Here is a 72,089-nt window from a genome sequence, read left to right as displayed (position 1 = left end):
TGTGAATATCCATCATGCCGGTTGACAACAAGGACAACGTAATGCCAAAAATCCAACAATCTCTCCCTTTAGCATTGATGTCAACTTCTCACAAGACACACTATATCGGTACATTTCTCTCCCTTTGACACAATGACAAAGGGTACTGTGCACTCCCCCTTTGATCCATACCAAGATCCCCATTTGACCACTATTAGCTCCCCCTGAACCATGTAAAGCCTTCCTAGATAGATGACACAACTCCCAACTTGTGTCAGACGCACTCAAAAGTGCTTACTAGTAATGGTTTGGTGAAAATATTTGCTACTTGTTCGCCAGTAGGAACATAATTCATCCTTACCTCCTATCCTTCAACCTTCTCTCTGAGAAAGTGATACTTGATAGCAATGTTCTTTGTTCTAGAATGCATGACTGGATTCTTTTCTATGTTGATTGCACTTGAATTGTCACACCTAATGAGAACAGGATCAGAGATGTCCACTTTTATGTCTTTGAGAGTCTTCTTCATCCAAAGCACCTGAGAGTATCATGTAGTAGCAACAATGTATTTAGCTTATGTAGTAGATAGAGAGACTGAGTCCTTCTTCTTGCTATGTCATGAGACTGACTAGTCACCTAGAAAGAATGCACCACCACTTGTGCTCTTTCGATCATTAATGCATCTTGCCCAATTAGCATCAATGTATGCTTCCAAGATAAAATCCCCTTGTTTAGGATACCACAAACAATAGATGAGCATCCCTTGTAGGTACCTACAAATTCTGCTAACAACATTCATATGTGACTACTTTGGTGCAGCTTGGAATCTGGCCACCATGCATACCGCCTGAACTATATTCGGTCTTGAAGTAGTTAGATACAGTAGATTGCCTATCATGGATCTATACAGAGTCTGATCCACCACCACTAATTCAACATTCTTGCTCAATTTGTTGCCGGTCACCATGGGGGTACTTACCAATTTACAATCTTCCAGTTGGAATTTTTTCAACATCTCCTTTGCATACTTGATTTGTGAGATAAAAGATTCCTTTATCTTGTTGTAGTATCTACAAAAAATGTAAGTAAGTCAACTCACCAAGCATTGACATCTCAAATTCTGACTGCATTTGATCAGCAAATTCCTTGTAGAGGGTGTCCTTGTTTCCTCCAAAGATAATGCCATCTACATACACAACCACAATGATCATGTGGTTCCCATCTTTCTTTATGTATAAATTGCTATCAATACTTCCCTTTTTGATTCCCTTCTCCTTTAGGTACTGATCTAATCCTAAATACCATGCTCTAGGAGCTTGCTTTAGGCCATACAAGGCCTTCTTCAACCAACACACAAATGTCACATCATCATGTAGCAGAAACCCTTCTGGTTGCTCCATGTACACTTCTTCTTCCAAATTTCCATTTAGAAAGGAAAATTTTACGTCCATTTGGTATACTTTATAGTCCTTGTAGGCAGAGTAGGCTTGAAACATTATAATTGCTTCTAATCTAGCTACCGGTGCAAATGTTTCTTCAAAGTCAATCCCCTCTACTCAAGAGTATCCTTTGCACACTAGTCTAGCTTTATTCCTAACAATCTTACCTTCTTCATTCATCTTGTTCTAGTAGACCCATTTAGTGGCAATGATGTTCTTATCTTCCAGTCTAGGCACTAATTCCCAAGTCTTGTTCTTCTCAATTTGTTGTAGTTCTTCTTCTAGGGCATCCATCCATTCTTGTCTTTTGTTGGCCTCATTGAATGTTTTAGGTTCCACTTTAGTCATGAGGTATAGGTTGACTTGTTCATCATTTCAAGCAAGTCTTCTTCTAGTCTACACACCATCACTCTTATTTCCCATAATTTTCTCTTTTGGGTGATTCAGCTGTACATGCCAGTTGGGGGCCTTCTTGGATGCTACCTTTGGTTCAGTATCTGATTGAACTTCATCATCTTCATCACCAGAGTTATCATATCAGTTAATCTATGGTTGACATCCTTTGTGCATATCTTCATCAACTTTTACATTCACACTCTCAACAACTCTTCTTAGTCTTTTATTGTAGCATTTGTAGGCCTTGTTGTTAGATGAGTAACCAAGGAAGATTCCTTCATAACTCCCGGAGTCAAAACTTCCTAGACCATCCATATCTTTCTTGATAAAGTACTTGCTTCCAAATACTTTGAAGTATTTGACTGATGGCTTCTGGTCATACCAAAACTCATAAGGTGTCATTTTGTTGTTTTTTCTTAATTGAACTCAGTTTAAGGTATATGTAGCTGTATGAACAACTTTTTTCCAATATGTGTCCGGCAGACTGGCCTCATTTAACATGGTTCTGGCCATCTCCTTGGCTGTCATGTTCTTCATTTCTACCACACCATTTTGCTGTGGTGTCCTAGGAGCAGAGTATTGCCTTCTAATTCCATGTTTTTCATAATAATCTTCAAATTCATTTGATGTAAACTCTCTACCCATGTCTAATCTTAGGCACTTTAACCTGTACCCACTTTCTTTTTCAACCATCTTTTGAAAGATCTTGAATCTTTCAAATGCTTGTGATTTATCTTGTAGAAAGGTGACCCGTGTCATTCTTGAGTAGTCATCAATGAAGAGCATACAATATATTTCACCTGCAAGTTCTCTTGTCTTAGCTAGACCACACAAATTTGTATGCACAATTTCAAGTGGTCTTGAGGTGTTGTGCTCTTTTGTCCTGAAGCTCACTTTACTTTGCTTACCTTTTACACATTCATCACAAAATATGTTTACCGATTTGATGATAGGTGGAATATTCCTCACACACCACCTTTTGCTTACTGCAACTAGGTTATCAAAATTTATGTGTCCCAATCTTCGGTGCCATAGCCAAATTTCATCTACTTGTCCTAATATACATTGGGACTCATAACATTCCTTCAGATTATAAACATTTCCATCTGTTCTCTTTCCTTTTGCTACAACTTTACCGGTACTGTCTCTCTTTATCTGGCAACTAGTTGAGTCAAAGATGAATTTGTAACCTTTGTCACACATCTAACTCACACTCAACAGGTTGTGCTTTAGGCCTTCCACATTATATACATTATGTGCCTTCAGTTTTCCATCAATGCTTAGAGTTCCTTTTCCCTTTATTTTGATGGAAGAATTGTCTCCAAACCTTACTGACCCACAATTCTAGTCTTCAAGTTTAATAAATTTCTTTTTGTCACTAGTCATGTTGTTTGAACAACCACTATCTACCACCCATAGATTTTTCCTTTCAGCATGTAAGGCAATCTATACTATGAGACTTGATTTTGCCTTTTCCTTTTCTTTCTCAACCCAAACTAGTTTTGTCTCCTTCTTCTTGTCAACTGCTATATTGAGCTTAGGTTTAGTTACCAGCTCTTGATCTAGATTTGTCTTCTTTTGATTGATCTTCCATTTTTTACAAAACTTTTGTATGTGTCCAAACCCTTGACAGTTATAGCATTTTATATTTTCATTTAAGGGAACATCCTTAAAATTATTGTAGGGTACTAGTTTATTCTTTTTACAATCAAAACTCTTATGACCATATTCATTGCACTGATAACAAATAACATTCATATCCCAGAGTGCATTAAATGGATTTCTGCTTTCATAACTCTTGGAGGGCAGATTGATTAGTCTAGAGTCAGCTATTCTATACCCAAATTTGTTACACATGTAATAGTAACCATGGAAGTTTTGAGCATACTAGTTAGGTTGTCTTGGTCCTCAATGGAGCTACCTCATTAGGGGTCTTCCCTTCATGTTTTTGAGTCTGGTGAATCCTTCATGGTCAATTCTTGCATTTCTCTTTGGATCTGCATGTTGGTACAAGAAGTGTGACCTCTAGTTCATTGTTGTATATCAATTTGAGTAGCGGTTTCCAACAACATCTGCATATGTCTTTTTGCCGGTTATCATTGCCTACAGTTAATGTCTTCTTTTCTTCACCTTTAATTGAAGAGGTGAACATTATTTCTTTGCCAGATTTATCTTTGTGGGTTGAACTTTGACCTTCTTCAAAGCCTAAGCCACCAGTGTCTTTGGATTGCTTATGTTTGCTCAACATCTTATCTAAGGCCTCAGTGCTGCCTTCATACTTACTCCTTATTTTTATTTCTTCCTTACTTTACTCAAGCTCCTTTCTGAGATTTACTATTTTTGCTTCCAACTCTTGATACTCCTTTTCCTTCTTTGTTAGATCAGAGGCTATAGCTTCACATATCCTTTTAGTTTCTTCCAGCTATAATTTCAAGTCAAATATAACTTGACTTGACTCATCTAGGGATTGCTTCAAGAGATCTTATTCATCTATTGCAACAAGCTTAACCCTTTTGAGTTCTCTTCTTGTTTTACTCAATTCTTCAAGAGCACTAATAATCTCCCCCTCCAAGTCCAATTCAACTTCAATATCCTCCTCCTCCTCATTTTCATCAACTAGTTCTCCAAGTGCTATGAAGAGATTGACTTTTCTATCATTCTCATGGTAATCATCTTTGGATGCATTTTCTTCATCTGTTGTCTCATCCTCAATAGTACATAGGTTGTTCTGATTCTGGTAGCCTCTCCTTCCTTGCCTCTAGGTGTTTCTTTCTCTATCTTTGCCAGCAGATTTGTTGAACTCTCTTGACTCCTCTCCACCAGTTTCTTTGTGGAGTCATTTTGCAAAAAAGTGTTTAACCTTACCATAGTTGAAACATTTAAGTGGTAGCTTTCCTTTATACTAGCCAGATCCTCTCTTGAGCTTCCTGACAAAGTTTTCTACTTTAGCATCAGAGTCTTCATTGGATTCTTTATGAGAAGCTGCTTCTTTGCCCTTTTTGGTGATGTTGTATGTTGCTTCTTTTCTTAAGGAAGTATCATCGGTTGTTCTCATCTCATGGGCTGTTAGTGAACCAAATAACTCATCCATTGTAAGTCTTCAGATCCTTAGCTTCTTCTATGGTAGACACCTTAGCATCATACTTGGGTGTGAGAGATCTAAGAACCTTCTTGACAAGAGTCTCATTTGCATTTTCTTCATCGAGTCCTCTGACGGTATTCACAGTTTCATCAAGTCTGTGAAGATAATCTGCAGCCTTTTCATCATCTTTCATCTTGATAAATTCAATTTGGCCCCCTTAGTGCTTGTAGCTTGGCCTCTTTGACTTTTTCATCTCCTTCAAACAACCTCTACAATTTATCCCAAGTCTCCTTGGCTGATACATAGTGCATGACTTTTACAAACTCATTATCAGACAACCTACTCAAGATAGCATGTTTGGCCTTGGCATTGTTCTCATACTCCTTTTTGGCATCTGGATCAGTGGGAGGAACACTAGGGATAGCATATCAATTCTTTATAGACATCCACACATCAAAACCCAGGGAGGAAATATAGGTCTCCATTCTTCTTCTCTAGAAGGCATAGTTCGATCCATCAAACATGGGGGCTTTCGAGGAAACAGACTCATTTCTTGCCATTATGTTCAAAGTCTATAATATACCCAAGGATTAAAGATAACCAGGAACCTATTCTTTGATACCAATTGTTGAACACATAGTACCACTGAGAGGGGGGTGAATCAGTGGTTCCTAAATCTTTTTGACTTTCAAATCAACTTCAGAATACTAGTTAATCACTTAATCTCTAAGCAACCAAACCAGTAAAGAAAAAAGGAAAACTAAAGAGATCAAACACACAAATTCAACTCACAACACCAGGTATATGAGGAAAACCCAATATGGGAAAAACCTCAGTGAGATTTGCTGCTAGAAACTATTGCTCCAATCCAGCTTCACAAGAAAAACACTAGGTTACAAAGATTTAGGGAACCAACCCAAGGAGAACCAACCCCTGCACCAAGCTTCAACTTGGTGATGTATATTGAAATTCTAATTGAATACAATTAAGGCTTCTTATTGGAAATGAATTCTTTAACTCTTTGATCAAATAACTCATTGTTGGTTGACAGTCTTTTCTCCTCCACCGAATCTCACACTACCGGTTGTGAGATTACTTTCTCTGATTCTCAGCCTTTGTTATCTTTCTCTCCCTTTCTCACAGAGTCTCTCAACACTTTGTGTCACACTTGGATGCTTCTTGCTCTGCCAGACCTTACCGATTGGGCTCAAATGTAAAAGTATAGTTATGCCGGTAGAATCCTCTCACCGGTATACTTTCTCACATACACTACAACTATTTCCGAGGCTAGAAAATTCTTCTCTTTTACTAACTCTCTCTCTTTTCTCTTTCTCTTCTCAGCAACATCAACATCCTCTAATTTGAGCTCTACTCTTTTTATCCATGATTTCTTGCTAGAAAGCAATTGAAACTTTGGAGTGGTTAGGGTTTCCTCTTCTCAACACAATCTTCATGAGATCCAATCCATCTTGTCTTGGATCGATCACTTATCCTTCAAAGATGCATCTATGTAAGAACCCAACTTGGCTCTCCTCTGCTGACTGTTTCTTTTGAATGCAATAGATTTGAATTTGTTTTGGTTTTTGAATGTTTATAGATTTTTTTGTGTTTTTTTTGGTAATAATGAGCAATGAAACAATATTGGAATAAACTCCTATGCTTAAAATAATACTGGAACAATAATATTACTGCTGGAATTAATTTACGAAACTATCAAGGGAATGTTTGTTCTGTTTTATGGCCAATATGCCTGGAAAACAAATTCATTATAATGTAAGATAAAATACCTGATTTTTGCCGTCCCAGTAGTTGAAAAAAATCTGCCAACTGCAAATTTTAATTTTTTTAAAAAAAATACTGTTCACGCGGTACTGTAGCAATTCGTACGGCGGCACTATTCACGCGGCACTGTAGCAGTCTGTACGGCGGTACTGTAGCGTTTACTGTAGCGCGGGTACTGTAGCAACAATTGTATTTTGAAATGATTGCTTCAATTCTGATTTTTAATGGCTGCCAAATGAAACTATAGGTCTGCAATTAATATATATTCAAAAATCTGCATACCCTAGATGTCTTCCCTTCTTTTTAAAGCCCAAATAGAACTCCAGAATGAAGCTCTCCTGAAATGCCAAATTTAGTGGATATTTCACCACCTCAAATGGTTGCAACACTGAAGAATTGTTGCTCTCCAATGGCTGACTGAATCAGAAACCCTTGGCTTCTTCTCCCAAGTTCATAACAAACAAATATCAATTCTCTGGATGGATGATATAAAATGAGCTCTTAAGTCCCTTCTTATTCTTTCTTATGAGAGCTCGAACACTTTCTTGGCCAATGTGGGATTAAAGACATATTCACACATTATAATATTAAAGTGACTTTATTATTATAAAGTTACTTTATAACTTTATAATAACATTAAAATATTTAAATAAATCACTTAAGTCACTTTTAATTAAATTAATTAAATATAAAGTCACCTTTTTTAATTTTATTTTATTTAATGACTTAATAAGAAATTAATTTAATCAATTTCTCCTTATTTCTCCACTTAGCCTTCGGAGAATGTAAAGGCTAAGAACTCCAATGAGATGCTAAAAAGGTGGGGACATTACAGTCCACCCTTCCTGAAATTGCTTGTCCTCAAGCAACTTCAACTCCGGATGCTGCAAAATCTCCTCATTCTCCCAAGTAGCATCCTCTACTGGCAAATCCTTCCACTTCACCAAATATTCCCGGATGTTACATCTCCTCAAGTTCCTTTCTATGAAATCAATGATAGCCTCCGGTATCAAAACAATTTTTCCCTCATCATCCAGGGGTGGTAGTACTGTAGAAGGCACAATATGATGTCCTAGCGCCTTCTTGAGGCGTGACACATGAAAAACGTTGTGCACCTTGCTCTCTGCCGGTAAATCTAACTCATAAGCCACCTCTCCCACTTTCCTGATAATCCTAAATGGACCATAGTATCGTGGCTTAAGTTTCTCGGCACCACTCTTCTTGAGAGTGGATTGACGGTAAGGCTGCAACATAAGATACACCATATCTCCAACCTCAAAAGTCCGCTCAGTCCTCTTTTGATCTGCATACTACTTCTGCTGATTCTGTGCCTTAGTTATATTATCCTTGAGAGTCTTAACAATGTCTTGACTCTCCTGTAACAAATCACCTGCACTAGGCACTCTACTGTCACTCAAAAGCAGATCCATAAAATTGGGTGCCTCATACCCATATAGGGCCATAAAGGGTGACATCTGAATAGACATGTGATAAGTGGTATTGTAGCAATACTCACAGAGATAAATCCACTTTACCCATGCCTTCTGTTGCCCTGCTATATAATTTCTGAGATATCCCTCCACCCATTTGTTCACTATCTCTATCTGACCATCTGTCTGAGGGTGGTAGCTAGTAGTCGGAGTGAGCTCTGTCGCACACAACCTGAATAGCTCCTGCCAAAAGTGACTCATAAACCTGTTGTCCCTGTCACTCACAATGCTCCAAGGTAAGCCATGTAATCTGAATATCTCCTTGAAGAACAACTCTGCCACCTGTGTAGCAGTGTATGTAGCAGTGATTGGAAAGAAGTGTGCAAACTTCGTAAGGCGATCCACAACCACATATATGCAGTCCCTGCCTTGGGCTCTAGGCAGTCCTGTGATGAAGTCCATAGACAAACACTCCCACTTCCTATCAGGAATCGGAAGTGGCTGAAGTAAACCGGCTGGATACGAGTGTTCTTGCTTATTCTGCTGGCAGGTGGGACACTCCCTAACATACTGAAGTACCTCTGCTTTGAGCCCTTTCCATGTGAAGTGCTCTCTTATCTGCCGGTATGTCTTGTAGAAACCAGGATGTCCTGCCATAGGTGAATCATGAAAAGATTTCAGAACCATCCTCCTCACTACTGATCTTGGAACCAAAAATATTCGCCCTTTGTAAATGATGAGCTCATTCACAAGGGTGTATCTGCTGTCCTGAATAGTCCCATCTATGAATCTAGCTGCGCAAGTATCCTTTGCATACTCTGCAAGGATCAAGTGTCTCCAATCCTCCGATATGTCTGTCAATAAGCTCAAATGGGGCCGACGTGATAAGGCATCAGCAACTACATTCTGTGTCCCCTTAAAATATGTAATGTCAAAGTCATAGGACTGTAACTTGCTCACCCACTTCTGCTGCCTATCATTGAGATCTCGTTGCCCCAAAAAGTATTTTAGGCTATTATGGTCGGTTTTGATACAAAATTTGCTACCTACCAAATATTGCCTGAATTTAGCCAAAGCATGCATAATGGCTAACATCTCCTTATCATAAATGCTGAAGCTCCGCTCTGGCCCTCTCAATTTCCTGCTCTCATAAGCAATAGGGTGCTTCTCCTGCATAAGCAGGGCTCCAATGCCCTCCCCGGAAGCATCAGAGTGTAGCTCAAAAGGTTTGCTGAAATCTGGTAATGCTAACACTGGACAAGAAGTCATCAACTCCTTAAATTTCTCAAAACACTCCTGTGCCTCAGGAGTCCACAAGAAAGCTCCCTTTCTCATCAAATCTGTCAAGGGTGCTGCATGCCTAGAATATCCATCCACAAACCTCCTGTAGAAACCACATAATCCCAGAAAGCCCCTCAACTATGTAAGGTTCACCAGTGAAGGCCACTCCACAATGGCACGAATCTTTTCAGGATCCATGCGTACGCCCTCTGCACTGATGATGTGACCCAAGTACAACAACTCTGTCATGCCCAAATCACACTTCGACTCCTTTGCATACAAGGACTCTCTGCTCAATATATCCAACACCTTGTCAAGGTGAACCAAGTGCTCCTCCCAAGATCTACTATATACCAAGATATCATCGAAGAAGACAAGTACAAATTTCCTCAATTGAGGATGGAAAACCCGATTCATTGTTGCCTGAAAAGTAGCAGGTGCATTAGTTAGCCCAAATGGCATAACTACAAACTCAAAATAGCCACAATGACATCTAAAGGCTGTCTTCTCAATGTCCTGCTCTCTAACTCTGATCTGGTGATAACCTGATCTCAAATCTATCTTCGAGAAGAAGCAAGCTCCATGAAGCTCATCTATCAACTCATCAATCCTAGGAATGGGGTATCTATTTTTAATTGTCTTCCTATTAAGCACCCTATAATCAATGCACATCCTCAATGTCCCATCCTTCTTCTTCACTAAGACCACTGAAGAAGCGAAAGGAGACTTACTTGGTCTAATGTGGCCCATAGCAAGTAACTCCTTTACGGTTTTCTCAATTTCATCCTTCAACCTCTTCGGATGCCTGTAAGGTGTAATCATGATGGGTTTAGCCCCCTCCTCTAACTCAATGATGTGCTCAATACCCCTGTCTAGTGGTCTACCTGGTGGAATGTCACTGAACACCTTAGAGTGTTTAACTCTAAGCTCCTGAATATCAGGAGGATATTCAATCTTCTGCTGTCCCTCCTGTGATGGCATCAACATGCACTCTGCTGCCCACTCTACCTGATCATGTCGAATCAATCTAGCCATCCTCCGGAAAGAAACCATCCTGAGATCACTGTCCCTGATTGCCTTAAGAATATGTGTCTTCCCATTCACTTTAAACCTCATCTCCATCTCCTTGAGGTTAAGAGTGAACTCCCCAATATCATGCAACCAACTCATCCCAAGGACTATATCTGTATCTCCCATAGGCACAACATAGAAATCTGCCTTAAAGTCATAATTATTAACTTTCAATGGGAGTCCAGTGATCTTACGATCACATTTGAGGACATAGCCATCAGCTACCCTCACTCTAATTCCCCCAGACTCCTCTGTTTGTATGCCACGCTTCTCCACCATCCTAGCATCAATGAAATTATGAGTGGCACCTGTATCAACCAAAGTTATGACTCGCTGTCCAGCAAGCACTCCTCTCATCCGGAATGACCCTTCTTGCCTAATACTTGTGAGATGAGCTTCCCTAAGTTGCCCATCTCCTTCCCCATCATTGGACTCCATTTTAGACAAGTTTTCAGCCTTGTCTTCCTCTTTTTCACCATCTATTTCCTCTATATTAGACTGCTGGTCTGAGTTATCTGATTCTGATTCCTCATAGTATGCCCACATAACTCTGTTAGCTTTGCCCTTTGGTCTAAGAGGACAATCATGGTTTGCATCATAGGGTCCTTTACAGTAGAAACATAATTTTTTCTTCCTCAAATCATTTAATGTTTCCCTGTCAAAAGGTGCTGGAGTTTTATCTTTAGAATCATTTTTAAAATCAGTCCTCTCTGGTTTTTTATAAAATGGTTTGTTATCCTTACTAGAAGATGCTCCTTTGGACTGAAATTTGTTTGTTGGGACTGCATGTTCCATACTTCTTGCCTTTTTCATAGCTTCCTGTAAAGAAATAGGATCAAATGCCTTTATCCAACCTCTCAGTGGTTCGGATAGGCCCTCAATGAAAAGAACTATCAATCTACGCTCTGAAATGTTTGGCACCATGACTGCCAACCGCTGAAATTCACCAATGAAATACTCCAAGTTGCCTGTTTGTTTTAGCTGTGCTAAGCCCCGGAAGTAAACCTCTGGATCTTTCTTGTCAAATCTTTCAACCAACCTATCCACGAAGTCCTGGTACTCTGTCACCTGATTATGCTGAAGTGTTACCATACCATGGTACCACCAGTCATGTGCTACTCCCTCCAAATGCAAAGTGGCGTATTTGATAGCTTCAATCTCTGTCATTGGCCTCAGTGCCAAAAATGTGTCAAGCTTATGAATCCAAGCTTGAGTTGTCATCTTACCACTCCCATCAAATGTAGGCATAGTAAGCTTGCCTGTAACCCTATTTAGCTCACTGTTTTGACCTCTAGGCCTCCTATCCTGTTTGAGTGACCTGTAATGCTCTCTCCTCTGATTAACAAACCTCTCGAATGTCATCCTCTCTCGCACCTGTGGAGTAAATAAATCCCATTCGTCATTCGCAGCCATGAGGATATCTGCGAACATCTCCTCTCCTGGTTCTCCTGTAGGTGCTACCTTAGGCTCATCTCTAATGAAGGTAGGACGTGTAGGCCTGTTTGCTGTCCTGGAATGAGACCTCTGAGCTCTAGGTGACCCCACTACACTCCTGTTATCCCCTTTCTCCTGATTCTGTCTGTCTTGTGGGTTCATGCGCTCAATCATGGTGGTGAGTGCCTGCAAGGCCTGAGCCATCTGCTGCTGTCCTGTAGCCATTACTTTGAAAAATTCCCTTGTTTCTTGCTCCTCATTCCTATTGTCTCTGGGTGGGCTACCCCCTTGCCTGTCACCCATGGTGCCCGGTTGCCTGTCAAATTCTTGTTCCCTGTCAAACAAAGCTCGCCTGCGAGTGTAATATCTGTGAGAGCCAACCTCAGGCGACTGCATGTGATTGCTAAACCCTCAGGATGGCAGGATTTAGCTCTGATACCAATGTAAGAACCCAACTTGGCTCTCCTCTGCTGACTGTTTCTTTTGAATGCAATAGATTTGAATTTGTTTTGGTTTTTGAATGTTTATAGATTTTTTTGTGTTTTTTTTTGGTAATAATGAGCAATGAAACAATACTGGAATAAACTCCTATGCTTAAAATAATACTGGAACAATAATATTACTACTGGAATTAATTTACGAAACTATCAAGGGAATGTTTGTTCTGTTTTATGGCCAATATGCCTAGAAAACAAATTCATTACAATGTAAGATAAAAAACCTGATTTTTGCTGTCCCAGTAGTTGAAAAAAATCTGCCAACTGCAAATTTTAATTTTTTTGAAAAAATTACTGTTCATGCGGTACTGTAGCAATCCGTACGGCGGCACTATTCATGCGGTACTGTTCACGCGGCACTGTAGCAGTCCGTACGGCGGTACTGTAGCGTTTACTGTAGCGCGGGTACTGTAGCAGCAATTGTATTTTGAAATGATTGCTTCAATTCTGATTTTTAATGGCTGCCAAATGAAACTGTAGGTCTGCAATTAATATATATTCGAAAATCTGCATACCCTAGATGTCTTCCCTTCTTTTTAAAGCCCAAATAGAACTCCATAATGAAGCTCTCCTGAAATGCCAAATTTAGTGGATATTTCACCACCTCAAATGGTTGCAACACTGAAGAATTGTCGCTCTCCAATGGCTGACTGAATTAGAAACCCTTGGCTTCTTCTCCCAAGTTCATAACAAACAAATATCAATTCTCTGGATGGATGATATAAAATGAGCTCTTAAGTCCCTTCTTATTCTTTCTTATGAGAGCTCGAACACTTTCTTGGCCAATGTGGGATTAAAGACATATTCACACATTATAATATTAAAGTGACTTTATTATTATAAAGTTACTTTATAACTTTATAATAACATTAAAATATTTAAATAAATCACTTAAGTCACTTTTAATTAAATTAATTAAATATAAAGTCACCTTTTTTAATTTTATTTTATTTAATGACTTAATAAGAAATTAATTTAATCAATTTCTCCTTATTTCTCCACTTAGCCTTCGGAGAATGTAAAGGCTAAGAACTCCAATGAGATGCTAAAAAGGTGGGGACATGGTTAGGGTTTCCTCTTCTCAACACAATCTTCATGAGATCCAATCCATCTTGTCTTGGATCGATCACTTATCCGTCAAAGATGCATCTATATGTGGTTTCCATTATCCAATCCATATTTTCTAAAAATAGCAATCTCAAATAAGATCTCCTGCCTTGAAATCCGTCGACAAGTAAAATGCTTCAACTGTTTCCTTTTTGTGGTCTTCCTGAATCAGATTTTCTTTGCATTGATCCAGGCACCAACTACTCCCTGATCTTCATGTCATTGTTTCTTCCTCAAGCTGCAACAGTCAGATACAATCCTGTGATTTGTGGTTGTTTTATTAATGGTGATTATCTGTTTAATGACCCTGTTGATGGGGCTTCACCGACCACAACATGTTTGCCACCTCTTCTCCATATGGCATCACAATGATCAAGACATGGCCCACCAACACACAGTCAGTCTAGCAAGCTCATACCAGTACATTCCTTTGCTGGTAGAACTTTCTTTTTTTGTTAACCAGTAGAGAACACTATACCGGTAACACATCTTAACCTCTAGTGGTTTGTGACATCTTTCACATTTTGTCTCTTCATCATAAACAAGCAACCAAAATTCAGACCAATTTGTACCTTACCGATAGGCCTTCATTCTTTTTGCTCACACTCATGTGAATATCCATCATGCCAGTTGACATCAATGAAAACTTAATGCCAAAAAGCCAACAACTTATACAATATATTCTTACGTAGATGATTACCCAAAAATCCAACTTGGTTTAAACCATTTCTTTTTAGTTAGATGGCATAAGAATAAATAAAATATAATGTCATATAGAACTTCCACTTTGGGATGAAATGGGTTATTTTCCTATGTAACTCATCACTAATTGCCTATGACCAATATATCAACTTGCCTTCCTTGTAGATGAGTTTGATAACCACCAACATCTAGGGCTTAAAAGTCCCTACCTTGGGAAGTTTGACAACCTTGTTGATTAAGGTGATGGAATCTTTGAGGTCATATTTGAAATATCCTTTAAACATTGGTTTGGGTAATTTAGACAAGGGAGTTTTCTTATCATCAATAAACCACCTCTCATGGATGTGTTTCCAACATCATTCTATATTATTCACATAGTATGTCTTTGAACCTACCATGTCTAGGGCATGCATAATAGAATGTAATGGGATATTCAAAGTATTGGTTATGCCTTTAGGGGTCAAGTATACATACACACTTCCTTCCCTTAGAATCTTCCTCTATTATACATCATAATAATAGATGCATTCCAAATTAAATTCTGGGTGGTTTGGGTTGCTTTTGGTGCATTAACTCTTGCGTAGAATTATACTTGGTGAAGATGTCTTAGGTTGGTATTTAATATTACCTTGTAGTATTCTATGAGATTGATCTTAGGAAAAACTCTTTGAAATTCAAACTTCATATCTTAGCCTATAGCTCATTATTTCTGGTTCAAATAAGATGAAATTACATTATGAAAAAAGAATGTTGTTTTATGTACTTAATCAAATAAATTCTAAAGTAGGGTTAATTGCATCTTATGTTTTGAAATTTAACCAATCTATACATATATAAACCATATGAAATTTACTTAGGGATTGTTAGAGAAACATACCCAGTGTTGGGTATCCAAAAATAAGTCGAGAGCTATACATGTAGTAGGTTAGATGAAAATTATATATTTCTTATGAGTAAAATAAAATTGTGCTATGAATTTCTGAAGTCTACAGTTCTTTTGTAGAATTATAATGGTTCATTCATATTTAATGCTAAAATAACACCATTAATTCATTTATGAAATTATAGAGAAAAACCACAATTAATGTGGAGAGAATCATCTATTTCTTATTTAGGAAAAATCTATAATTAATGAAGACTATGACATCTATTGCTATTGGTCCCACTGGAAATTTTTATCGTAAATATCAAGTGAAAGTGGATGATAGTAACTTTATGTTTACACCTTAATTTTTGTAGCTATAGGTAACAAGATTTGTTTGGGAATTAGTGGGTGAATAGAGTCAGAAAGGCTCTATTCGTTAAAACGATTTTTGATTAGGGATCAAATGTCTGCTATCCTTTAATTACACTTAGAAAAGTTGTTCAGATTAATTAGAAAAATAGGTTTTAAGGACCCAAAACCTTTTACAAATAGATCAAAAGATAGTTCAGCAAAGATCAACTAGACCAACATAAAGACAACAAACAAAAGACTGGCAAGAAAACCAACAACTCGAATGGACAACAAAAAACTAGGAACAACAAAGTAGAAAAAAACTAGAAACAAAGGCCTAGATAGCTAGCAACACCTACGAAGACTTTAAAAGTTTAGCAGCCTTGATGACCAACAAGTCATAATTCACCAAAGCAACTTTGAGCTCTTCAATTTCCTTGTTTGGCTTTTTCTCCCTCTTCTTGCCTCTGGTCCTCGTTCTTGGTCCTTGTACACCTTCCACGCCCTCCATGTCGGGTTCCTTCTCCAGGGATCCCTTCTCATTATACAACTTACTGATTAGGATTTTGATGTTGTTAGCCAAGGCCTTCATAATTTTATAACTTTGTTCAACAATGCTTTTGAGACAGGTATCAATTTTGTTGAGTCTATTTTCAGCATCCACCATTCTCTGGTCCCTAACAGTGTCATTGTTTTTAATTTCCTCTAGGGCCTTCTCCACTTACTCAAACCTTGGATTGAAGGCATCCCCAATCTCTTCAGCTCTGGCAATAGTCTTTCCCAAATCCTCAACATACTCGGCCATGGATTTACCTTCACCAATCCTAATAGTCTCTAGAATTTGAATCCTGTGACTCAGTTTCTTGTTTTCCTCCACAAATTTCTTGTGACTATTTATGAGCTAGTTGAGGGTATCCACAAACCCTTAAAAACCTGAACAGAGGGGTTAGAAGGGTGGATTTTTTCACCAACCTTGGCTTGATCAATTTTGGGGTCTTCTCCACCAGTAATCTGTTTGGCATCACCACCAACACTCTGGTTGAAACCATCCCTCGTAATATCCTCCTCAACTTTTTGGTCTACATTAGAATCCTTGCTATGTTCTTTGTCCTCCATCTCTAGCTCAGAATTTCCCTGCCTTTTCTACTTTTTCCTTTTCTGAAAAGAAGATTTAGGTTTCTTCTTGCAAGGGGATGGAGAGTCATCCTTTTCAAAGTCCTCAGAGACCTCCTCCTCCGAGGAAGAGTGAATCTGGAAGACTTTCTCTTTGCTTTTTTTTCTTGCCCTTAGAAGAGGATGGCTTACTGCTCTCCTGTTTTCTTTTCTTACCCAATTCAGCCTCAGAGTCCTCTAGACTCTCCTCAGTCTCACTTTTCAAATCACTAGAAGAATCCTCACCCACAGAAAAATCAGAGTTTGACCCTTCCTCCTCAGAATCAGAGACAAAAAGCTGGGGGTGGGCGATTTGGTTAGCTTTAATACGATCATAGATTAGAACCATTAGACCTTGGTTCATAGCAGTGTGTCCCTTAGGGTTCTCTCTGTGGGCTTTGATAGTGGCATTCATCAAGTAAATCAAGAAATAGGGTATGTAAACTTTGTCTTCATACCTGAAGTGGTTGAGCAGCATGAAATGGTAGCCATAGACTTTGGTAAATTTGCCATCCAAAGTGATGTAGTGCATGATTGCAAACATAACCTTCCTTGAAGGCTTTGCAAAATCCCTAGGAGGGTAGTAGGTCTTGCTAAGATTAACCAGACACTTCTTCTCCTTAGTAGTTTTAGGGTATGGCTCGATGGCCTCCTTGCTAAGCTTTCTGTCCCTGTAGAAATTACTTCCCTCCCTCCGGAGACTCGTCACCTGAGCAATAAGGTCTTCATCGATGGTGATAGTTTGATCTCCCATTTTTAGGGTGCCCTTCCTCTAGTTTTTGGTGAAAAACTTAGTTATTTTAGCATCCCTCCCATGGAGTCTTTCCATGTACTTTGTTATCCCGCCCTTCTACAAGATACTCCAGATTTCCTCCTTTTGTTTTCATTCCTTACAATTACTAGGCTCATAGCGATGCCTGTTACCTCCCATGGTTTCACAACTCAAACCAAAAAATAAAGAGTTGCAGATAGCTAATGGAAAGAAATCTCTAGAAGTAGTCCCAAAAACCCAGAAAGCATGGGAGAGGGTGGCATTCATCTTATCATAATTGGTACTAACACAAAAATAATTAATATTAGCCCTCCAAGTCATGTTATTAATCATTATGTAATCCATTTAAAATCTTTGAGGTGCAGTTATATCAATCCATGAAAATGATCGATCTGACATCATTAAGAAGATCCTCTTCACCCTTCTAGGTAATCATGTTGTCATGAGTGACCGCCAAATTAGCTTCCCAATCAGTAGGGCCATTAGCTTCCTGATAAATGTGAGAGATAAAATATTTATCAAAGGTTTTAATAAGATCCCTAGCAGCCTTAATGATATTGTTGATAGTCCATGAGGGCTTAGTAATTCCTTTAAGGTAGTTAATGATATTATTAGAGCCCCCCTCGATCTAGAGGTAAGGAAAATTCCACCTTTTAGCCATGAGGATGCCTTGGAGAGTAGCCATAGCTTTCACCATGTGGTTAGTTTGGCAACCTATAGGAACAACAACAATTTCCTTGCAAATGCCATTTTCATCTCTAAGAATTGCACCACATCCTGATGGTCTAGGATTGCCTTTAGTAGCACCATCAACGTTGATTTTGAACCATCTAGGAGGGGGAGATTACCATTTAGCTTCAAGTCTCTTACTTTGTTTATTATCAATCCTAACAGCACTCTTCAGGTTCCAGGAGTTGAGAATGTGAGCTTCTAGGCAATTGACAAGAGTGCAAGGTTCTCCATTGATCCTGAGGTTCTCCACTATAGCCCTTTGAATTTTTTGAAAAACAAAAGCTTGGGGGAGAGAAATATCCTTGAAGATGTGGTTGTTCCTTTCTTTCCAAATTCCCCATAGAATGTGAGGAAGAGAGAGATGCCACAAAGTTCTCTAAGAGGGATTAGACCAATGGTAGCTCCAAGAATGGAACAAATCTTGAATAGAGTTAGGGAACACCCATACCATACAAAAATTCTTAAGAAAGCTTTCCCAAATAGAGATAGTGAAAGAATAGTGAATAACCAAGTGGTCCACAGACTCTTCCTCCTCATGACACAAAACACACCTATTGGGGAGATTAAAACCTCTAATCTTTAGGTTGTCTAGTGTCAAATTATTTTTTCGGAGAATAGTCAAGTAGAAGATATTGATCTTTGAAATAAGACCTTTAATCCAAGCTTTAGACTAGAAGGGGTTCTCTAAGGGGGCTGGAGTCAGCACTCCATACATGGAAGAACCAGTAAGGTTGCCTTTGGGCTCAAGTTTCCAAATAAGAATATCTTATTCATTATTCAGCCAAGTAGAAAATAAGTGTTTCTTGAGATTGATGAGGCCAGGGTGTATACCTTCAATATTTTACCATTTTTCACCTATCCAGTACCCCTCAACCAAGGAACCAAAAACTCTTTTACAAGGGGCAGCAAAAGGGGCCCAATCGGGGATTTCCAGAAAAGGCTTATCAAGCAACCAAGGATCTTCCCAAAATCTAACTTTCCTACCATTACCAATTCTCCATTTAACCCCTTTGGTGATGTTGTCTTTACACTTTGAAGCATGGTTCCAAATGTGAGATCCATTGATGTTGAAATCAGAGTTGATGAAAGAGAAAAGAGATGAAGACAAGACAGGATACTTACTTGTCCAAATTTCACACCACTCACTGTCAGAGTGGAAGAATCTCCATATCTGTTGGACAAAAGAGCTTCATTGAAAGTCCTAATTCTCCTCAGACCTAGACCACCCTTTCTTTTCAATCTACAAACCTTGTACCAAGCCACTAAAGCCATTCTATTCTTTTCCTCAACCCCATACCAGATAATTTTTTTTTGGATTTTTTCAATAACATCAGCAAACTTAACAGGGATTCTGAAGAGACTAAGAGAATAATTAGGAATGCTTTAATAAGTTGTAACTTGCTAGCCTGACTTAAGAGAGCACCTTTCCAACCAACAATCTTCCTCTGAAATTTATCCACCAAAGAACTCCAAAAGGAGTCAGGGGGAGAGTTGCACAGGGGAAGGCCAAGGTAGGTAGCAGGAAGATCAGCAATTTGACATTCCAGAATTTTTCTATTTCTATGTTGTCTTCTCTCAGGAGTGTTGATGAAAAACACTTCAATTTTAACACAATTGATAAGTTGGCTAGAAGTAGACACAAACGTCCACAGGGTGTCCTTCAGGATTCTAGCTTCTGAAATACTGGAATCCCCCATAATGATGGTATCATCCACAAATTACTGGTGGGAGAAGGTGTGATCAACATAAGAGGGTTGGAGGCCTTTAAAGATACCTCTAGTCACCATGATTTCCATGTACCTGCCAAAGCATTCAGCCATAATGATGAAGAGAATAGGGGAGATGGGATCCACTTGTCTCAAACCTCTAGAGGTTTTAAAAAAAGGGGAGGGGGAGTCATTAACAAGAATAGAAAAGGAGGCATAGAAAATAATCTGCTTGAAGAGGTCCACACATATGTTAGAGAAGCCAAAAGCCAAGAGAACCTTCATGAGGAAAGACCAATCCACCTAGTCATAAGCCTTAGAGAGATCAAGCTTGAGAATAAAACTCTGCTTCTTGGCCATAACAAGGGAATGGATATTCTCATGGAAAATTATGATGGAATCAAGAATTTGCCTTCCTGGCATAAAACCATTTTGTTGAAGGCTAATCAAAGAGGGAAGGACATTCAAGAGCCTGGAGGTGAGGACCTTGGAAATTATCTTATAGAAAGAGTTGCATAGATTGATAGGCCTAAACTTATCCATGGAGTCAGGACCTTGAGTTTTGGGGATCAAAGCAATGAAGGTTTCATTAATTTCTTTCACTAATCTTCTTGCCCCAAAAAATTCTTTAACCCAATTGGAGACATCTTTCCCAACAATATCCCAAAACTCTTGGAAGAAGAATATAGGGAAGCCATCAGGTCTAGGAGCTTTATTTCCCTCAAAAGAAAAGACAACATTTCTGATCTCCAAGTCCAAAGGGATGGAAGTCAAAAAAGCATTCTTATTCTCATCAATTAGGCAAGGAATGTTTTGGAGGAAGGCATTTTGAACATCATCATCTAAGCTTTGATCCCTACAAAGAAGATCAGAGAAGAAACTTTTTGCCTCATTTCTAATCTCCTCCTCCTTGACCAGCTCCACATTGTCCACCATTAGTTTTTTGATCCTATTAGCAGCTTTGTATTTGATAGTCGACATATGGAATAATCCGGTGTTCTTATCCCCTTCCCTTAGCTAGATACATCTAGATCTTTGCTTCCAAAAAGCTTCTTCTTTTGCAATGATATCGTGGTATCTTTTGAAGATCTCATTTTCTTCTGCAATTGTCATAGTGGAGAATCCATCCTTTTGGATTTGGATCTGAATTTTGTTGAGGTCTTCTTGAATTTTTCCTTTGGCCTCAAAAATATTCCCAAAGCTAGATTTATTCCAGGTCCTTATGTTATCTTTTATTCTTTTAAGTTTCTTCATGACTCTATACATGGTCATACCCTCAACATGAATGTTCCACCATTCCTGAATTTTATGAGTCAGATCCGGATGTAAAGTCCACACTTTTTCCAACCTAAAGGGAAAATGCCTTCTCCTATTGATAGGGTTAGCAATAAGAGTTATAGGGTAGTGGTTAGGCCCAACATGAATGTGAGCAGACATAGAGCATAAATAATGTCTGGACCAATCATTAGTTATAAGAGCCCCGTCAAGGAGAACTTGAATAAGGTCATTTCCAGCCCTCCTAGTGGTCCAAGTGTAGATGAAACCCTGCATCTCCACATCATCAAGGGCCTGGGTTTTTATAAAATCCATGAGGGCTAGTCTACTATCCAGATGAGAAGGGAAACCACCAAATTTTTCCTCCTCTTTCAATGGGGTATTGAAGTCTCCCATGACCAACCAACTAAAGTTCTTGAACTAGTCCCTTATTTCCATAAGTTCTTCCAAAACTTGCTTCTGGCTTTCAAGGTATTGGGAGCATAGATGTTTGTGAGGACCCAAGAGGTGTCATCCTTTAAATGCTCAAACTTAATGCAAGAAAAAATGTTGTCTTGAATAAGAACTTGACCTCTAACACTATTGAGATTCCAGATTGTTGCAATGCCTCCAAAGGAACCTTCAGAGCTACCACCACAAATGCTACCAGATTTAAAGAAATTCAAAGCTTCAACCTTTTCTCTACTCATCTTAGTTTCTTGAATAAGAAAAATGTCAGGTTTATTGTCCCTAATCATATTCCTAATAATATCATGCTTGTGGGGATTATTAAGTCCCCTTATGTTCCAAGAAAAAATCTTCATAATCACTTACCAATTCCTAACTCCTTCAGAGTCCTCTGAGTCCCATCTGCTATGTTCTTGCTAGCCTCCTTATCTCTGACTTTGTGGTTTGAAGGTTGTCTTGGGGATGAGGAGACATACCCTAAATCAACTTGAGAAATTCTCCTAGACTTCCTTATTTGGGCAGCGGAGGGAGTGGATCCTTTCTTGTTCCGATGTTTTGGAATTTTCCACTCGATTTGTTTCTCAAAAACTACTTCAGGATCACTAAGGATTATGGTAATCTCCTCTTCATTACCCCATATAGGTGATCTAGAGTCATGTGAAGAGCTATTAAATTTTTTAGAGGAATGATCTGAATCAGAAAGATTCAATCCCAAGATAACACAGTTCTGGGCCTCTTGAAAATCAGAACAATTTGTGAGAGGGGTCACCCTTCTCTTCCTGTGATCTAGTAATCTCCCCTTCCTTAGATTTCTCCACTTACTTAATATCCTTATCCTCCTGATTCTCTTTGTTGGAAGCTTCCTTACTAGCCAAGGTGTCAACAATCACCATCTGGGTAGTTTCTTTAGAAGATTCACGCTATTCTATTATTTCCTCTCTTGGGATCTGCCCTCCCAGGAGGTTATCTGCTCTTGTACGTTACTTCTTCAAAGATTCTTGGGGGGGATTATGTTTAGAAATAGAGGTTGAGGAGACAACATCCTTGTTCTCACCCAAGGGTCCAAAACAATTGATCTTAGCTAGGTTAGCTTCCTTATTTTCTATATTTTTGACTTGCCAGACCTTTTTCTCTAGAGCCTTTCTACTCTCAACTACAGTTTTGGCTCGCTTGTTATCCCCTCTAGGATTTTGAGGGCAACGTTTAGCCCAATGACCTATTTTTTTATAGTGGAAACAAGCAAAGGGGATGGATTCGTATTTGATTTGTTGTTTCCAAGTATCCAACTTAGACACAATATCTATCTGCTCAGGCATATTTGTGTCATGGGCAACCCCTACACAAAATCTGGCATGAGTGAGCCTTCTTCTTGAGGCCGTGATCAGATCTATTGAGAGGAGCTCACCAAAAGAGCTTGCAATACCCAAGAAAATACTTTCTGCCCAGTATTCAAGAGGTAGACTTGGGAGCTTAACCCAGACTAGGACTTGGACCAGAAAAGATTCACTTAGAAAAGCTATTAGGTCCATAGGTTAGTGGGGAAAAACATCCACAAGAAATATTTAATGCAAAGGGATAAATTTCTTCCAATAGTTTGCGCCTATTTCTTTTGCTTGTGAGAAATTATAAGTGAAACTTCTCTTGTAAAGAGAAAATACTATTTTGAATTGAAATGCGGGAAGTAGGGCTTCAAATACCCACAAAAGAATAACTTTGGTATTTTCAAGAATTCTAACTTGTTGTTTGTGGAGTTTTTAATGGATTTTCACAATTCTTTTAGTCTTACCACTTTCTAATTAATCCAATGCCAAAATTGGATCCCTACTTAGCTTGGGACAAAATGTGGCATGTTGTGAAGTCACAAGAAGACCAATCTAACTACACATTTTATGATATTTTGATTTCAAGGAATTTATTCTTGGTCAATTTACATTCATTGTAATTAGGTTTTAGGTTAATATGAATATACAAATAATTTTGGAATGCAAATATATAGTCAACCAGGTTTCATTCCATCTGAAGAAATCATAGAGTGTGAATGCATAAGAGTTGATTACTATGTGGTGAGATGAAGAGAATGTGGTGAACATATGTTGCAAAGTGTGAGAAATAAGATGCATATCTTATACATATTGTGAAAATGTTTTGAAGTAGATCAAATCAAAAAATGATGAAAATTGAGTTTGAAAAGTCTACATACCACGCCTTTTGTATTTCTTATATCTTATTTGCAATTGAGGTTGGTGCTTGATAATTTGAGTTGGTGCTTAATTTAGTGGATTAGGGTATTGATATCTCCTTCTTAGGTTGAAATTCTTGTAAATTGGTGCCTACAAATTTTAAGTTTGTTATTATTTTGTGAGGCTGAATTTGGGCAATAGATCTAAGCAACAATTCTCAGCATGGTTTTTCCCTACTGGGTTTCCACAAAAATATTTTTTTCTCATGTGTTGATGTGTGGATGTGTTTATCTCTTATGTATTTGTTTTGATAATATTGTGAGATGTGGTATTGATATTAATATTGTTCTATGTTTAAAATTGAAATTTTTATATACAAATTCAAACCCCCTCTTACAATATTTGTTTGCAAATTAATACATAATATCTACAAGCCCTTTCCATAATTTAACTTAATTGATATTCAACCAAGATAATTAGCTAAGAATATATACTTAATATTTTAAAATGGTTTTAAAATAAACATCACAAGAGAAATAAGACTTTGAGAAATAGAATCTAAGATTTTCTAAGGTTTTTAGATTCACAATACATCTCAATAAAGAATAAAACCATAATCCATTATGATTATCATCATGCAAAAATGAACATAATTAATTGTAATGTTCAAAGGATTTGAAAAAATCAAAATTTTATGTCCAAACCATCATCATCATGTACAAGTACAAACAATTAAGCTCATATTTAACACAAATAACTCAACTAGTCTATCCAATAGTTAAAATATTTTGACAAGATTTTGTCCTTAAATAGTAATAAAAAATGATGTAAAAAAATGGATTAGCTAACTTATTCCATTGAATTAAATTACTTAATAATTTATGAGAACTAACTTTCAAATTTTTCCTAACCCTGAAGCAGTCACTGATGAGGAGGGACCTCAAAGAGATATATCCTGATCGGTCAGCAAGAGTGACACAATGGAAACACACAGATATGATGGAGCCAATGTAGGACAAATAGTTTTATTGCATGAAATCTGATTACATCCAACCGGTAACAACCAGGTTACAACATATCGACACACATGCCTGATAGAGTAGGTCACAATCGGGACCTTGAATTGAAAGATCTATCTTCTATGTACAATCTAGCTACTGATTCTCTAGTTGATTCTGAATGGATTACATTCTAAGGCATAATTACAAATATATATATCGATCCAAAGGATCCAGTTGGCCCAAAAGGGATCAAAACCAGAAGAATAAGGCCTAACATGAAAATAACAAAGGTCAACCTTCACCAAGAGATTCCTCTGAATAATCAAAAGTATGAAATGTAGAAGGTTAGCCACATGCCAAGGAACATTTAAATCAATGCCTAAGGCTTCGCAAGCTTCGGAGTGGGTTCTGGTAGATCACTAGAATAGGTCTCAGGAAACCGGTAACAAAGGAAACTATCATGGAAACCGATAAAGATATCTTGCTGGAAAGTGAGCCAAATGGGACACAATCTAAAAGCAAGAAAGATGACCAAGTATTCAAGTAGAATCCAGCTCCATAGGATCCAGTGAGCCAAAATTGGGACACATAGAAAGGAAAACTAAAACTGCAAACAGAAAGCAACCCAGAAAGGAAATTTTTTTTGGTTGATGCAAGATTGTTGTGAACTGGGGATGCTCCTACATCAGACATCTGGGGTTGATGAAAAAATGATCCTCTCACTTTGTTGGGGTCAGAGGGAAACCAAGGCAGTCTACCTTTTCCTGAGAAATCCAAGATGAATCTTCAACTGGTCTATTCATCCACTTCACAATATATTCCTTATATTGACTGCTCTGGGTACTACGCTCAATCCTACTATCCAAAATCTCTTAAATACGATCTGGTTCCTTCCGGGCCAGCTGTTTCTCCAAGTCTACAACATTGTCCTTACTAAATTCTAGTTCATGGTACTCATGCAGATCTGCAATGTTTAATATATGTGAAATACTTAGACTATCTAGTACCTCCACTTCATATGCATTTCCAGAACTGAACTTCCTCAAAATCTTACAAGGTCCAAACTTCTTCATCTGCAACCTATTATAAGTTCCAACCAAGAATATCTCTTTTCTCAGATATACCATCACTTCATCACCAACTTCAAATTCCTTATGTCTCCTTTTCTCATCTACGTTCTCCTTATATTTGTTGTTCATGTCTTCCAGATGTTGTTTAAACTAAAAATGAAATGCTGCCATGTGACCTGCAAAATCTTCTTCTTCTGAACTCTTTCAGTCTTTACTGCTAATGTCTCTCAATTCTACTATACCTCTAGGGTGCACTCCGGTAACAATCTGAATAGGTGTTTTTTTGGTACTTTTATTCACTGAATTGTTGTAGGCAAACTCTACTTGTGCAAGGAGTAAATTCCAACTTCTGGTTTTATCTCCCACTAAATATCTCAACAAGTTTCCCAAACTTCGGTTAACAACCTGTGTCTATCCATCAGTCTGTGGATGAAAAATAGAACTGAACTTTAAATCTATCTTCATGTTCTTCCAAAGTGTTCTCCAAAAATAGCCAACAAACTTAGTGTCTCTATCTAAAACTATGCTCTTAGATAATCCATGTAATCTCACCGCTTCCTTGAAAAATAGGTCTGCTACATGTAATGCATCTAATGTCTTCTTACAAGGTATTATTTGAGCCATCTTCAAAAATATATCCACTACCATAAATATAGAATCATTCCCTCTTGGTGTCTTAGGTAGTCCAAATAAAAAATCCATGCTTATATCCTCCCGAGGTCTTATCGCTACTGTCAAAGGTTTATACAATCCCACATTCTGACTACTACCTTTTACAACATGACAAACTCTAGAACTCTACACATATCTCCTAACATCCTTATGAAGCTAGGGCCAAAATTACTCCTCACTCACCAGTGCAACTCTTTTGTCCATGCCAAAATGTCTGACTAAACCTCCATTGTGTTTATCTTTTATCAGGTTCTCTCTCATGGAACTCTTAGGTATGCATACCTGAACTCCCCTAAATAACATCCCATCCTGAATGAAGTAATCCAACCATTTGCTTCTCTCTACCATGACCGTTTCTTCAAAATCTGGGTCTTCATCATACAAGGTCTTCAAATCTTCAAAAGCTAATACTCTCACTCTCATCTCTGTCAGCAAATTTCTTCTCCTACTCAATGCATCAGCAACTTTGTTACATTTTCTACTTCTATGCTTCAACACAAAGGTGTAACTCTGCAATAATTCTACCCATCTCATATATCTTTGATTCAACTTACTTTGACTATTCAAATACTTCAAAGCTTGATGATCTGTATACAACACAAACTCCTTAGGCAACAAGTAATGTCTCCATTTCTTCAAGGCTTGAACTATGGCATAAAATTCCTGATCATACACCGAATATCTATTTCAGGCATCATTCAATTTCTCACTAAAATAGGCTACTTCTCTCCCTTCTTGACTCGAGACTGCTCCTATTGTTGTTCCACTTGCATCAAAATCCACTTGAAATACTTTATTGAAATCCGGTCAAGCTAAAACAGGATGCTTAGTCTCTTTCTTCTTCAACAATTCAAAACTTTTATTTTCTCCAGTGGTCCACTTGAATTCCTTCCGATCTCCTCTCATGGTCTCAATCATAGGGTTACAAATTGAACCAAAATTTCAGTAAAACTTTCGATAAAAACTAGCCAATCCATGAAATGATCTTACCTCTCCAATTCTTTTTGGTGTAGGTCACTCAACAATAGATTTCACTTTCTAAAGGTCCATCTTCAAACCATCCTTAGATATCATAAATCCTAAATAGACTAACTCATCCTTCATGAAAGTACAGTTCTTGACATTGATCAACAACTTTTCTTCTCTCAACCTCTGCAAAACTTGTTTTAACTACAACAAATACTCCTCTTTTGCCTTACTGAAAAATCAGAATGTCATCCAAATTGATGTAGGAGCATCCCCGATCAATGGGCAATCTTGCATCAACAAAAAATATTTCCTTTAAGTTTTGTTCTTGTTTTTTTCTTTATACAATGTTTTGTGTTCTTGTTGGTTGCCACCGGTAGTTGTTTGTTCTTCATGGAAGATTTTGTTTTTGGTTTTCTGGTGGTTTCATGTGGTTGATTCCAGATTTCTAGTTCATTTGGGTTCTTTTTTGGTCAGTTATTGCTTCCGGTTGGCTGTTTCTAGGTTCCCAGAATAGTTCTTGTGCTTACCAGTTGGTTTTCCTTAATTATCGGTGTGATTCTTGGCATGTGGATTCATTTTGGGTCTTGTTGGATGTTCTTTGGTGTGTGGCTGACCTTCTTGCTAAACCACATCACTTGGTTGTTACGTTTCAAAAAGATTTATCTAATTCTTAGGGTCGACCTAATTACACATTTCATTTTCCTGCATTCGTGAATGTAATCTTATGAGGCCGACCCGGATGTGTTTCAATGGGTATAAATATGTTGTTAGGTAATCATTTGTAAGGGAAAAGGAAGTATAACTAAGAATAAGAATTAAGATTCACATGTTGTGATTCAGTTGGTTCTGAGAGTTCCAGTTGGAATTGTATCTAGCTTGAAGCCTGCATATAACTAGTTAATTACCAAATGTTCTTTGATGATAATATGATAATTATCGGATGATTACCAAAAATTCTAAGGCTCTAATATGATTTGTTTATGTGATTTTTTTATGTTTTTTTGCTTCTTTCATTGTGTCTCTCTTGTTGCATAAGCCGTTTGACTCTTTGAGGGTTTTCATCGATTATGGCTGCATCAAGTGGTATCAGAGTTGGTTATGGATTGGCTGGTGGAAGAATCATTTGTGAATATTGAGGCATTCCTTGAGGTGGATAGATCTTCGATTAGAGGCATGCTGCATGTGTGCTCAATAGATTGTTGAGGGGAGGCAATTGAAACTGGTAGTCAGATCATTGAGTTGAGGCAGTTCAATGGAGTGGAAGAAGAGATGTCATCAAGGAGAAAAAACCCCCTGATGGTAGAAAAGAGCTTGGCTAGTTTGTGAAGAAACCCTGATTTTGAGGATGAGTATGAGAAAATCAGTGAAGAGCTTGAGGAAGAAAAAGGACCAGAAGATGAGAGAGAGGATAGATCCCTAAGAGAAGTGGTGCAAGCAATTAAAGTGCATAAAGTTGATGTTTCTAACTTTTTTGTAACGCTGAACCTAGATGATCTGGTCGATTGGATCAGAGTTTGAGGATGTCAAGGACCCACACAGAGTTTGGTTGGCACAAACCAAGTTGAAAGGGCATGCTACCTTATGGTGGAAGGAATTATAGAAAGATAGAGTGGAGAATGGTGAATTGAAGATCACCCGGTGTAGACAAATGGTTGCAAGATTGAAGGCCAAGTTCATACCAGGAGATTATGAATTGGAATAGTTCAAGAAGTTGCAGAATCTAAAATAGAGAAACATGATTGTGAAGGAATAGGCAGAGGAATTTTAGAAGGTGGTGATTAGATCTGGACATAGAGAGATGGACAGAGAAAAGGTGGTGAGGTACATCAATGGACTTTCTTTTAACATTCAAGATGAGATGAGTATGTTGAAGGTTTCCATAGTTGAAGAAGCTTACTAGTATGCTTTGAAGGCTAAGGAGAAGGTGATAAGAAGACAACTGAATAAGGAAAAGGAGAAATTCAAAATGAATGATAGTATGAAGAAATTGATTGAAGAGGAGGCAAAACCTAAGTGGAGTAAAGAACTAGATCAAAAGACACCAAGGAAAGGTAGCAATAGTACCGGTAGAGAATTTCTTGGCAAATGTTTCAAGTGTGGATAAATCGAACATAGATCCTATGAATGTAAGGAAGGAATGGCAAGAAGTTGTGTGATAAGTGAAGAACCAGATGGTACCGGATCTGACTGTACACTGGAGCAAGGAGAATCCCTTATGTTCAAAAGAAAGGATACAACATCTACTCAGAGAAGGAGTCTTTTCTAGACTGTATGCAAATGAGGTGGTAAGTGTTGCAAGGTCATTGTAGATAGTGGAAGTACTGATAATTTACTATTTGAGGAGATGGTTGTGAAGCCTGGGTTGAAGAGGCTTAAGCATCCTTGTCCTTATGGGGTGACTTGGTTACAAGATGATCAGAGGATAGAGATAAAGGAGCAGTGTTTGGTGAGTTTCAATATTGGGCCTTTTAGAGATGAAGTTTTATGTGATATTGTGTCAATGAGTGTTTGTCATGTCTTGTTGGGAAAACCTTGGTAGTATGATAGAGGAGCTATTTATGACTATAGAAGAAACCTGGTTACTATTGAAAATGATGGGAAAATGTTCACATTGATTTATTTAAAGGAGAAAGAGAAGGAGGTGAAGAGACTATGTCCTGAGAGAAGTTTCACTACTAAGAAACTAGTGATAGGGGCTATAACGGAAGAATTGATAGAAATGGTTGCAGAAGTTATACTGGAGGATCTAAAGAAAGATCTGATAGAACTAGTTGCAAAGGTTATACTAGAGGGTGACATGAGCTTGCAGAAGGATCTGGCAGATGAGTCTGATGGACAAATGGAACCAATCTATAGAGAACACATGGTGACAAACGAGATGAAGTCTTGTGGTAGAAGAAATCTTGAGTTGCAAAAGAAATAAGGTAGTACACAAAGAGAATGTACAGATCTAAAGAAAAGAAAGAAAAACAAAGGGAGTCAAAAGTTAGAGAAGACGATTGAGGCACCAGAGGAGCTAAAGAAGAGGTTGGCATATAAGGAAGATGTTTGGATTAGAAATGAGCATGGGATCTTCATTCTGAATCCTTTTAGATGTTCATTAGTTGCCTCTCATGGAAAATATTTATCTACTTGGGCTATCTGATGAAGGAGCATCCCTAGTCGATGGGCAATCTTGCATCAACCAAAAATATTTCCTTTCAGTTTTGTTCTTGTTTTGATCTTTGTGTAATTTTATGTGTTCTTGCTGGTTGGCACTGGTATTTGTTTGTTCTTCATGATAGATCTTGTTTTCAGTTTCCTAGAAATTTCATATGGTTGATTCTAGATTTCTAGTTCATTTAGGTTCTTTTCCGATCAGTTATCTCTTCTAGTTGGCTATTTCTGGGTTCCTGGGATAGTTCTTGTGCTTACCGATTGGTTTTCCTTCATTATCGACACAATTATTGGAATGCGGATTCAATTTGGGTCTTGTTTGATGTTCTTTGGCATATGGCTGACCTTCCTAATGAGCCACATCACTTGGTTGTTACTTTCCAAAAAGATTTATCTAATTCTTAGGGCTGACCTAATTACACATTTCATTTTCCTGCATTGGTGAATGTAATCTTATGAGGCCAACCTGGATGTGTTCCAGCGAGTATACATATGTTGTTAGGTAATCATTTGTAAGGACAGAGGAAGTAGAACTAAGAATAAGGATTAAGATTTGCATATTGTGATTCAGTTGGTTCTTAAAGTTTCGGTTGGAATTGTATCTGGCACCGGTTAATTACCGGATGTTCTTTGATGATAATATGATAATTACTAGATGATTTTGGGAAATTCTAAGGCTCTAATATGATCAGTTTATGTGAATTTGTTATGTTTTCTTTCTGCTTTCATTGTGTCTCTCTTGCTACATAAGCCAGTTGACTCTTTTGAGAGTTTTCACCAGTTATAGTTGCATCACAAATACACAATAACAAACTTACCCAATAATTTCTTCAATACCTCATTCATCAACCTCATGAAAGTACTCAGTGCATTAGTCAATCCAAAAGGAATCATTAACCATTAATATAGTCCTTCATTTGTCTTAAATGTTGTCTTCTACTCATCACCTTCTTTGATCCTGATCTGATGATATCCACTCTTAAAATATATCTTTGTAAAGTATTTTTCTCCACTCAAATAGTTCATTATGTCATCCATCCTAGGTAAAGGAAACTGGTATTTCACTATGACCTTTTTTATTTCTCTTGAATCGGTACACATCCTCCATTCTCCATTCTTCTTAGGTGCTAATATTGTTAGTACTGAACAAGGGCTCAGACTCTCCCTAATCAAGCCTTTCTTCAACAACTCCTATACTTGTTTATTGAGTTCTTCATTCTCTACCAGTGTCAACTGAAGTACAACTTTGTTAGGTAAACTATCTCTGGGAACCATGTCCATGCAATGAATAATATTTCTAATAGGTGGCAATCCATCAAGTACATTATCTAAAATGATGTCCTCATATTCTATCAGCAAATATCTTATCTCTTCGAGGTGTTCTCCTTCTGGTTTTGATTTCTCAGTCTTCTTAGGAATTAAGGTAAAACACACATTCTCATGTCTCCGTCCATCCATGAATTTCCTTGCATCTACTAAATAGATTCTAGCATTCATACAAACTTCATTCTTCAAAGGTTACTCAAAAGGTAACAAGGTTTGCTTCATCCCATTGGCCACAATAATGTATGTATTCTTCCTTCTATAATGTATTGCCTATCTATCAAACAACCAAGGTCTACCGAACAAAAGATGATAAATATCCATAGGCATAATATCACACAAAACTTCATCATGATAATTTCCAATTTTCAATTTCACCAAACATTGTTCACTTACTAACAACTTATGTTCATCCTGAATCTATGGTATCTAGTAAGGCTTAGGGTGTTTTAATCTCTCCAATTTCAACTTATTCACCATCTCCTCTGAAACAAGATTATATGAACTACCACTATCAATAAGAACTTTACAACACTTACCCGATACCTTACATCTAGCCTTGAACAAATTCTTCCTCTGCAAGTTCTCTTCATCTCCTCCGGTATGACACAAATCCCTCCTCATCATCAACAGTTCTCCATCTTCTGGTTTATTGTCTGATCTAGTGGGGTTTTATTCCACCATTGCTACTCTTCCACTAGCCTTTGTCTTCTTACATTCGAATGCATGATGTGTTTCTCCTCCACACTTAAAGCAAGTTCCTCTGAATGTCCTCTTTTCTTGTCTTCCGAAGTTCTCATTCCGGTAAACATCCGGTTCTCTCCTCTGATAGAAATTTTTATCATCTTTTTGGTATGAATTACCTTCTTTTCTCCCTTCCTTATTCTTGTTCTGATCTGTACTAGTTCCTCTTCCTTCGGTATATCCTCTTCCTCCTTGAAATCTTCCTTTAGTAAACCTTCCACCTTTACCTCTCTGTCTCTGTTCATGTCTTTTGTTCAATTTCTCTTTAGCCTTTAGGGCATACAAGTAAGCCTCATCAACACTCTCAAATTTGATCATACTAAGTTCATCTTGTATAGACATCTACAATCCGTTCAAATATCTTGCAATTTGTTCAACTTTATCATGAACATGTCCGGATCTGATGTTTAACTTGTAAAATACTTCGGTGTACTCCTTCACACTAGATTCCTTCTATCTTAGATTCTATAACTTTCAGAACAAATCCACTTGATAATTCACCGACACAAACTTCAATTTCAATTTAGCAATCATCCAATCCCATGCCTTAATCTTTTCTTTATCTGTCAGTCAACTTGAAAATGCTCCCACCAAAGAGATGCATGACCTTTCAACTGGGTACAAGCATATTTCACCTTCCTTTCTTCTCCAGTGTTTCAAAATCAAAATACTTGTCCATCTCCGAGATCCAACCCATAAACTCATCCGAATCTAACTTCCCATCATATTCTAGTGGGGTAAAATGAGGTTTATTTTTTTCCATACTCAAAACCCTTAAAAACCTTTCTTCATCTAGATCAACCACCAGTAGGTTTATTTGTTCTTCTAGGGATTCTTCTCCTTCATCTTCACTTACATCTTCAATGTGTCAGCCTCTTTTCTGGGCTATCTCCACAGCTTCTAACTAGACTGTTATTCCATGTGATATCTCCATCACATCAGGGTCTGCATTCCCATGCACTCCACCATTTCTAGTTCCTCTTCGCGCCATCAATTCATGCTATTCCTATGCAATTGTAGGTTGGATCCACAATCTGCCACCCTACAACAAGAAATTCAAGAGATGCAACCTTCAGAAGAAAACTTCACTCTGATACCACTTGAAGTAGTCATTGGTGAGGAGGGACCTCAGAGAGATCTATCCAGACCAGTCAGCAAGAGTAACACAATGGAAACACACAGATATGATGGAGGCAATGCAGGACAAATATTTTTATTGCATGTAATTTGATTACATCCAATCGGTAACAACCGAGTTACAACGTACTAACACACAGGTCTGGTAGACTAGGTCACAATCGAGACCTTGAATCGAAAGATCTATCTTCTATGTACACTCTAGCTACTGATTCTTTGATTGATTCTAACTTGATTACATTCTAGTGCTTAATTACATATATATATCGATCCAAAGGATCCAGTCGGCCCAAAAGGGATCAAAACCCAAAGAACAAGGCCTAACATGAAAATAACAAAGGTCAACCTCTGCTAAGATATTCCTCCAGAAAATCCAAAGTATGAAACGTAGAAGGTTGGCCACACACCAAGGAACATCGAAATCAATGCCCAAGGCTCTGCAAGCTTCATAACGGGTTCCAATAGATCACTAGATTAGGTCTCAGGCAACTGGTAATAAAGGAAACTATCATGGAAACCGGTAGCGATATCATTCCGAAAAGTGATCCAAAGGCGATGCGGTCTAAAAGCAAGAAAGATGACCAAGTATTGAAGTAGAATCCAACTCCACAGGATCCAGTGAGCCAAAACTAGGATAGACAAAGGAAAACTGAAACCACAAACAAAAAGGAAAATGTTTTTGGTTGATGCAAGATTGCTATGAACTGGGGATGCTCCTGCATCAAATCCTATCAATAGTTTAAGTACTAGCACTTACATGAGAAAAATCTCAAGAAAATAATTAAACATGGATAATTAAAACCCAACAAGTCTTTTAAATAAAAATATTAATTGCATAAGATATAAATAATATATTATTTTTTATAGAAATGACTCTAATCACATGCCTTCCTCATTATTCTCATCACATCTCAATCATATGGTAATCTCTAAACGTCTCATATTAAATATTTAGCCAAATTATCAACTTAGTATGCCTAATACTCTACAAAGATATTGTATTCATTAATCACCCTAAGCTACATATAATTCAATAATATTTTTATTGTGAACATATTTGTCAATTTATCATCTATATTAAAGATGGTGTTATCCATTCTCTCCATCTTATATCCAATTTGCATTGTGAACTTGGTCAAAGATTTTTCTCCTTTTTGAATGATTTTATCCTATTTAATATTTTTTTAATCCTTTGATCAATATGTCAAATGTTTCTTTTGCCATAGGTTCTTACTAGTCTAATATTGGATTGTATCCAATATATATGAATAATGCAATCACCTTATCATGGTCCTTATTTACCTTGTCCTTCTATAACCCACTTTATTGCACCTCTATGTAGATCATGGAGTTAATGATTCTTAGGCATCCATTATTTTTTATTTCTCTATTTAATCTATCATTTTGAAAAGATTATTAAACTTCTTTCCTCCTCTATGAATGTTAGAGGAATTTGCTCATATAGGCTCCTCATTTTTTTGTTTTTGAATTGTTTAAATTCCTCATGAACCTTATTAAAATTGGCTATCCTACATTGTTAGTTCATTACAAATTATCTTAAGAATTTTCTTTTTTCAACTATTTTTTACTTGGAAAAATACTAAACTTGATTAATCTCTACATTAGACATTTTTCTAATAATAGACACATTTTCTTCAATCCACTTCTCTTATTTTAGAGATAATTAGTAGTTCTTTTTAATTTCATCTATTCTCCCAATGATCTATTTTTATAGATGTGTAGCCTTATTAATTTTCTATTTTGTTTATCATATGCCACCAAAATAGATATGTGTTGAACCTTAATGTCTAGCGATGGCTGCATGCTTGATTTTTAACTTGATTTGATCATCCAATTTTGATTTAGTGTGTTAAGTGTTACATATTGGTGTAATATTTATTCTAACATTGCACATAATAACTTAAGTTCATCAAGGAGTCTTTATTAATTGTCTATCTTATTTTTTAGGATAAAATTGCTTATTTTTTCCTTTCCTATGTTATAGATAATTCTCTCTCATGAATATCTCTTCTATGAGATATTTACATTGTTGGGAATAAGGTTTTATTATATTCTTTCCTATATTTTTAGAGTTTTTCTCATTTATCTCTTATATGGGATATTTCTATTTTAAGGGATAATCAAGTGGTTAGGTACTTTCTATTCTCACACTTTTTGCATGGAGCTGCACCACACCATTCTAGTTGGTATTTTCTATCCTACACACTATATATGTTTATAATCTTCCTATGTTGATGAATTCAATCCTAGATCATTTGGTAGTTATTTATTTATTGCATAGCTAATCTAGGTATAACTTTGGAAGGTATATGATTGTTGAACTTTCATGGCTCAACTAGCACCACCATTCTATCAGAGATCCAAGTTCTGACATTGTATCAAAGTACATCTCTGCAAAAAAGCTTCCTTTATTTAGATAATAAGCTTCTATATCCATAGATTGAGTACTTTTATATTCAACCCAGTCAAGTTGAGAAGTGAAGGCTATGTACCAATTATAATTTCAATCATTCAAGAGTATCTTTGAGGTACTTGTATAGTGGGTTTTTTTAATTTGATCCTAATCATATTGCCATGTGAATTCATTTGTATTTTTTCAGTGATAGTTTAGCTTCCCATTTTTATGTTTAAAAATAATTTGTTAGATTTTTTTTTCCAAAGGGTTTTCTCCATTCCCATCTATTTGTAAATGAGTATATAATTAGGTCCTTTTTACAAGATCCAACCTTCTATTTAAGCTTTAGTGTGTAGCCTCCTTAAGTTATACTTTAGGAGGGATGTTGGTGTAATATTTATTCTAATATTTCACATAATAAATTAAGTTAATTAGAGAGTCTTTATTAGTTGTCTATCTTATCATCTAGGATAAGATTACTTCTTTTTTTTTCTTTTCTTCTTATATAGGATATTTAATCTCATGAATATCTCTTTTAAGAGATAGAGATATTTCCCTGTCTCAGGTTCTTTTCTATATTTTAGGAGCTTTTCTCTCATGAATATATTTTCTATGGGATATTTCCATTTTATGGGATAAGCTTGCCTAGGTATACATTCTATTCTCACTCTTTGTGCAGAAACTTGTATGCCACTATTCTAGCTAGAAATTTCTATCTTGCGCAATATATATATATATATATATATATATATATATATATATATATATATATATATATGATGTATGTATGTATCTACACACACACATATATATTTATATATACACACGTATATACATACACACATATATACATACATACATATATACATACATATACACACACATACATGCACACACACACACACACACACACATACACATATGTATATGCATGTGCATGTGCATGTAATATTCCTAACTTGACAAGTTAAATCCTAGATCATTTGAGAGTTATTTCTTATTTCATAAGGTAGTTTAGTAAATTGTAACCCTTTACAATTTCATAGTATATTTGGCCTTCTACTTTATTATGTCCTTCTCCTAGGTTATTTCAAGCCTATTTGGGAATTATCTTATCCGAATATCATTATATCATAATGTTGTGACCAAATCCTATGTCCTAGACCTTGATGCTTTGTCACTATTCTTTCTAGTCCATTTTGAAGTAGGCAAAAAACCCTCAACCATGTCGAATTTCTCCTGTGTCTAACACTTTTTGGTTGAGGTTATGGGTGTTACAAATATGTCTTTATCTTGTCATTGATGCTGACCCCTTTGATCTAGAAGTAGATGGGAAGTAGAGTTTTGGGTCTAGAAGACGTGTTTTGGGCTAGAGTGTTTTTTTTATGATCTAGAAGAGTTTTGTGTATAGATAGTATCATTGAAGTTTATTAGAAGACTCTTTCATGTATCGATCGATGATCTAGTTAATCCTTTTTGGTCTAGATTAAGATCAATACATTTCACATTTTGGGTCCAGTTGTATATTTTAGGTTGAAGGTGTGTATACACATTACAATGTATTTTGTGGTTGACTTGGTGTAGATGATTGTTTTGGATTGGTATATAAATAGATGCATGATAGATGATGTGTGGATGTGTATGTGAAATAGAATAGTGAATGAATGTGCAACTTAATGTAAGGATGGTGATGTAAGTAATGTAGAGTTATTAGTTGGTATAAGGTCAATGATCTGAAGACCTAGTGGTCTGGATATTTTATTAGGTTTGGATTTGTGCTATAAAAGAAATTGTGACTAGGATATAGAGATGCTTTTGTTCATGTAGTTCTTTTTCTATTAATTATAAAACTATATCTTGCCGTATTGTAGTTAGCTTCAGTGTGCAAGTTCCTTTTTGTATCTTTCCCCAAGAGCAGTTAGCCATAGTTAGCAAGTTAGAAGAAATGAGCTCCCTTTTGTAAACATTTCTATAAACTAGATTATTTTGTGAGTTGACTCTCACCATGATTTTTCCCAGTTTGATATTGGTGTTCTTGTGTGAATGTTTTATGATATCTTTATTTAATGCTTCCTGATGTGCACACTTAGAATAATTTGTTTAATGCAAGATTGAAGTTATGAATTTTTAGTTAGTGCTAATTTACCCCCCTCTTAGCATTTGTTGTGTGTTCAAAAATTGGTATCAGAGCTTGGTCCCACTTGAGTAAGCTTAACCACTTGAGGTAGATCTGAAATTTTGAACACTATGTTTGAAGAAGAACTTAATGATATAGATGCCATGGAACAAAGTTACTATGAATGTGAAGACGTGGTTGACATGGAAGAAGAACTAAGATCTGATCTTGTGGATCTTGATGAACATATATTTAAATTGAAAAAGATGAAGACAAGATTGAATACCTAAGAAGGTTGCTGGATGAAGGAAGAAAGAAAATGGATGATTTTGATACAAAATTGAATAACAAAACAAAAGAGAGTACTAAACTTGAGAAAGAGGTACATAAACTGAAAAAGGAATTGAAGGAGGCAAAGGAATAGATCGATAAAGGCCTAAAGTTGAAAGGTGGAAGTGAAGTTCTTAATGATATACTCAGTGCTAAATAACAAAGCAAAGACAAAGAAGGCTTGGGATATAAAGAAGGGGAATGTTCTAAATAAAGAGAGAAGAAAAATTATCCTTTGGTATAGATTCCCTGGAAATATCCTCTAGTTTCTAACAAGTACACTTTCAAGGATAATTTCTTTTCTTGCAATAGATATGAACATAGAGCTAGTGAATGTAGAAGTCAAATAAGAAATTATCCTGTTGTGATAAGATGCTACTTATGCAACAAGTTTGGAAATAAAGAAAATGAGTATAGGAACAAGATGATTTGGAATGGATACAAATATACAAATGTTGGACAATCATTTCATGGAAAATGTTACTCTTGTAATAGATATGGGCATAAAGCATTTGGAAGGAGAGAGCATCTAATAGATCTGGAAGTAACAAAAGGTATGGAAACCATCATCAGAGGAGTCCATTTTGCTACAACTGCAAAAAAGTAGGGCATATGACAAGATATTGCAAAACCAAATCTAATATGTCCTTCAGATTGACAAAGAAAGTGCACATTAACCTTGAGAAGGAAAAGATGAAAAAGATGTGGGTTAAGAAATCATATGAAAAGACATAACAAAATACAAAATTTGTATCAACATTGGTTGATGGTACTTCTTTCTTTGAAAACTGAATTCGCTTGGTAGACTAAGGGGGAATTGAAATAAAAATTATATACCCCCTCAAATTTGGAGCAGAAGGTTAGAAGATAGTTTTCAAGTGTTTTAGAGTGTTTTATGGCTAATTTAGTTTTGTTGGAAAGGAAGTCAAAAAGGGAAAAGTTGTTTTGGGAAGTACGCTTGTAATTAATGCCTATCTGCTTGAAAAAAAATATATTGAGAAGACACTTGATTATTTTGATCTTGCGAATAAAGCCTAATGAATTATAGTGTGAAGAGGAGCTCAAATTGTTGTGCAAAGATAACTACAAGTCTGTGATAGGTCAATTCTAGTTGCCATTGATCTAGAATTGAAGCTTTGATTAGTGTTGAAGCCATATCTATTCATCGTGATGTTGAACAATAAGGATGGGGCATTTTCAAGAGTACCCACTCATTGTCTATATAATGAAGATGTACATGCTAAAATGGAAAATGTGAGTCATCTAAAGTTCAATGACCTATGGGAAAAAGTGATTGAGGAAGATGGTGTGACTCTAAAGAATGAATACAAAAATATTGGAGTTTTTGGATTAGACATTTGGAGAGTCTTTCTTGATTTTATGATGAGACCAAATGGATTAGAATTATTTTGAGTGGTATTCACAGAGACACAATGTATCTTGACAAACCCTATTGGCTTACGAAGGATGTTCTTCTAACCCTAATCGGTCTATATCAAAGATGAGAAATTATGGCTAAACAATTTGTGAAAAATAATACCATTACCACTTTGACAGGAGCAAAATGGGATGGTAGAGCAATGACTATTGAAAATATCAATAACCTTGGAGTGAAGCTTGCAAGAAAATGCTTGGCATACAAAATCTATTTTCATAATCGTGAAGGTACAACTACAAGTATATAAATTCATATGGCCTTCAAAATTATGGTATGTAATGAATCCTTTGATTTGTGTGAAATTGTTCTGGGAGAATTAGTGAAAAACCTAAATAAAACAAGAAAGAAAAAATATCCTTTCAAGTTTGGTTCATTGATAATTTGTCTAGATTTCATGTTCTTAAATGAACTCCCTAGAAGAGATAATGTTGTATAGGAGAAAACATCTTCATTGGGGATGCAGATAGGGGATTATGTGACAAGATGTATGTTGGATGACAAGAAATATCAAAGTGATTTGAGTGGTTGGTTTAAGGAGTTACAATCGTTTATGCAGTAGAGAAGTAGGTTTTCATTTGATTTGGTGAATTGATACATAGACACATTTACTTTTGCTATCAATAGGGAAAATTGCTATATCATTGTAGTGGAACCATGAATTGGGTGGATTCTAAAGTTGGCCTATGAGGTATTTGATGAAATGGCAAAAGGAAACATTCCACAGGTGAAGAATTTGGACAAGGATCCCAATAAGGACCAATTTGGAATTGTGGGGGAGATTGAAGAAAGTATGAGAAAAGAAAAATCTGCAAAAACCTTAAATAAGAGAATGCTTGCGATATTCACTAAAATGGAACTTATAGAAGTTGCATAGATATATGCACCCGAGATGTCCCAGTTCTCATCCTTGTCATCTCTTGCTAAGCCTAGTGTTTTAGATGTATCTAGAAGTGTGCAAAGTGAAGAAATATATACACAAAAGAAAAGGAAACCTAGAAGGAAAACAAAACCCCAGAGTAAAGAAGAAGACTTAGATGAGAGCACTAATGAGGAGGCATAAAATGAAATATTTGTAATGAGTCCTAGAAGTAGAAAAAAAAAATCTGAAGAAACTCTTGAGAAAGAACCTTCAGTGAAGAAGCAAAAAAGAGGATCATACTCTCGATAAGAAAAGAGGAAGCTTGCAGAGAAAGAGGAGAGTTTGAAGATAGAAGTATTGAGTTGAGAAAAAAAATAATCCATTACTAAAGAATCAAACTTCAGAATTGTTGCAATGGATAAGGTCTGTAGTCCTTCGAGAAAAGAAGCTCGATCAAAGGTTAAGTAAATGCTAAACATCCATTTTTGGACTAAGGAAAGAGTAAATCTTATCATGGGTGATGACCCAGAGGACATTAAGAGAATACAGAGACAAATAGATGATATAGTTGAGGAAGTTGTAGAACAAGTTACGATTTCGTTATCTTTGTTGGAATCAATGAACATTGAGAGGGGGGGTGAATCGATGTTCTGCAATTTTTAACCTTGTTAAAATGTCCTTTTAACAACTTAATGCAAATGAAAGAAAGAAAGATGTGGAAACACAAAGCAATCAGAAACAACACCATAACACTAGGAATTTTATGTGGAAACCTGGTTAAGGGAAAAACCATGGGGTGAACTCAGAATAATGGTTCCCACTTTTTTGCCAACTTTGACACTGAGATGAACATTTTTAAAATAATCTTCACTTTCTGACACCTTTAACTTTTAAACCATTAAGAATTTGAAGATGATATAAATTAGTGATTTGTAACATCTTGTGTGCAGATTCTAAATATATTATTTTCAATTTTTTTTGAAGAAAATTGTTTTCATTTTTCCATCTCCCTCAAAAAGTAGTTTTTAACAGCAAACAACATTTTTTAAGAGTGATGTGCCTCCCGAAACACAAATTTTTCTATAAATGATTAAAACTCAATTATTTCAAAATTTGATTTGTAACATCAATATCTAGGGCATGGAGTTGGTTTGATAGTGATATGTTGAATATTTTTCATTTTATTAAGTTTTGAAGTCCAACTAATTATAATTTAGATATAGGTGTACGTTTGAACACATAATTTGTTCTATATATATCAAAATTCATTTTTTTTTGTTATAAAGAAGACATCAATATGTAGGGCATAGATAGTTTTTATATATATTTTGAATTAGTTTACTATTTTTCCCAATGTGTTGAACAAAGAAGTTCATGTTCGTTGAAAAACCAATATTTTGTAGAATTTAAAAAACAAGATCATAATAAACTCACAATGTAATAAAATTATATTCATTAGAAATATTTCTTTGAGAATTACCATACTACATTTTGGGTTGTCAATATCATTCCATTTGAGCCTTAAACTAGAGGTTTGAAGGAAAAAAATCTACAAAAAATTGTAGAAAGTTTCAGAGAAGTGTAAAAAATGGGATTCGAATGAAGGGGGGTTAAAATGAAGGGGGGTTAGAATGAACCCCCACAATATAATTAAAAATTGACAAAAATAACCATTAAAGGGGGTTCACTTAAAGGAGGGGGTTCAAATGAACCCCAAAGTGTAGTTTGTTCGAACACCCCTAGTTCGAGTGAACACCCTCCGAATTTTTTTTCCCACCATCACAATTTTCCTTCATGGGTGAAAGTGGGAACCATTATTGTGAAATCACCCCATAGTGGGGATGAGACCCACAATATCAATATACTCTGTAGAAGTATAGAAATAGTACATAAGGGGAATGCACATGCATTCAGGCACATTGCCTAGAGCTCACTGCTCATATTACAATAAGGGTGACAACCTCAAAAGACTCACCATCTTATAAAGTGATTACAAAGATAATTGGAATATCTAAATTGATAAACAAAATTTGCAAATTCCAAGATACATTTTCGATTAAGCACAAAGTACACAATCCTACACTGCTCTACTTTTCTGCTCTGTTTTGCTATTCTGCTATATTCCAAAGCACAAATCTTTTGCTTGAGCATGTGAAACTATGTAAAATCACTAACAAATACTTTTTTCAGGATCATGGATATTAAAAACAATAATGTTAATCACTCTTATATATCTGCAACATCAAATTAGATCTTCTACATGTTGGCCTAAAAATGCATAACCACACAAATGAAATGTGTATATCAAATCGGCTCAAATCCAAACTCCAATGCATATGCAAACCAAAATAAATTATCCACATGCTTCCCACATGTTGGCTAAACATCCTTGAACACAAAAATAATCACCAAAATTACTCTGCATGATCCGCATAAGGAATATCCACACGTTATTGCTGATGAACATTGTTCTACCCAAAACCTATATATTGGACCTTCGAACTTACTCAAGAATCACCATCAAAGAGGGCACAAACTTGGAATAAGGTAAATAATACTCTCATAGCTCTTCCTGAAGATCCACAACACAAAATATTTACCAAAAATGAACTGCCAACCAAATTATTGTATACTATTAGATGTCATGTTCTAACTCACTAGACCTCACCAAACCTTAATCTCTCTTCTGGTTGAATAAATCATGAACTGTGATTAGGATATCTAACATTAGTTACCACCAATGAAAATATACGATCATTTATGCAATGTCTCTTACCAACAATCTCTCCCTTTGGCATTGATGGCAACACTTAGTAAAAAATGTCTATGTCGGACCAACCAAAACCAAAACACTATATATTGTAACCAAAAATCCAAACTTGAAAAGATCCAAAAGACTCCCCCTAAGGTTATTTCAACATTTTTCACTAGCCTACACTCCCCCTTGACATCAATGGGAAAAATAGGGTTCCAAATGACAAAATTTAGTATACATATATACACACAGTCTCTATTTACAAAAACTGGAAGAGATCTGCATAAGTATTCTTCAATGAAACTAAGTGGCTATCTCAGCCCTTCTTGAGACTCTCCCAAATAGTTATAATCCCACTGAAAAAATATGTTTGCACCTTTGCTTCTTTCAGATCTGTTGGATCACTACTGTCCTGAGCATCCTTAGCATCTGTCAAGGCACTAAACATAGTGTCCAACTTAGGAGTAATGTGACTCCAAGGATCATAACTTTTCCAATTACTTTATCCTTGTCATGGCTCAAACTTATGATCTTTTCAAGTAAGGAAGTCAATTGATCTTTATGATTGCTCATAGATACCGACAAGGGATCAATTGACTGAGATATCTAGGCTAGCTCAGCCTCATACTCCTTAGACTTTTTCTCTATATCCTCAGTGAATTTTGACAAAGACATGCATGATTTGTAGATGTTCCCTCCTTTAGATAATGCATCCTTCATATCTTTAACACAAGAATCTAGAGTGACTCTCTCATCAACAATCATCCTCCTCAATGTCCAGAGCCTTTCTGAATTGAACTCATTCCGAACCTTGATCCCAAGAGATTTCCCAAATGATTCAATGTGAGTGTCCACTAAATTGATCAAACCTTTCAATTGTCTGAATGGGGTGTCTGAAGTGTTCTCATAAAATGTAGGCATAAGTTTTTCCAGAACACTAGATGCCAGGGTAAGCAACTCACTATCTTTAGTGTGAGACTTTAAGAGATCTTCACTGGCCTTGGCTTGAGAAAAATATGCTAATTGAAGTTTCTAGATAGGGAACAGAGATGAAAGGTTCATTAGACATTGTATGAATTTTGGATCATCAGTAACTTGAAATCCCTTTACAGCCTTTGTAGTGTCTTGTTATGCCTTGCATATCTATCACCCCATTAGTTTCCTTGTGTTGAAATATGGGTCCCCTATTTTTTCTTTGTTTGTCTTTGTTCTTTTGGTTTTTGTTTCTTTCACCTCGGAACCCCAAAGTCCCAAAGTCTCGTGGTCTCTTTCCTTTTGTTTCTTTTCTTTGTCCATCTCAGAACCCCGGACCTCCGGAGTCCTAAGGTTGGTCTTTGTCTTGTATTTTGTGTTCTTCACCTCAGAACTCTGGAGTCCCAAAGTCCCGAGGTATGTTTTTGAGTTCTTTACCTCGAAACTATAGAGTGTCAGAGTCCTGAGGTGTGTTTGTGTTTTCTTAACCCCAGAACTCTGGAACTCTGAAGTCTCAAAGTTGAGTGTTTGGTTGCATGTGTTGTGTTTTATCCATCTCAAAACCTCAGAACCCCAGAGTCTCGAGGTGGGATGTTTTGTTCCTTGTTGTTGTTGTTGAGGTCAGAACCTCGGGACCTCAGAGTCCCAAGGTCCCATTTAAAGCATTCATATAGACGAGTTTGGGGGGGTATAAATATGAATAGTGAGATTTTTGAAGCTCATTTGTGTATTTCACCTTTAGAGCTCTTGCTTGCTTGCCCCTCGAATGCGTGCTCCCAAACTTTTGAGCTTCCTTCATGTTCTTGGGTGTTTCATTTCTCCACGTTGGTGATTTTTCTTGCCCTCTTTGTCATTTGTAGGTTAGATCTTCTTTATCTTTTTGTCATGGGTTTTATTTGTTTTCTTCTTTTCTTGTTTTCTTGCTTGTTCCCATGTGCCCTAAGTTCCCTACCCCAGACCCCTGGAGTTTCGGGTTCATTTCTTTTTCCTACTTGGAACCTCAGAATCCCAGAGTTCCAGATTATCCCTTTCGACGAATTGCTACCACTCACCCCAAAACCCAGGAGTTTCGAGGTCCAATTTTTATAAGTCCTCTTTCTAAAGTCCTATTGGGTATCTTTTATTTGGCTCATGATCCCAGAGTCCCGAGATGAGCCTAAACTTTCTACCCCAGAACCCCGGACCTTGGAGTTCCAAACTTTCTGCACACATACCCAACCTGGAACCTCAGAGTTCCAGGAAACCATTTGTTATCCACCCAGCCTGGAACCCCAGAGTTTCATACTTCATCCATGTGTACCTAGCCCAGAACCCTAGAACCTCGGAGTTCCAGACCCTGTTTTGAAAGGAAAACTTCCTACCCCGGGACTTCGGAACCCCGAAGTGAATGAATTTTTAATATTTTGGATATGGAACTAAAACTTGCTTTCTTCTTGTAGATTCAATAAATTAGATGGACTCATCTTCCAACAAAAGAGGCAAGGATATTGATCAACTTCTAGTGACCATGAAATACCACTATCAAGGATAGGTCTATGCCTCAAAGTTGGATGATCAAGTCAAATGGGTCATTGACACTGAAATTGGCCATATCAAAATTAAGGATATCAAAACCCAATTGGATAAGCCAAGATTGGAGGCCCCACATAGGAGAATTAAAAGATCAGGCCTAGTAGAGGTGATCATCTTTCTACAATCGGTGTAGGCACTAAAGTTCATAATGACAATTGCCCAATTTTATGACCTTGACACTAGAAAGTGCACTAATGCACAGGGAAAAGTACTCATAGATTTGTCCCCTGACATGCTGGGATTCATGTTCGGTATCCCAACCAGAGATGAGATATTCCTCTCAATCGAAGAGGAGGCCTTAAGGGTATGTAATGACAAAGTTACAATGAACAAAAGGCACATGAATGAGAATTGGTTGGAGGAAGAGAGGAAAACAGGTCTGAAGGCAACATAAATTCTGAGAGTAGACTTCAAGGAGCCCCAAAGGGACCTAATTATCATGCTAAGCAGGGCCCTTGGCAAGCCCAATTGTAAACACTTTCATCGGTGGATGTTTCAGTTCATGACTACTATCTTGGTGGGAAAGAAATATTTTGATTGGCCTAAGATCCTCTCAGACAACATCTGCAAGCAAATGAAGGAGGTCCACCAGACTAAGAAATTCTTCTTCACATCTTATGTCATCTGGGTGGTTGCGAGAGATGGCAAATTCCCAAGATTACAGGTGGAGGGTCAATTAGGGTATAAAGAAGGACAAAAGAAGGTATGGGAATATTGTTCCCAATTTCCCCTAGTCAATGTAGAGGCTCATTTCAAAAGAATCAATGATGCCTTCATTTTCCCAATGATAATTAAACTAATGGGAGATACAAGATACCAGATTAGCTCAGAGGATATGGCTATTATCTGAGAGTGGGAGTGTTGGTTAATCCAAAACCCACACTGCACTTACATCAGGGTCAGTGGATTCACAGGGAACCCAATGCTGCTTCCCAAGTATTGTAATGATAGGATAATTTTGTTAGAATATGTTAGGCAATTATTAGGCCTCCAATCCCTCTTGTCGTCTAAGCACAAAATAGGCATTGATTTTTCAGTATCTATTGGATACTTCTCATGCTCTAAGATATAGGTGGCAAAGTTAGCAAAGCCAGAGTTGCAGGATTTGAACCTAAAAGAATTTTATTATGCTAGGGAATTGTATGATCCCTACGGGAAGCTCAAGAAAGTTATGCCTAAGGCATATGAGGGACACAAGCCTAGACTGGAGGATTTTTGGGCTAACCTCCAGGACAATTTTGAAGTAAGAGAGAAAAATTATAACAGGTTATCAGTACCACAGATAAGAGATTTTGAAATCAAGACCAATCTCCCTAAAGATATCAAGGATGATGGAGACTTGCTTGATGTTGCTTACAAAGGATTAGAAATTGATAAGAAGGCCCTCTCCCCAATAAGGTGGTCCATGAATGAGGACATGAATATAGAAAAGGTTTCCCAAGTGGTCATTAATAGGAACAAATAATGGCTCAGCCAAAGGGTTAGGCCAAGTGCCTCAAAGGGAAAACAAAAGGAGTCTACCTTAGGGGTACCTCTATCAAGGGGTTACAAGGAGTATGCTCGAAAGATGAGATCAAACTCAAGAAAGAATACATCTATTGACCCTGATGAAGAAGTCGGGCCCCAAGATAGAAATGAGGATCTAATGAGAAAGCTTAGTGAGAAGATGAGGGAGTGAGTTGTTAAAGAAGGCGATAGGCCTTAGAGTGATAGATGGATTAGGAGTAGTACCACTAGCTAAAGTCCTTCCACCAAGGACAGCTATAAGGTAGGCTGAAGGAGAGGGCACTCAAGAGCAGGAGGAAAAAATAGAAATAAATGAAGATGTGCCTGCTCAACCTACTCTAATAACTATGGTGCATGTTCCAGTTACCAATGCCCCTATACCACCATTAGTTAATGTAACCATAGGGCATCCGAGGATACAAGGATTCAGGTCCAGCACTGAAGAGGTGATTATTAGAAATGTAGAATCAGATTTAGATCAGGAGGAGGATCAACCTGAGCAACATCAACCACTTGGAGAGGAGAAAGAACAAGATGAAGTAGAAGATCTGCTAAATGAGAGATTAGTCTTAACTCCTCAAGATCAAGAAGACCTCTTTAAAGACATAGCTGCTAAGCAAGGTGGAATAGAGGCGGAAGTAGATGGGGAGATAACATTCAATGAAGTAGTCAGTGATAAGTTACAAGAGTTGCACAAGCAACAACAACTAAATACTAGTATTGCTCTCCAAACGAATCTAGCCCATCAAGTTGCTTCATCCCATGATCTTAAACAAACAGATGCAGAAGAGAGGGATGAAGTCGAGGAACAAGTAGAGGTGCATATTATAACTATTGACATAGTGTCACATCAAGGTGACAAAGATCAAGACATACCACAATGCCTCAAATTTACTTTCAAGAAGAAAAAGAGAAAGGCATACGTCCCTAAGGTGACATTGCAGCAAGTAATCACAAAGGAGCTCCCAAAGGTTAAGATGTAGAAAATTGTACGTCACTCATCTAGAATAGGTTTTGGTGAAGTGGTTGCTGATGTGGCAATTCCACTCCAGGCTGAAGGTCAAGCTTCTCCTAAATATCAAGTGTCCCAAGTGAATTTGAGTACACAAACAAAGTGGGGAGAGTTGGACACTTTGGAACTAGCCACTAGTGTTGTTAGGGGACATGTGGAGAAAGAGAATACCTCCAACATGGAGCTCAAAGAACAGTTGGGGCAATATAAGTAGTTATTATTAGAATTGGGAAAACTTGTAGACTCTTGTAGGGATGATGACCTACCATCAACCTCATCACTGTCAGAGGGATAAGTGAAGGAATTAGTGGAGGTGAGATGGGTGGCCACTATAGCTAAATCATGGGCCCAAATAAATGCAGTTAAAATTATATTATTTTTGTAGGATACCATTGGGATATACCGATGGTGTAGGAGCACCTAGTTGAGTAAAACTCCCATTTTTTAGTAATTAATGCTTTTATGTTTGTGAAGTCTTGTGTTAGGTTTTTCTTGTTGTTTTAGGTTGTTTTGGGTCACGTTTAGTGGTTTTGATCTCATTTTGGGCTCTAGAGATCAAGTTTTGCCTTTTAGGCCTTGAGTTGACAACTTTTGGCAAAAATGTGAAAAATTGCCAAAAAGGTCTCCTAATGTCTTCAAGAGCATTGAAACATGTTTGTTTAGTGTTTTTAAGCATGTCTAAGTTGTTTAGGAAAGTTTATAAGGCTAGGTTGTCAAAAATGCCTTTTTGAGCAAGAAAAGTTGTCATTTGGCTTGAAAAGTTGTCAAAATTGTCATTTTCTTGCAAAATGAAGTTATTGAAGCCTCATGTCCATACTAGGGCTTGAAAACCAATTGTAGAAACTATATAAGGCCTCCCTTTTCCTTGGAAAGGGTTGGTGATTGTATTTACAAGTGAATCTTAATAGAAATCATGCTTTTTTGGCTTTTATGACTATTTTCCTTCCTTTTGAAGAGCAGTCTGTACTGAAGCTATGCAAATCCATACTATACCCTTTTGGAAGTTGAAATTTTGATGTGATAAAGCTTCCTATGTAATTGTTTCATTGGTTTTTCATTTGCAAGGTGTTTGCACAAAAATATTTGTAGACTGGGAACCTGCTGCCCTGCCAGGGGTTTGGAGTTGTAAAATGCATCAACTTGGTTGATCCAGGTCTAGGATCCCTCCAATGGATTTTTACAAGTTTATTCATGTGTATATAATTACATATATTTCTTTTTGTGCCAGAAAAGTGGTTTGAAGATGTATGTGGACTAGGCAAGTTGGAGCAACTAGGCTAGTTCATGGTTAAAACTCAAGATTGTCATCCAAAAGTAATTTGGAATGAACAAATCAATGAGGTGGTGATATGGAAGTATGGTCCAAAGTGTTGAGAATCACCTTGGCTTGTTGGATTAAGCTTGTTTTTTAAAAAATTCCTATTTTTGTAAACAAACAGTGTGTTCACTGTTTTGTGATTGGTATCTTGTAAATTGCTCATTGGAACGCTTCCAAAAGCATCATCCATGCCTTGTAAGTTAGAAGGAAATGTAATAGGAGTGTCACTAGAATTTTGTAAACCTCTTTGAGGTATTCTTCCTATACAAATTCTTCTTTATTCAGGTCTAAAGAGAGGGCAGCAGTTGATTGGTAAAAGGCAGAAAAAGGATAGTGACAGGGGCAATTTACTGTTTCCCCACTTGCTTGCCAAGTGTTTGACATTTTGATTGTAGGGAAGAAATAGGGGAAGGTTCCTTATGATGTGGTAGAGGTCTTAAGCCATTGTGGAGGCTTGAAGAGTGGAGTTAGAGAGACTTTCCAAAATTACTTGCTCCAAACCCTACCAAACCCTCCAAATATGCCACAAAAGGTGGACAGTCCTAAATCTGCACAAATAGTGGGATAAACCTTGAAAATATTCAAGAATAGACATCATAAACACCAACAAAAACAAGTTTCTTGGTGGAAATTCCCATCATTCGGCTAGGTGAGGAAAAAGGAGCCAATTAGGCCTCCACGGGCTAGTAGCCCTCTAGGACTGCATAACACACAAATGACTAGTTTTTGTCAAATGCATGAACCCGATGGAAAAGTGAAACTTGGGGCTTATAAAACATAATGAGAACAATCAAAGTAGTCCAAAAAGTGTTACTTGGGACCCTTAGACAATGTGCAACCTCATTTGGGGGTAGGTAAGCTTGTTAGTGAATTTGAGCAAGCCAAGGGTTAAAGACCTCAAACTGAATTGTGAGCATCCAAAGGTGAGTAGCACCTCATTGCCCCTACATTTACATGTGGAAGACCCCTAGTACACTCTGAAACATAAGGTTGAAGGCCCTAAGAAACAAGAATGAGAATGTTGTTGGTATTTTGGTATGGTTTTGTCATTGATGTCAACACCCACTAAAACACTAGCACTCTAGATATCCAGCAGCATTTACCGGCAAATGAGTAACTATTGCACAGTTACTGGTATATGGTTCACCAATAGGATATAATGATCATCGGCACTTGGAATTATGTGGAAGACACCTGGTAATATCGAAGACATTGTGTGGACACTTTGTTTTGAAGAATTAATCACTGGTATATTCATACTTGCATATTTGTTTTTACCGGCAAATAGGTCCAGGGTTACCTAGTGTTACATCGACAGGTTTATCTTTTCCAGATTAGCATGGCATGCTATGAAGATGATTTATTATTGTTCTAAATGCATTAAGCTGACATGTTTAATCAGTTATTACATCAGATATTATATTGATTGTAAAATGATTTTATTGTAATATCTTGTAGAGTCGACCTACTGAAATTGGTCTTAGGTTATGGTATAAATGTAAGATCTTATTTGTAAGATCAAGTATGGAATGCAAAATAGAATTGTGTGAAGGTATATGCGAGATTAAGCAGAGGTATACATGAAGACATCATTTGAAGGTGAAGCTAGGTTTTTGTGAAAGCATATCAACATTACACTGGTACTGAATCCAGCATATGAAGATGCTATTTTGTGCAGTACATTCTTCTTGGATTTAACCATCCAACTGTAGTCAGTGTGACTCCCATTTTGTGATTGAGCAGTGAGCTCTAGGCTATCGGCCTTTCTGCATGTGCAGACCCCATTTATGTACACTTACTATCTACAGTAGTATCATCTGATTGTGGGTAAGGTTTCCCACCGTGGTTTTTCCCCTTACAGGGTTTCCACATACAAAAATTGGTGTTATCTTTTGTGGATGACTTTGTATTTATGTTTCATGCATTAATCTTTACCGCTATAGCAATTTACTGTTAACACTATCTACCGACATACTTAACTGGTTTACCAGTATTAAGCATTAAGTTGGTTAAGTGGTTTTTGGTTTGAATTTATTAAACAACTGATTCACCCCCCCCTCTCAGTTGTCTCTGGGACCTAACAATTGGTATCAGAGCATAGTCCTCTTTTTGCAAAAGTTTAACAACTTGAGGAGATCCAATGTCTACTAATTGGAAGGACAGTCCTAAACTTAATGGAACCAACTATGGGATATGGAAGATCAGGATGGAGACACATATGAATTGCATTGGTAGAGACATCTAGGAAGTTACAAAGAATGGCTATACTACTACTGTAGCTAGTCAGACTGCTCCAACTACCTTAGCTAAAGATGAGGAGAATGATTGCAAAGCAAGAGAAGCACTTTTGAGTGCATTATCAGATCAACAAATCATGGGATTATCAAATAGGTCTACTGCTAAAGCTATTTGGGATCATTTGGAAACACTGAATGAAGGAGATTCCACAGTCAAGATTGCAAAACTTGAAAGCTTCCGAGTCAGGTATGAACATCTGAAAATGGAAGAAGATGAAAGGATTTTTGCCTTTATGGAAAGAGTAAATGAAATTGTTTTGGGTATTAAATGTTGTGGAGGAACCTTGAGTGAGGATGAAATTGTTTCAAAAATCTTAAGAGGATTGCCACCGACATATAAAATGAAGGTTACTACTATAAATGAGTTGAGAACAATGCCTAATACATCAGTAACTAGGGATACATTGATTGGAAAACTTTCACCTTTTGAAATTGAGGAATTTGGTCTTGTTGCTACTATAAAGAAAGATTTGGCCTTTAAAGCATCAACATCATCTGCTCCATCATTTGACAAATCAGATTGGAAAGCCTTTTATGCAAGAGAACTTGAAGAAACAAGGAAGGAGAATGAAGAGCTTGAAGAACTTGAAGCACTATTTGCAAGGAAAATGCCAAAAGGTCCAGTTGGAAGTAAGTATGAAGGTAAAGCACGCTTCAAATGTTTTAACTACAATAAGATTGGTCATATGGCTTCGATATTCCCTGATAGACATGCTAGACTAAGAGAAGAAGCTAGAAGAACATACAAACCTAATCCGGAATATTAGAGATACAAATTTAAGAAGAACAAAGACAAATCTTGTTACATTGCTGATGAAGGTGTGACTAATGATTCTGATGAGGATCTCGTAGACAATGGATGGGTTTTTGTTGCTATAACAGAAGATCAATTGATACCTACTACTCAACTAATAGAACAAGCCCTAGCAGCTAAAGTTGAAGTAAAGGATGAATGGATCATTGACTCAGGATGCTCACATCATATGACAGGAGACAAAGGTAAATTCTTGAACTTTCAAGAATACAATGGAGGTTTAGTAAGATTTGGAGATGACAAAGCCTATTCAATCAAAGGTAAGGGTACAATATCTCTTGATGGTAAGCATAGCACTGATAATGTCTACTATGTTGAAGGATTAAAGCATAATCTTTTAAGTGTTGGTCAACTGGTTGAGAAAGGATTTTAGTTACAATTTATGAATGGAAAAATGCAAAATCATGAATAGAATTGGTTTGGAAATTGCAACGAGTAATCAGACTAGATGTAATATCTTTCATTTGAATAACAATGAAAAGGCATGATTGATTGCACATATAGATGAAAGTTGGTTATGGAATAAGAGACTCTGTCATGTAAACTTTGATTGCATTGTGAAGATCAGTACTTCTAAGGCAGTTAGAGATCTATCTAAAATTGTGAAACCTCAGAATACAATTTTAGAACTAGTTTCAAAAGTATTCCAGAAAAATCCAATAATGCTCTTGATTTGATTCACATTGATTTATGTGGTCCAACTAGAACTAAAAGCTTACAAGGTGATAGATATTTCATGCTAATTATTGATGATTATTCTAGAATGTGTTGGGTTACTTTTCTCAGAGAAAAATCAGAAGCACTTGGAAAGTTCAAACTGTTCAAAGCAATGGTTGAAAATGAAACCTATAAGAAAATCAAATGTTTAAGATCAGATCAAGGAGGAGAATTCACATCTAAGGACATTAATACATTCTGTGAAGTGAATGGAATTAGAAGACAGTTATCAACACCTTGGACACCACAACAAAATGGAGTTGTTGAAAGGAAAAATAGAACTATCTTGGATGCAACAAGAAGCATGTTATCAGAAGCAAATCTACTACATGTGTATTGGAGAGAAGAAGTCAGCACTATCGTCTATACATTCAACAAAGTTCACATCAAAGGTGAAACCAGTAAGACCCCTCATGAACTATGGTTTGGTAATACTCCTACTCTTAAGTATTTCAGAATTTTTGGAAGTAAATGTTATATTAGAAGAGATGAGTATATTGGCAAATTTGATCCCAGAAGTGATGAAGGAATATTTCTTGGTTATTCATCTAAGAGCAAGGCATATAGATGTTTTAACAAGAGATTGCAGAAAATTTTTGAGAGTACAAATGTAAAGATTGATGAACAATTCAGAGGAACTTCAAGGTATATAGACTTTGAATCAGCAACAGAAATTGAGACAAATGAACCTACACTAAATCCACTGGTACAGAATGAAGATCCAGTTACCTCAGTACCATTAGAGGATTCCACAGTAATTGAAGAACAACAACAAACTAAGACACCCCGGTATGTAAGATTGAATCATTCTGAAGATCAGATAATTGGAAACAAATTTAAAGGAGTTATGACAAGAGGAAGATTGGAAAATGAAGAGGTATGTCTTATTTTTTAAATTGAACCATCATCTGTTAATGAGGCATGTGAAGAAATTTTTTGGATTAAAGCAATGGAAGAAGAATTAGGACAAATTGAGAAAAATAATACTTGGACATTAGTTCCCTAGCCTAAAAATAAAAATGTAATTGGAACTAAATGGGTATTGAGAAACAAACTTAATGAAGATGGTAAGGTTGTCAGAAATAAAGCAAGACTAGTGTGTAAGGGATATTCTCAGAAAGAAGGAGTTGATTATAATGAAACCTTTGCACTGGTAGCTAGAATTGAGGCAAATAGATTATTCTTGGCTTTTGCAGCTCATAAGAACTACAAAGTTTATCAAATGGATATTAAATGTGCATTCTTGAATGGAGATCTTGAAGAGGAAGTCTATATTGAACAACTTAATGGATTTTCTTTGACAAATGACAATGATATGGTTTGCAAGTTAAGAAAAGCTCTATATGGATTGAAACAAGCCCCAAGAGCTTGGTATGCAAGGTTGGATAAGCATCTTTTAAAGATTGGTTTTACTAAAGGAAATGCAAACAACAATTTATATTACAAAATAACTAATGATGACATCTTGATTGTAGAAGTATTCATTGATGATATAATTTTTGGAGGAGAAGATGGATTATGTTGTTGGGAAATGGTGTTGTACACCTTGCATAATAATGGTTTATTATTGCATTATTTTATTATTGTGTGAGGTGGACAAAGAATTAAATTGTAATATCATTGTATTGTTGCACCTAGGAGCACCTAGATGGACGTGCAACATGTAGAGATCCTTTTGGATATTCTTGTAACCACTTGATGAGTTGTATTGACACATTGGTATTGTTATTTTATATTGGGGTATGTAATTGTGATAAAGTACCCAATATTAAATGTGGGTCATGGGTAGGTAAGGAAAATATTATTTTATTGTCACATGGTTTTGGGAACATGGTTTTGATGTAATACCACTTAGTGGTTTTGTGGTTGCTTGTTTCTATAAAAGCACCACAAGGGTAGTTGTTTGGGATAAGAAGCCAGGTTAGCATTTGTGAAGAAGGAAGCATGGCATGGGATGTGTGGATTCATGCTTGATCACATGGAGTGCTTGGTTATGGCTGGGTTTTGAAGGCTTTCCACAGTTGTATTGTAATGGACGCATTGCTGATAATACATGGTGGATGATGCTTTTGGAGGCTGGGTTTTTCCCTCATGAGGGTTTTCCCAGGGTATATCTTGTGTCACATTTTGTGAGTATGTTGTCTATTCTTTGCATGTGGATCTTATGTGTTGATTTGGTTAAAATCTGAATTTGGGTTATGTGGAAATTGTCATAAAATTGGCTGAGAATTTCCTTTCAAGTGGTATCAGAGCTATATGGTTTTAATGGTGTTTATAATCCTATGTGGAATCCATGAATGCATGAAGGAATGGAAAGAAAAGACAAGATGTATGATTTTGCAGGTTGTTATTGCAGATCTATGTTATTTGGATTTGCTGTTGTGATGGGTTGTTTGCAGATTTAGGGTTGGAAGATTTTTGGTCAATCCAGGGCATCATTGAAAAATGCTTCGAATGAGGGTTTTGGGGGTGAGATTTCATAGAAGACCCCGTGGCACAAAATGGACCTCATGGATGGATTCAGGTTGGCTGAGAGACGAATTTTGATATATAATTCGCCCTATTTCGGTGAAGTTGGCCCAGGTTCGAAAAATTTTTAGACGGTACGGCCGTACGGCCGTACCGCTGCATATTTCGTCAAAATTTTATTTTACCTGCAAAATATTTTCGGATTTGCCTTTTTGAAAAATCAAAAATTAAAAATCAAAAAAAGGTGAAAAGGCGAATTTAAAAGTGATTTGAAAATGAAAAAAAAAATGTGTTTTTTAAGTGGTGGGGGGTCCGCAGACTCCCCCTCCCACTGTCTGCCGCACTGGCAGTGGTACCAGTGACGGTACCACTGTCGGTACCCGCTGTCGGTGCCGGCAGTGGTACCGGCCACTGCACCCACTGCCGTGGCAGTGGTGGGGGCCCCGCAAGGGGTAACCCCCGTGGGGTTTAAACCCACGTTAAACATTTTTTAATTTTTTTTTTTTAAAAAAAACCTTTTTCAATAAACAATGAAAATTAATTCCGCCAAATTTTCGGGTTTTTGTAAAGTTTAAAACTTCGAAAATATTTTTAATATTATTTGCCATATGTAATATATTTGCCATGTAATTATTTAATATGCCATGTATTTTTTTTCGAAGAGGGTCTAGGCCAAGGGCCGACCCGGGGAGAGAAATTTTTAATGGACTTTTGGCATATTGGGAAGAAATTGTAAAAATTATTTTTATGGCATATTGTTGAAACTTTTGGAGTCCAGACTTGCTTGTATAGCCGAATTGGTTGTTTTTCTTCAACTGAGCATAACTCGGGCATATGATGTCAATTTTTGGACTTCTTACAGTCATTGGAAAGGTGGTTGAATGAACTTCATGTTTTTATCATTAGTTTTTCCAGATTTTGCTGTTTGGACAGTGAAATGTCAGCTGGAAGTGACAGGTACCTTTATGGCTTTGAGAGGTCATAACTTGAGCATACGGAGTCATATTTTGGACTTCGAATAGTCGATGGAAAGCTCTTGGAGAGCACTACAGTTTGACTCAGGTTTGGGGCAGTTTTGGAATAATTTATATGCTGATATTTTGACTTGAGTTGATTATGGGTTCTTTTGACTATGGTGACATGATGAGTTTATGGCATGCTACATAATGGAGATTTGGATTTGATGTCATTGTATACTCGATGTTGTATCTTGATTACTCTTGTGGTGACATGGATATCAATTTTGGTTTGAGTATGTATGTTGCATTGATTGGTCTACAAGTTGTGCAATTTTGTGAGCTGTCTTTACTTACAGGATTTCACCTATGACTTGGATGTGGGTTGTCTATGCCCATAGATCCTTCATTGTTTATGCATATTCAGATTTGGTGGCTTGTTTTAGTCATTGGTTTGTTGATTTGTTATCATGTTGAGGAGGAGAGATGTTGTTACCAGGTACAGTCATGATGAGGGACCTACATGGTTGACTATGTGATGCTGACAGGTTGGACACATTGAGAGTTAGATGCTTGTTTCATGGAGATGATCATGATGCCATGGTTGTTCCTTGTGTTTAGGGACATTGGCATGACATGGTTGAATTTGCAGGTGCTTTAATTGATGATCTTTTGATTTGGATTCCTGATTGATATGGCAGTTTATCTTCTTGTTTGAGGATCATGGTTTATTTGGCTTTTAGGGAGCTCATGATGTGCACTTTGAGTTCTTTGATTGTTAGTTGTTCTTGGTTGATTCTCATGGTTAGAGGATGGTTTAATCATATTGTCATGGATAGCTTGATTACACTTTTAGTGGGAGCTTTTGACAGTGGTGATGTGGCGGTGTAGGATTTGATCCTGATTGTTTGTTGGTGGTTTTGTATCTTCTTGAGATGGAGTTCATGGTTTACTTGATGTTATTGACTTTTCAGTTGTATGTGTGTAGACCTGGATGATCTTCATTTAGGAGATGGTTATCACGATGCTTTGGAGAGCTTGATACCACAGTTTAGTGGGAGCTTGTGGCAGTGATGTGTATTCACCATTGGATGGTGGATGATCTTCTTAGTGTGCAGATGTTTGGAGGATGCCTTAGATCCTGTTGCTGCAGAAGGGTCTTTCACATTTGTTGGTTCACTAGTAGGAGATGATGATCTTCATGATATTTGAGGATGTTTGCATCTTGAGGGCTCAAGGAGTCCTTGGTTGAGATGTGGTTTTATGCTTTCATTTGACATGTTGTCCTTTTCTTGATTGGATGGTTGATATTATGTCATGGTGCACTCTTGATTCTAGATTAGAGTTTTGGCATGATATGGTTATTTTTATATGTTCATATGGAGCATGTTATCTCTTTGGTTGAGATGGATTAGATCATGTTGTCATGTTATGTTCCTGATTCTGCAGTTGGAGCTTTGACATTGATCTTGGTAGTTCTCTTTGTATTGGGTACATGATCATTTGCTTGATTACTTCATGGTGATGCTATGTTGCATTTGGAGTTTGGCATGGATTGATTGGATATAGGTACTCATGGATACTTGGAGGATGTTGGTGATGCTAGTAGTCTTTTGTGATTAGAGACATATGTTGGAATGGTTTATGGTTTCAGCAGGAAGTCCAAGGAGCATTCACCTGGTTTATGGACTTGAGAGGAGAGTGTTCCTAGTATGAGTCATGATGACTTGGTGAGCATTCTCATTCCCCACTCTTGGTCTACTTGGCAGTTTTCTACTTGAGAGGTATTGCCCATTGTTCCTTTCAGGTACATTATGTCTATGCTATCTTTCATAGATATGGATCTTGAGCTATGGATTAATGGTTAGTTTTGGAGGATTCATTTGAGAGATGTATGGCATTGGTTATCTCCTTGTGCATTTGAGTTATTATTATGATGGTGGCAGTCATTGATATTAGTTTGGAGATGGTTTATTGGGCATATTCCTATGGTTTGGGAATGGATATTTAGTTTGATCTTCTTGGTTATGGGAGGCTTACATCCACGTTGTTTACATGATATATATGTTTGTTTGATCCAAGGGATTGAATGGTGCTTTGGGTGTTGTTATGCTTCTCATTTGGGGTTCTATGGAGGAGATCATACTTGATTTATTTAGAGGTGTTTGTAGAAGGACATACTACAGGTTTTGGTTTGCAGTGTTTCTCTCTTTGTTTCGGTTATCTTCCTGGATGTTTGTATTCACATTACATTGGTTGGAGGTTGTTTGGAGCTATATGCTTATTGGTTTGTATTCATGATATGTCATGTGGGAGATGACATGGTGGTTCCTTTATCTCTTTCTTTTGTTGGTGTGGAGAACATGGGAGAATGTTGGAGACATGGTGTGAGAGCGGTACTTGCAGTTTTGATGTGGATGTTCTTGATACTACATGGTTACACTTCTATGATGTGTTTTTAGTGGATTCATTTCTGATGTTGACATTACCTATGCAGTGGGAGTTCTTTGGTGTACATACGTGGCAGGTATTGCACTTGGGATTTGTGGTTGCATGTTACAGGTTGCATATGTTGATGAAATGTTATTCACTTGATTGTATGCCTAGGAGGCATGTATAGTTGATGTGTTAGCACCTGATATGGGTGTTGTTTCAGCTATGTAAAAGAGCTACTTTTTGCATTGGATACCTTTGGATTAGTGTTTGTGTTCAGATATCAGTTGGTGCAGGACTTATCATTTGTTGCGACAGGTTGTGTGGCTTTCTCTTTGGATGGCCTCTTTATGTCCAGTGGCAGTGGCATGATGGAGGGTGGGAGCATTCATGTATGAGATGGTGGTCACTTTGTTCTTGTTGCAGGTATCTTGGTTGAGCACATGGAGCACTTGGATTCCATGATGGTATATGTGCGTGGAGAGATCAATCTCTTGTTCATGTGGCAGATTACTTCTTGGCCCTTATGCAATGTATACAACAAGTGGGAGAATGTTGGGAAATGGTGTTGTACACCTTGCATAATAATGGTTTATTATTGCATTATTTTATTATTGTGTGAGGTGGACAAAGAATTAAATTGTAATATCATTGTATTGTTGCACCTAGGAGCACCTAGATGGACGTGCAACATGTAGAGATCCTTTTGGATATTCTTGTAACCACTTGATGAGTTGTATTGACACATTGGTATTGTTATTTTATATTGGGGTATGTAATTGTGATAAAGTACCCAATATTAAATGTGGGTCATGGGTAGGTAAGGAAAATATTATTTTATTGTCACATGGTTTTGGGAACATGGTTTTGATGTAATACCACTTAGTGGTTTTGTGGTTGCTTGTTTCTATAAAAGCACCACAAGGGTAGTTGTTTGGGATAAGAAGCCAGGTTAGCATTTGTGAAGAAGGAAGCATGGCATGGGATGTGTGGATTCATGCTTGATCACATGGAGTGCTTGGTTATGGCTGGGTTTTGAAGGCTTTCCACAGTTGTATTGTAATGGACGCATTGCTGATAATACATGGTGGATGATGCTTTTGGAGGCTGGGTTTTTCCCTCATGAGGGTTTTCCCAGGGTATATCTTGTGTCACATTTTGTGAGTATGTTGTCTATTCTTTGCATGTGGATCTTATGTGTTGATTTGGTTAAAATCTGAATTTGGGTTATGTGGAAATTGTCATAAAATTGGCTGAGAATTTCCTTTCATATGTAAGAAATTTTATATTAAAATGCAGCAATAATTTGAAATGTCTATGATTGGAGAAATAAAATTCTTTTTAGGATTGCAGATTTCACAGACTGATAAAGGTATATTTTTGAGTCAATCCAAGTACCTGAAAGAGTTACTAAAGAAATTTAGAATGGAGAACTCTAAACCAGTAAGCACACCTATGACTACAAATGAAAAATTATTTCAAAGGGATGAATCTACACCTGTTAATCCAACTAGATACAAATCTATGATAGGAGGTTTACTATATTTGACACAAACTGGACCTGATATTATGAATGCAGTATGTATTGTTTCTAGATTTCAAAGTAATCCTAGGGAAAATCATGAATCAGCAATAAAAAGGATTTTCCGGTACTTACAAGGCACTACAAATCTTGGATTATGGTATCTTAGAGATGAAAATTTTGATCTATGTGCATACACAAATGCAAATTGGGCAGGAGATGTGGATGATAGAAAAAGCACCATCGGCGGAGTATTCTTTCTTGGAAAGAGATTAGTTTCTTGGTTGAGTAAGAAACAAAGTTGTACATCTTTATCAACAACAGAATCAGAATATGTTGCAGCAGCAACTAACTGTACACAGGTACTATGGCTTAAACAAATGTTGAAAGACATAAAGGTAAAATGCAAGGAACCTATCACTATATATTGTGATAACACTGCAGCAATTGATATATCTAAGAATCCAATATTACATTCTAAAACAAAACACGTTTCTATCAAACTGAATTTTCTAAGGGAAAAAGTTGAAGAAAAGGAGATAAAACTGGTTTATGTGAATACTAAAGAACAACTTGCATATATTTTCACAAAACCTTTGCCTAAGGAGACTTTTAAATATCTCAGAGATCAGCTTGGAGTCATACCACCACTGGTAGAAACTTAGACAGTTGATGATTGTCATCAACTGACAGATTTGAAAGACAAATCTTTTACTCCGGTCTTTGATGAGGAAGCTACTTCTCAGGGGGAGTAATTGGTATATTGAATTGATTGGTATTTTGTATATGAACTTGGTTTTATTATAACTTTGGCATTTGATGTCAAAGGGGGAGAGATATCTATGGAAAAACACATTATCTTTTAAGAGACTGGTATTGAAAATCTTTAGATAAACACATGTTGCTCCCAGGGGGAGAGATTGTTGTTTAGAGAGATTGTTGGTTTTTGGTATTTGGCATTTCTGTTTAGGCACTTTGATGGTTTTTCCATCTTGTGTTGCCATCAATGCCAAAGGGGGAGATTGTTGGTATTTTGGTATGATTTTGTCATTGATGTCAACACCTACTAAAACACTAGCACTCTGGAGATCCAATAGCATTTACCGACAAGCAAGTATCGATTGCACAGTTACTGGTATATGGTTCACCAGTAGGATATAATGATCACCGACACTTGGAATTATGTGGAAGACACTTGGTAATATCAAAGACATCATGTGGACACTTTGTTTTGAAGAATTAATCACTGGTATATTTATACTTGCATATTTTCTTTTACCGACAAATAGGTCCAGGGTTACCTAGGGTTACACCGACAGGTTTATCTTTTCCAGATCAGCATGGCACGCTATGAAGATGATTTATTATTGTTCTAAATGCATTAAGCTAACATGTTTAATCAGTTATTGCATCAGATATTATATTGATTGCAAAATGATTTTATTGTAATATCTTGTAGAGCCAACCTACTAAAATTGGTCTTAGGTTATGGAATAAATGTAAGATCTTATTTGTAAGATCAAGTGTGGAATGCGAAAGAGAATTGTGTGAAGGTATATGCGAGATTAAGCAGAGGTATACATGAAGAAATCATTTGAAGGTGAAGCTAGGTTTTTGTGAAAGCATATTAACATTACACCAGTACTGAATCTAGCATATGAAGATGCTATTTTGTGTAGTACATTCTTATTGGATTTAACCATCCAACTGTAGTCAGTGTGACTCCCATTTTGTGATTGACTATTGAGCTCTAGGCTGTTGGCCTTTCTGCATGTGCAAACCCCATTTATGTACACTTCCTATCTGCAGTAGTATCATCTGATTGTGGGTAAGGTTTCCCACTATGGTTTTTCCCCTTACAGGGTTTCCACGTACAAATATTGGTGTTATGTGTTGTGGATGACTTTGTATTTATGTTTCATGCATTAATCTTTACAGGTATAGCAATTTACTATTAACACTGTCTACCGACATACTTAACTGGTTTACTGCTATTAAGCATTAAGTTGGTTAAGTGGTTTTTGGTTTGAATTTATTAAACAACTGATTCACACCCCCCCCCTCTCTCAGTTGTCTCTGGCACCTAACAAATGTGTAGTTGGAAGGAATAAGTAATTTGAGTAGATCTGTGCATGGGTGAAAGCCATCACCTAAAAGGGAGTTTATTAGGCAACTGAACCATGGAGAACTTGGCATTATGACAATTAGACAGATTGAGTAGTCATACACAACAGACTCTACAAGTCTTTGCGTAATAAATTGATCCTTTTTGAGCAAATTAGCCTTGTGAGCACTTTCATAGAAAGCTCCCTATCATAGTGGTATCAGAGCCAACAAAAGATTCAGGAGGAACATTAGGCACACATGGTGACCAATGCAGAATTGGCTAAGAATGTTGAAGACCAAGAAGAGGAAAATAGGGCACTCAGAGAAAGATTAGATCAGCTAGCAATGAAACTAGCTGAAGTAGAAGTCAAAACTAAAGAGGTCCAAGATAAGGTTGGAGATCAGGGTAAAATGATAGCAATAGAGGATGAAGTCCCCATGCCCGACCCTGTCATTGAGCAAGAACCATTCTTGAAAGTATTGAGAGCTATGAGTGATAAGACCTTAGAAGGAGTGACCCTTTTCAGTGGGAAGATAGATCCAGATGCTCTAATAGAGTGGATTGAAGGGTTAGAAAACCATTTTGAGTGTGATGGAGTGACTGAAGCACAGAAGGTCAAGGTGGCAAAATCAAGGCTAAGCGGGGCAGCCTTAACTTTGTGGAAGTTTATCTAAGAGGAAAGGGTGAAAGTAGGTAGGCAACCACTAGCCACCTAGAAAGAAATGGTAGCCAAAATCAAAGAGACCTACCTTCCTGAAGACTATGAGATACAACTTCATAAGAAAAGACAAAACTTGAGACAAAAAGACCTAGATGTTAGTAGCTACACTATAGAGTTTCAGAAACTGTGCATGAGATCTAGAGTAGTAGAGGATGAGAACATAAAAGTGGCAAGGTATTTGAATGGCTTAAGATTGAACATCCAGGAAGAGATGAGCTTGTTATGCCCACAAACCATACACAAGTGCTATCAATTGGCACTTAAGGTGGAAGAGAAAGGTAGGAGAAAGTAAGAACAAAACAATAGAGGAAGAGGTAGGGGAAGAGATGGTAGAGGCCATAGAGGTAGTTTTGAGGGAAGAAACATAGATCAACAATCCCAGGGAGAGTCTAAACTTATAGAGCAAAGTGGGGATTCTCAGAGCAAACCCAACTATAGGGGAAGGGGATAAAGCAACCCGAGTAGGGGTAGATCTAATGAAACAAGGAGAGGGTCCTACTTCTCAACCATGAATTGCTATAACTGCCCAAAGTTGGGCCACCCTACCTATAGATGCCTAGAGAAGCCTAGTTCATCCTATGGAGGTGAGAAGAGGGTAAATTATGTTCAAGAAGATGGATGTAGTACCAGAACTCCAGCATTGAACCACCTATCTTCAGAAGTGGTGAGAGTATGATGATCAAGAGAGTGTTAATGAAGAAGCCACATAGTACAGAGGCCTCACAGAGAAGAGCATTGTTCAGGATTAAGTGTAAAATCATGGGAAAGGTGTGTAAGGTGATCATAGATTCAGGATCCATAGATGACATCATATCAAAAGAAGCAGCAAGCAAATTGAAACTACATAGGATACAACACAAGGAGCCATATAAAGTCACTTGGTTGAATAAGGGATGACATGTGTTGGTAAATGAGCAAGCCTAGGTAGATTTCCACATTAGGGGATATGTAGATAGGATCCCATGTGACATCCTTCCTATGGATGCTTGCCACCGGTTGCTGGGTAGACCATGACAATTTGACCGAAAAGCACAACATGATGGGGAAAGAAACTCCTATTCTTTTCAGAAAGATGGAGTAAGCTATCAGATTCAATCCCTCATTGAAGAAGGAGAGAGCAGCAACAAAGTACTTAACATCTTGTTAGTGAATGAGAAAGAGTTCATAAAAACACTAGAAGAGGGTGAGGGAGTAGGATTTGCACTCATAGTGAAGCCTAAGGAAGAAAAGGTACAAAAGAAAGTTGATATACCATATGAGGTGCAACAAATCCTTGATAACTTCAAACAAATAATCAGTGATGGTACACCTGCAGCCTTACCACCTCCTAGAGCCATTAACCATCAAATTGATTTCATACCTGGAGCCTCTTTTCCCAATAAGGCAGCCTACAAGATGACCCCTGAACAAAACAAAGAGGTAGCAAGACACATACAAGAACTCTTAGACTAAGGGCTGATTAGGAAAAGCATTAGTCCTTGTGCAGTACCTATAGTGTTGGCACCTAAGAAGGGTGGAACATGGAGGCTTTGTACACATTCCAGAGCCATAAACAAGATTGCCATCAGATACATATTTCCTATACCTAGGATAGAGGATTTGATGGATTGTTTGTGGGGTGCACAGTATTTCAGTAAGATTGATTTGAAGAGTGGTTACCATCAGATAAGAATCAAAGAGGGGGATGGGTGGAAGATTGTTTTCAAAACAAATGAGGGACTCTATGAGTGGCTAGTCATGCATTTTGGACTCTCTAATGCTCCCAACACATTCAGGAGACTCATGAATGAATTTTTACATGATTTCATTAGAAAATTTGTTGTAGTGTATTTAGATGATATTCTTATTTTCAGCAAGACTAAGGAAGAGAACTTACAACATTTAGCTAATGTTTTGAGATAGTTATCTGATGAACAACTAACCATTAATCTTGAAAAATGTGATTTTATGAAGAAAGAATTGGTCTATCTTGGTTTTGTTGTATGAGGAGGCAATCTAAAAATGGATCACTCAAAAGTGACAGCAATAACCAGTTGGCTAACTCATAAGATATCCAGTGACGTCAGAAGCTTCCATGGTTTGGCATAGTTTTACAGGACATTCATCAGGGGATTCAGCGAGATTTGTGCTCCAATGTTGGACACCATAAAAGGGGGTGTAAAGGTAAAGTTTCAATGGACAAGTGTAGACAATAAGGGGTTTGAATTACTAAAAACTAAAGTAGCTACTCAACCAATGCTCATTTTACCTAGTTTTGATAAGCTTTTTACTATTGAATGTGATGCTAGTAATATTGTAGTAGGAGCTATTTTAAGTCAAGAAAATAGACTAGTTGCATTCTTTAGTGAGAAATTGAATGATGTGAAGAAAAAGTACTCATCCTATGATTTAGAACTTTATGCATTAGTACACACACTTAGGAAATGGAGATACTATCTTCTTCCTAAAGAGTTTGTTGTATACATAGATAATCAAGCACTCAGTTTCTTGAACTCACAAGAGAAAATGAATCATAGGCATGTTAAATGGGTAGAATACTTGCTAGCTTACACTTTTACTCTTAAGCACAACAAGGTTCAGTTGAATAAAGTAGTAGATGCTTTGAGTAGAAGGTTGTTAACTATTCATGAGATTCAAGTTCAGAGCATTGGTATTGATAGTTTCAAAGACATGTATCCTACTGATAATGATTTTGCTAAAGCTTATAAAGTTTGTCAATATTTTGAGAATAACTTCCATGGTGCATATGATAATTTCACTTTGTAGGATGGTTGTTATTCAGGGGTGGACATTTGTGTGTTCCAAAGGGTTCTATGAGAGATAACGTCATTCAAGAGAAGCACAATGGGTGCTTAAGTGGACATTTCAGTTTCAATAAGACCTTAGAGCTGGTTCAAAGGTTCTATTATTGGCCTAAGACGCAGAGAGACATCAAGAGGTATGTTGAGCAGTTCTTGGTATGTCAAAAAGACAAAGGTAATTCTTATAATGTTGGTTTATATCAGCCTCTTCCCATTCCACATGGGCCTGGGGATTACATTAGTATGGATTTTGTGGTAGGATTACTTAGAACTCAAACAGGATTTGATAGCATTTTTGTAGTAGTTGACAGATTCAACAAAATGACTCACTTTATTCCTTGTAAGAAAACACATGATGCAATTCATATTGCTTATTTGTTTTTTAAAGAAGTTGTTAGAATTCATGGTTTGCCTACTAGCATTGTTTCAGATAGGGATGTTAAGTTTCTTGGTCATTTCTGGAAAACATTGTGGAAGCGATTGGGTACTAATCTCTCTTTTGGTTCAGCTTATCATCCACAAATTGATGGCCAAACAGAAGTTGTGAACATGTCTCTTGGAAACATGCTTAGGTGCTTGACAAAGGAATCTGGGTAGAGTTGGGGTCAGCTCATTCATCAAGCAGAATATGCCTACAGTGACAATGTTAACTGGTCTACAGGTAAAAGTCCATTTGAAGTTGTTCATGGTATGCATCCAAGGGGTATAATGGAGTTGAGGGATATCACTAACTTGCAGCATAAGAGTGGGACAATAGATGACATGGCTCACTCCATGAAGGAGGTTCATGAACAAGACAAGCTCTCCAAGATACCTCTCAAACAGTCAAGGCAAGAGTGGATGCTACAAAGCGAGATGTTCAGTTTTCCATAGGTGATTATGTGATGGATCATTTGAATAAGGCAAGGCTACAAAAGGGAGTTCCAAGGAAGCTTCAGATGAGGAGGATAGGCCCTTGCAATATCTTGGCTAAGTATGGGTCTAATGCTAACAAAGTTGATTTGCCTACTAATGTTTCTTTGTCCCCCATTTTTAATGTTGCAGATCTGATTGCTTTCAAAGGGAAGCCACCTAAGGATATTTAAAAAGTTTTAGATGTTTCTCAATCCCTTTCTGATCTATCTCTCCCTTCTCTTTCTTTTCCCCAAGCTGAACAGGTTCTAGACTCTAGAATTCTCAAAAAGACAAGGAATCACTCCTACATGGAGCATCTTATCAAATGGAAGGATCGGCGTACCTCAAAGGCCACTTGGATACCTAAAGGTAACTTTCAAAAAGTTGGCATTTCTTCTTCTTTTTTGCCTCAAGGATTCACATGATTCTTTGTTTTTGGGGGAGTATGGTGCAGGAGCACCTAGTTGAGTAAAACTCCCATTTTTAAGTATTTAATGCTTTTATTTTTGTAAAGTCTTGTGTTAGGTTGTTTTTTTTGTTTTAGGTTGTTTTGGGTCACGTTCATTGGTTTTGATCTCATTTTGGGCTATAGAGATCAAGTTTTGCATTTTAGGCCTTGAGTTGACAATTTTTGGCAAAAATGTGAAAAATTGCCAAAAAGGTCTCCTAATATCTTCAAGAGCATTGAAACATGTTTTTTTAGTGTTTTTAACATGTCTAAGTTGTTTAGGCAAGTTGATAAGGCTAGGTTGTCAAAAATTCCTTTTTGAGCAAGAAAAGTTGTCAAAATTGTCATTTTCTTGCAAAATGAAGTTATTGAAGTCTCATGTCCATACTAGGGCTTGAAAACCAACTAGAGAAACTATATAAGGCCTCCATTTTCCTTGGAAAGGGTTGGTGATTGTATTTACAAGTGAATCTTAATAGAAATCATGCTTTTTTGGCTTTTATAATTGTTTTCCTTCCTTTTGAAGAGCAGTCCGTACTATAGCTGTGCAAATCCGTACTGTACCTTTTTGGAAGTTGAAATGTTGATGTGATAAAGCTTCTTGTGTAATTGTTTCATTGGTTTTTCATTTGCAAGGTGTTTGTACAAAAATATTTGTAAACTGGGAACCTACTACCCTGCTAGGGGTTTGGAGTTGTAAAATGCATCAACTTGGTTGATCCAGGTCTGGGATCCCTCCAATGGATTTTTCCAAGTTGATTCATGTGTATATAATGTACATATATTTCTTTTTTTGCCAGAAAAGTGGTTTGAAGATGCATTTGAGTGTGGACTAGGCAAGTTGGAGCAACTAGGCTAGTTCATGGTTAAAACTCAAGATTGTCATCAAAAAGTAATTTGGAATGAACAAATCAATGAGGCAGTGATATGGAAGTATGGTCCAGAGTATTGAGCATCACCTTGGCTTGTTGGATTAAGCTTGTTTTATCAAACATTCCTATTTTTGTAAACAAGCAGTGTGTTCACTGTTTTGTGATTGGTATCTTCTAAAATGCTCATTAGAACGCTTCCAAAAGAATCATCCATGCCTTGTAAGTTAGAAGGAAATGTAATAGGAGTGTCACTAGAATTTTGTAAACCTCTTTTAGGTCTTCTTCCTATACAAATTCTTCTTTATGCAGGTCTAAAGAGAGGGCAACAATTGACTAGTAAAAGGCAGAAAAAGGACAGTGACAGGGGCAATTTACTATTTTCCCACTTGCTTGCCAAGTGTTTGACATTTTGATTGCAGGTAAGAAATAGGGGAAGGTTCCTTATGATGTGGCAGAGGTCGTAAGCCATTGTGGAGGCTTGAAGAGTGGAGTTAGAAAGACTTTTCAAAATTACTTGCTCCAAACCTTAGCAAACCCTCCAAATATGCCACAAAAGGTGGATAGTCCTAAACTTGCACAAACAGTGGGCTAAAACTTGAAAATATTCAAGCATAGACCTCATAAACACCAACCAAAACAATTTTCTTGGTGGAAATACCCATCGTTGGGCTAGGTGAGGAAAAAGGAGCCAATTAGGCCTCCATGGGCTAGTAGCCCTCTAGGACTACATAACACACAAATGACTAGTTTTTGTCAAATGCATGAACTCAATGGAAAAGTGAAACTTGGGGCTTATAGAACATAATGAGAACAATCCAAGCAGTCCAACAAGTGTTAGTTGGGACCCTTAGATAGTGTGTAGCCTCATTTGGGGGTAGGTAAGCTTGTTAGTGAATTTGAGCAAGCCAAGGGTTAAAGACCTCAAACTGAATTGTGAGCATCCAATGGTGAGTACCACCTCACTGCCCCTACATTTACATGTGGAAGACCCCTAGTACACTCTGAAACATAAGGTTTAAGGCCCTAAGAACCAAGAATGAGAATGTGTAGTTGGAAGGAATAAGCAATTTGAGTAGATTTGTGCATGGCCGAAAGCCATCACCTAAAAGGGTGTTTATTAGGCAAGTGAACCATGGAGAACTTGGCATCATGACAATCAGATAGATTGAGTAGTCATACAAAATAGACTGTACAAGTCTTTTAGTAATAAATTGATCCATTTTGAGCAAATTATCTTTGTGAGCACTTTCCTAGTAAGCTCCCTATCAACCGAGAGGCAGTACAGGCAGGTAGAGCATTAGCTTCTTGTTATACGCAATGGGAACATAAACTAAGCATTTTTAATAAGCAATTTCAAATTTTGAATAAAGTTTTGCATCTAGGGGAAGAGGTAATAATGGAGGAGGATCTGTTGGGAGGAGATAGCTATAAGAATTTGCAATCTTATGCATACATTTTAGAACTGAAGATTGAAATGCTTCGGCAGTATGTGAAGGATACGGCAGAAATCCCAATCCCTCTCCTTAGAGATATTTTGAAATACAAAATTTTTGTAAAGCATATGCTCAAAGCTTTTGGGTTAGGATTAACCAATACCGGAATAATGGAGGAAGAGCAAGTTTTGAATCGGTAGGATGCATATGAGGTCCAACATTTAGGACCTCCAACTTAGTTTGATGTTTCTCTTATGGACAAATACACGTACCTGATTACCCAATGTCAAGAGCTGGCAGAGATAATAGGGGAGTGAGAGAAAGGAAAGAAGCACATGTAGAGGAAGTTTTGAAGAAATACAAATTTAGAATTAAACATGTAGTTGATCCTCCTGTTCAAGTTGTTGCATGCATTATTGATAGTTATAGATCTTTTATTAAAAAGTGAAAGATGAACACATAGCTGCTAAAGATAGCAGGCCTCTCGCATGACTCCCAATTTTATATATTCAGCTGCAGCTCCAACTCACGTTCCAATTTTGAGTAAAATTCTGCATGACTACGAAAGCTTGGCTCACCCAGCATGGTCTTTGTAGTGCTCATCTAGCCTCCATTTTGTAGTAGTTAACTGGAGTATTAAGGAAGAAACTTGCAAGTTAACTGTGACTCCTTGTTGGAGTTCTTAATTTAGGTTAGATTTATTTCCTAGATAGTAGGGCAAAAAACTTCTATAAATTGAGAATTTGGATTCATTTGTAGGGGTCCCCAAATTGATGATTTGTGGCCCACTTAGAGATTTTTAGATTGATTTGCAGATTGTTAAGAATTTGAGTTATTTTTGTTACACATTCATTGAGATTAATACAAGAAGCAACTTGTAGATTGCCTAATCTATGTCTATATTCTATGAAATTATTCTGTGTAATCTAGTAAGTTCTATTATTTGGAAATAGCAATGGGGTTTGAGCTTCTATTTATTTCTTTATGAATCATATAGTGCATGTGAGTGGTGTATGAGAATTATTGTGGTAGGCAATATTGTTGATGATTTTATTTCCATAAATCTGTGAAATTGACGATTTTGCAAGTTTATTGGAGGTCCATTGTTGAATGCTAATTTGAATAATATTTGATAATTTCTTGGATTATAGGGAACTGACTGAGTAATTTGTTAAGTTGTTATTGAATTGGTTTCATTATTGTTTCCTTGTTCCATTTACTCTTTGTAGTTTATTTTCCAGAGAATCTTAAATCATAAATATACAAAAGAAGGAAGTTAAGCCATCAACAATCAATGAGATTTAGTTTCAACCAGTAGGCCCCTTAACAGTTACAACCACATCAACCATTGGGCTGCCCATCACTGTCGTGACCCGACTATAGAGACCTTGGAGTAGCGAGTTTTCCTAAACTCATTTCTTTTTAGGAAAGGTGGTGAGTGTTCACATTGGCTACCTGATTGTTGGCATGTGTGTCAAAAATAGTCATCAACAAGTCTCTTGCTTCAGTTTCAACTTCAACCTTAACCTCTACCTTCTCCCATTTTGCATTAACATCCT

The sequence above is a fragment of the Cryptomeria japonica genome, chromosome 8, assembly GCF_030272615.1.
Source record: "Cryptomeria japonica chromosome 8, Sugi_1.0, whole genome shotgun sequence".
NCBI classification, from domain to species: domain Eukaryota; kingdom Viridiplantae; phylum Streptophyta; class Pinopsida; order Cupressales; family Cupressaceae; genus Cryptomeria; species Cryptomeria japonica.
The sequence above is the reverse complement of the archived record's forward strand: the minus strand, read 5'-3'. Positions refer to the sequence as shown.